This window comes from Papaver somniferum, chromosome 6 (genome assembly GCF_003573695.1).
Source record: "Papaver somniferum cultivar HN1 chromosome 6, ASM357369v1, whole genome shotgun sequence".
Lineage (NCBI taxonomy): Eukaryota > Viridiplantae > Streptophyta > Magnoliopsida > Ranunculales > Papaveraceae > Papaver > Papaver somniferum.
This window is the reverse complement of record NC_039363.1, coordinates 175,500,637-175,572,725: the sequence shown is the minus strand read 5'-3', so window position 1 is coordinate 175,572,725 and position 72,089 is coordinate 175,500,637. Positions and strand designations below refer to the sequence as shown.

General features: G+C 37.5%; 2 protein-coding genes, 1 long non-coding RNA gene and 1 pseudogene across 10 annotated transcripts; 2 read left to right on the top strand and 2 right to left on the bottom strand.

Annotated features, from left to right (window-relative positions):
• Positions 1-15,943: 15,943 nt before the first annotated feature.
• Positions 15,944-19,449, top strand: LOC113290196. 3 transcript variants are annotated; one of them, XM_026539766.1, is made up of 6 exons: positions 15,944-16,000; positions 17,658-17,700; positions 17,877-17,942; positions 18,105-18,166; positions 18,281-18,319; positions 18,497-19,446. In XM_026539766.1, the coding sequence occupies exons 3-6, from the start codon at positions 17,913-17,915 to the stop codon at positions 19,293-19,295; spliced, it is 930 nt and encodes a 309-aa protein (XP_026395551.1). In that variant the 5' UTR covers positions 15,944-16,000; positions 17,658-17,700; positions 17,877-17,912; the 3' UTR covers positions 19,296-19,446. The 3 variants fall into 3 exon arrangements, with proteins under 3 accessions (XP_026395551.1, XP_026395549.1, XP_026395550.1); XM_026539764.1 differs by lacking the exon at positions 15,944-16,000 and adding an exon at positions 16,533-16,666 and having other exon boundaries at positions 18,497-19,449; XM_026539765.1 differs by lacking the exon at positions 15,944-16,000 and adding an exon at positions 17,371-17,490.
• Positions 19,450-39,021: 19,572 nt separating this feature from the next.
• LOC113286459 lies at positions 39,022-41,089 on the bottom strand. Its single transcript, XR_003329306.1, has 4 exons — positions 40,726-41,089; positions 40,359-40,457; positions 39,386-39,605; positions 39,022-39,280 (listed from the first exon to the last, which is right to left on the bottom strand). It is a non-coding gene; the product is annotated as an uncharacterized LOC113286459 (long non-coding RNA).
• Positions 41,090-45,753: 4,664 nt separating this feature from the next.
• Positions 45,754-52,605, top strand: LOC113290194. Of its 6 annotated transcripts, XM_026539763.1 has the most exons (12): positions 45,754-45,944; positions 46,810-47,076; positions 47,241-47,410; positions 48,358-48,437; positions 48,649-49,261; positions 49,835-50,378; positions 50,523-50,591; positions 50,670-50,744; positions 50,841-50,932; positions 51,061-51,163; positions 51,560-51,999; positions 52,134-52,516. In XM_026539763.1, exons 6-11 carry the CDS (start codon positions 49,854-49,856, stop codon positions 51,995-51,997), a joined length of 1,302 nt encoding a protein of 433 aa, XP_026395548.1. In that variant the 5' UTR covers positions 45,754-45,944; positions 46,810-47,076; positions 47,241-47,410; positions 48,358-48,437; positions 48,649-49,261; positions 49,835-49,853; the 3' UTR covers positions 51,998-51,999; positions 52,134-52,516. The 6 variants fall into 6 exon arrangements, with proteins under 6 accessions (XP_026395548.1, XP_026395547.1, XP_026395544.1 ...); XM_026539762.1 differs by having other exon boundaries at positions 47,241-48,801; positions 49,085-49,261; XM_026539759.1 differs by having other exon boundaries at positions 47,241-48,801; positions 49,065-49,261.
• A 178-nt stretch (positions 52,606-52,783) lies between these two features.
• LOC113286457 lies at positions 52,784-55,869 on the bottom strand (annotated as a pseudogene).
• Positions 55,870-72,089: the final 16,220 nt, after the last annotated feature.

Genomic DNA, 72,089 nt, shown 5'->3' with positions numbered 1-72,089 from the left:
TAACGGTAGTTGAAAGTTTTATTGCACTTAGTTTATTTATTCTTGGGAATGTTCTCTTCTGATATAAGGCTCACTCAAACTAAATCAAACTATTGACGGGATTTTAAGAACCATCTCGGACCTAAATACATTTTTTGATAATCCATTGTCAACCGTTACCATTCTGTGCGTGATTGATCACAATGGGATTCAAATGGTATTGTGCAAGTTATTATTAAAGAAAAACAAAGATTTGAAGACGACGAAGTTTCTTATTAATTTTTGAATCTTGTGAATTTTGTGCACAAACCTTGATCGACTGGGATCCAACTAGAATCGTCTTTATCTTTGTTAGACTTTATTGATTAGTTAAGTCATATCGACATCACCTTATTGTTTCTCTTTGAGATCAATATTGATTGATTATGAATCTAGAGTTTGATTATTTCGGTAATCAAAAGATAGATTGATCTGACGAAACAAATGAATTTATTAGATTAACATAAGATCCTTTGTCAACGACTCATAATATGTTATTACCAAGATTGTATAGAGTGGTTTCCAAACAGATTTATCTTTTACTTTTTGGAACACGATCAAAAGGATTGGTGATTCACGTACGTGAATCTATAAGTCGAAGGCGCGGGGATACTGAGGAAACTAAGTAGCTAGGGGTAGTCTACTTGGTATCAACTATACGAAGTTTGTTTACATTTTTTATAGTGTATTTTGTAAGAGTATTCAAAACTGGACTAGTTCCCGAGATTATTCTGCATTTGCGGTTTCCTCGTTAACAAAATCTTTTTGTGACATTTACTTTATTATTCCGCATTATAATTTTTGTATTATCATTAAAGTGAATTGCACTTGTAAGTTAATCTACAAAACTTTATATTGATCCTATAGAGTTTATGTTTAATACCATACCTATTATCAAGTGATCACTTCATCGTCGTATCGTCTCGATTTTGAATCCATCGTCAATCACACAAGTAATCTTGTTGTTATATTGTCTCAATATCATATCCATAGAGGATCATACAAAGTGTGTACCAAAGTTGGTATATTGTCTCGACTTTGTCCATAAACGATCACACTTGGCAAAGGACTTATAGGTTGATAATTAAAATATTGTGGTGTATTTGGGTACCCTCGTCTAGAATTTTCTCTGCAAATAATATCGGAACCTAGAAGTTTATCAGCAACCTTAATTCCAATCTTCACATAAAAGATAAAGAGATATGTGAATGTTAGAAACTTGGTTTTTCTCCTTGGGATCGGTTTTACCAAACTCACAATGTAAGTTGTGATCGGTTATACCATGCTTCCCAAACCATATTGTGACCAGTTACACCTAGCTTCCTAGAGGTAGCTTGTGATCGGTTACACATTACTTCCCGAGTTAGCTTGTGATCGGTTACACCTTGGTTCCCAGAGAAACTTGTGACCGATTATAACTAACTTGCCAATTTAGCTTGTGACCGGTTTCACCATGCTTCCAAAAGGTATCTTGCGACCGGTTACAACTAACTTTCCAATGTAGCTTGTGACCGATTACTCCATGCTTCACTAAGTAGATTGTGACCGATTACAACATGCTACACAATATACGTTATGACCAGTTATACCTCAAATCTCAACAAGTTAAGATAGGTTCTACCTTGTCAACTTATATTTGTCATTTAATAGATATTCAATAAAGAACCCGACCAATCATGAATTTCCTTTTGATTATGAAACAAGTTCATATATGTACTTCCTTTAAACATATGTTATAAAACATTGTTTCCTAGGGTGAAATCATACCTATATATTACACATAATCAAATGACAAAATACTGAAATTATGTTGATGTTGTATTTACGAAGTTCCAAAAAAAAAACGTTTATACTTCGTAGTTCAATAAGTTTCTTGACAAAAATGAGATGACCAAGTATAACCGCTAGAGTATTATTTATGTACAGCTTCACATGTCATGTTTTCAATATATCCGACTTGAAAGATACATTAGGATTGGAAACAAGATCAAGTTAATATTACTAACCTCAAGTGGAAGGATGATGTCATTGTGGTAGTCGTTACTTCAGGTCTTCGGAGTAATACTTGTACGTCTCAACATTCCTAGACTTTCTAGTCTAACCCGAATAAAGTTGACTCTAGTTTTTAATCAAGCGACTCTATATTAGTTTTGATACTAAAATATGACAACCAAACTTGGCATACCAACGTTTGGTGAGTTCAACCAAGCTATGCTTTAACAAGTCTAATTTGAGTTTGAATCAGAATTATTTCAGCCCAGTCAGAATGACTGTAGTCAGTAAGTCAGCCATCCAAATATGATTTTTTTAAAATATTATAAATTAAATCTATGACGTAATCCAAGTGTGGTACCTAGCGACAATTAGAAATTATCGTAAATCAAATTTGTTTCGAGTTAACTTGAAAGTCATGTCGTTACAGAAAAAGACACTAAATCTACGACACTTTAATTATGTTGTATTTAGAAAGTGTCATATAACTCATTAATACGACACCTTCCAACTATCTTAAAACGTATTTTTTCCACTAATGGATTAGTATTCTTGATCCATTTATTACATTTGATTTTATTCATTTTGAAGCAATTGATTATTTCAATTGATGGTGAGTTTAGTAACAAAAAAACATACAATATGGATTCTCATATTCAATTAGAAAAGAATATCAAAAAAAATGAATTCTTAAAATTTTGATGGAGAAGAAGCTGGGTGAACCAGTTAAAAACCATATGGGTTAGGTGTTTCACTGGTTTGACTGACATGGTTTAACAATTATTTATTAAAAATAGTGAGTCAATAGTGAACCAACCAATTTTTCCTACCAGTTGGACCGTCCGTTCCGGTCCGAGTTTTACAAACTTGAACTGCTAGGTCATCTATTGTGTGGGATGAGGGGAATACTAATGAACTATCATTTATAGATAATTTTAGTGACATTTGAAATCTGCTAACTGTAAAGCCTACTAAAATAGTTTTCCGTCAAAGAAAAAAAGAATAGTTAAAAAAAGAACGCGCAGTTGGGGATATCAATACTAATTGGGAGATATGAATTACTTCCCCCATCAATAGTGTTTTCTAAAAAGTATCTTTTTGGGGAATACTAAAATACTCTTCCGTCGAAATAAAAAAATCTAATAACTTAAAATCAAAAAAAAATCTAATAACTTAAAATACCCAAACTTCAAATCAGTAACAAACCTAAAATAGCGTAACCAAAATTTAAAATTGTTTCACGGTAATAGATTCATCAATTCCGTCCAACACCCAATCTTTCAACATCCCTAATTTCTTAACTAAAAAATCAAAATCCCTAACTTCTTAATAAAAATCAATAAAAACAAAATCATTACCTAACAAAACAACAAAATTCCCAATCTGAACGTTTGGAATTCCTCCTATTACTGGTTGATTAAGCTCCATCAAGAACACCACCATAACCATTTTCTCATCCAACTTCATCGTACCCTCTCGATCCCAATCCAACAGCATCATCAAAGTCTCCACTTTTATATTCTTCACAATCACTACCACCGTATCCAACCACCCAATCTCCACCACCACCACTACCACCGTAACCAACCACCCAATCTCCACCACCACCACTGCCACAACCAGAGAAGTTCAAAGGAAAATACAGAGAAGTTACGGAGGAGGAGAAGGCGGATAGGGCCATATCACTTATATATGGGTAGTGGGTAACAAAGTAATTTTGCCTATTATTTCATCTTTCCTGGTGAGATTTTGAACGAGTTCAAACGAGATAGACTAATTTAGGCGGGTCCTGACGCAATTGGACGGAATTCATAACAGCATGGGCATTAAATTAATAATGAAAAAAACGTGGTTATTTTTTAAATGCATTTTCCCACATGGGCTTTTTTTTTAAACTTTGTTGATTGAAAGAAACCGGTGGACCTGACTTTGCTCCCTATATACAAATTGGGTCCTAAAAGATCTCCATGTACAAGCCCATCGGCAACAAAATTGGCTAAACTAGGCCTCATAAGCATTGTTCATGCAAGCCCAAGAAATAAAGTCAAAATCAAAGCAAGGAGGACCAAACAACGTCATCATAGCCCAGTCAAAATCAACCACCAACCAAAAGCTGCCACACATTTTCATCCTGCTGTTGATGGTGGCTTTTAGCTTAAGGATAAAATCGTAAAACCGCACATCCGACATGACGTCACTATGACCATTAGCGCATTTATTGAATCAATCAGCATGCCTACGTAAGAATTACCAGGGTACCTTTTTTTTATACATGTGTCATGTTCCACGGCAGAATCCTTAGTATTGACCGATATCATCTTCGTACATACCAAACCCTAATTCTCACGCAACAGTGTCAATGGCAAACCATGCAAGACACGTCTCCGTGCCAAAGAATACCGACCATGCTAGCCGCACCACCGTGTCAATGGCAAACCATGCCAGCCACGTCTCCGTGCCAAGGCATGCAAACCATGCCAGCCGCACCACCATGCCAGCCAAGTCTCTGCGCCAAGGCATGCCAACCATGCAGCCACGTCTCCGCGCCAAGGCATGTCGACCATGCCAGCCGCACCACCGTGCCAATGGCAAACCATGCCAGCCAGTCTCCGCGCCAAGGCATGCAAGCCGCACCACATGTGCCAATGGCATGCCGTGCCAGCCGCACCACATGTGCCAATGACATGCCATGCAACCTTTCCATGCCAAGGCATGCCAACCGTGCCACATGTTCCAATGGCATGTCGTGCCATCCGCATCTCCCTGCCGAGGCATGCCGGCCATGCCAGACGTCCCAATATGCCATGCACGTCGCTGGCTGCCAAAACGAAGGGTTGCAATAATCAACGGCTGCCCTTGCTTCTGAGATGCAACTCTCATCCACACAAGTTCGTCACCTAACGCATGGAAACTTGTGGTCCAAATCCAAACATCACGGTTCATGCAAACCCTAATTTTGGTCGCGCCTAACACATTTCAAAGCCACGATGCTGGCTGTCAAAACGAATGGTTTCAATAATCAACAACTACCCTTCCATCTGAGATGCATATCTCAACCATCCAAGTTTGCAACGTAACGCATGGAAACTTCCGTCCCAAGGCCAAACATCACGGTTTGTGCTAAACCCCAATTTTGGTCGCGCCTAAACTATGCCATGCCGGCCATACCACATGCCGCTTGCTGCCAAAACGGTGGGTTACAACAATCATCGGCCACCCTTCCACCTGAGATGAAAATCTTAGCCCTCCAAGGTCGCCAGGTAACGCGTGGTAGCCTTTGGCCAAAATTTTGGCAGCGTCAAACTATGCCAAAACCCTAGTTTTCGGCCGCGCCTAAACTATGCCAAAATCCTAGCTTGGACACGCCTAAATCATGCCATATCGGCCTTTCCTTCACGGCTGCCAAAACGAAGGGTTACAACAATCAACGACTAACCTTCCATCTGAGATGCAAATCTTAGCCGTCCAAGGTCGCCAGATAACGCGTGGTAGCCTTTGGCCCAAATTTTGGCCGCGCCTAAACTATGCCAAAACCCTAGTTTTTGGCCGCGCCTAAACTATGCCAAAATCCTAGCTTGGCCACACCTAAACTATGCCATACCGGCCTTTCCTTCACGGCTGCCAAAACGAAGGATTGCAACAATCAACGGCCACCCTTCTATCTGAGATGCAAATCTTAGTCGTCCAAGTTCGCCAGCTAACGTGTGGTAGCCTTTGGCCCAAATTTTGTCCGCGCCCAAACTATGCCAAAACCCTAGTTTTTGGCCGCGCCTAAACTATGCCAAAATCCTAGCTTGGCCACGCCTAAACCATGACAGCCGAACAACATGTGCCAATGGCATGCCGTGAAACCTTTCCGCGCCAAGGCATGTCAACCGTGCCACATGTGCCAATGGCATGCCATGCCAGCCGCATCTCCACGCCACATGTGCCAATGACATGTCGTGCAACATTTCTGCGCCAAGGCATGCCAACCATGCCGCATGTGCAAATGGCATGCCGCGCCACATCTCTGCGCCGAAAGCATACCAACCATGCCAGCGCTCCACATGTGCCAATGGCATGTCGTGCTAGCCACATCTTCCCGCAAAGGCATGCCAACCATGCCAGCCGCATTGTTGTACCAAACCATACCAGCCTTTCCTCCACGTCGTTGGCTGCCAAAACGAAGGGTTGCGACAATAAACGGCCACCCTTCCATTTAAGATGCAGATCTTATCCGTCCAAGGTCACCAGCTAACGCGTGACAATCTTTGTCCTGACGCCAAGCCCTAATTTTGGCTGCGCCCAAACTATGCCAAAACCCTAGTTCTTGGTCGCGCCTAAACTATACCAAAATCCAAGCTTGGCCACGCCTAACCATGTCAAATCAATGCCGGCCATGCTTTCATGCCACTGGCTACCAAATGTAGGGTTGCAATAATCAACGGCTACCCTTCCTCTAAAGATGCAAATCTCGACCGTCGAGAGCCACCACCGAGCCGGAAAGTCTCCCAACCTCAACTTTCCAAACAGCAGTAACCTGCTACATGTTTTCCACAAAAACACTCGAGACATCAACACATGTCACAAACTGGGGATGCTCATTGGGGTATTGGTTTGGCAGTTTACAACGTGCGGCGTACACTATGCCCGTTACAAGACAGTGTCATAAGGATGAGGCGGTTAGTAAATACAGGGAGTAATGGTGAAACGCTTTCCTTCATTATGGAACATCAATTCCAGGCGTTACCGGTTACCACCTCCTCCCATTTACTCATCTGTTTCCGTTTCTTACGAGACCAGAGTACGTTTCACTTCGGCTTGTATAAATAGGTCTTACCTATTTCCACTGAACAACAAGTTCTGGTCAGGAACATACAACACTCAGAAATCATTTGTTAGCTTTCCATCTGTCAGCTTTCCACTTTCTGATACAAGTCGTCGAACAAATACTCTTCCATAATCAACTATTCTGGTATCAACACTCTCTTCGCTTCCCTCCCCAAAACCAACCCTTCTCCTTCATTTTGTGACCGAAGAAAGTCTGTAACGGCCATTTCATGGTTTAGGCCGGATTTGTACAGATTGATCTATCGAATCTAAAGTACTCCCGAGCAGTACATTGTTTAGGGTTTAGATTCGTTTCTCACCCACTCACGCGGAATTACTGAAACCAGCAGAAACTGTTTTCACCCTCAAACAATTGGCGACCACAGTGGGAGATTAATCTCTCGGTTATAATATCAATTTCCAATTCCCAATCTCATACTTCAACCCAGACATCAAAGTGGTGAAAGCAAACGATCCTCTCAGGGATCGACGACTCAGTTACCATACGGCCTAGTTACCAGTCATGACACGACAAGGGATGTCTGTGGATTTCCAAGGTGGCGGCAGCAAGCAATTTGATCATGGATCCATGACTAGGTTATTGGATGTTCCAATCACCAGTCATGACGCGACAAGGGATGACTGGGACTTCCCAGAGGTTAGAAGCAAACGAGCTGACCAGGGATTGACAACTCGGTCATCAGACGAACCAGGGACGACTGGGGACTTTCCACAATCACGGCAGTGCTTTCCACAAAACTCGGACTTTCACCCGGAAGATTCATTTTTCGTCAGGAGATCACTACACTAAATTCTGGGATTCGTAACAGCATAGAGCCGTTACAAAAATGGGTCGTAATGGCTGTCACCTGTTGCAAAAGAGGGTATTACGAATTTTCGTAAAGGCTTTGTGGTCGTTACGAACTTAGTTTGTAACGGCCCTCGTAACAGGTGTGAGCCCTTACGAATTTGCCACGTGGTAACAGCTTCGGGGCGTTACGAATTTTGTTTGTAACACAGATGTCGTAACGCTGAAGAGCCGTTCTACGTGGCATATTGTAACAGCTTAAAGCCGTTACTACGTGGCAGATTGTAACAGTTTGTAGCCGTTACGAATATTTTTGTAACAGGAAAAAATTACTGCCAGTCAATATTGACCTGGTCAAAATCAGTCAACACTGACCAATTTTGACCTGGCCAATATGACTGGCAGTTCATCTCTGCCGGAAATAAGTCGGAATTCCAAATATCCTGCATACTCCTTTCAATCCGTTCATCGTCCACATTCAACAATAGCATCTTCAATCAATTCACATCGACATTCATTCAATTCACATCAATACTCATTCGATTTATACAAAAAAGGAAAACAAATTCTTTAAGTACCAAAATCTATGGGATAGAAACTTCTTAAGTTCAGTTCATGTTCACTTATATCACTATAAGTTCATTCCTATGTCCTAAGTGAATACAAAATCTGTGTAGTACAAAGATCAAGAACATATTTTGTACCTAAGAAAACTATATACCTATAATCGCAGCTACAACACTTCGCAGCGCGAACACTTCGCAGCGCGAACACTTCAACACCTAATTACTTCCTGCAAACAACAATAGCTTACATTAGAAAGTATTCAAAGAAGTGTAAATGCGCATGATGGAAGGAAAAAACCCATGGAATACAAGGCAAAGAAGAGAATTAAAGACCTGGTTATAGTTTTACTAAGAAGCACATGAAGCAATATTTTTCCTGGTAAGTTACATTCACAAAATATAGGAGAACAATGTAAGCATAAGTGTCCTAACATCTAATTATAAGGACATATAAGCATGATCAAATCGATTTAGTCACATAATACCACATTATAAATAAACAAAATCAGCTTCAGCAAATATGAAAACAAAAGAGAAATAATAGAAGAAAATTATCAGGATCGAGCTATTGAGAACCTAAATCATTTTTTTTTTATAGAAACTGGTTCTAGGCTTCAGGTTAATCAAGTAAACCATGAAGGTCAGAAGTTCAATCAGAAACAATTAAGTGCATTAAGAACATCAGTTTCTTTACAGTATAATTTTGGTAAGGATTAGCTTTAGAAAATACACGGATTTACCTCCTCCTCAAGCTTTTGTTTTAACGCCTGGAGATGCTCTAACGATATTCCTTTTAAACTGCACAAAATAAACCCAGAATAGCTTAGTTGCTTGAACCAATCTAGGTAGGGGGGATAATAAGAAGCCAAAAAAGTAAATACAACAAGGATAGCCAAGATGGGGGTCACGATGACAAGTACTTGAGAATATTTAGTATGTTGAACATGGGTATATCGGGTAGACCGGATAATTTACCATACAAGTTGAGCAATTGGGTAGAGATATACAATTTATGACTATGGTCAGATAATACTTACAGAACTTAAAAAAAGAAAGAAAAAGAATCCATAACTTGCATGAAAAAAATATCTTATAGTTTGCTAGTAGGTGAGTGAGTATGAATATTTTCAGTAAGGGGTGAATAATTAAGTGAACATCAGGTCAATTTGGGATTTGGCCCAACAAAAAGGTAGCCGCCAACACAATATAATCAAGCAAAGTAACCAATAAAACCATTTGTCCGTCATTTTACCAAGGCATTAGCACAATATGCAAGAATAACCACAACGACATGCCCGAGATCCTAAAGGTATCTTGACCAAATATACATGGCCGATGTAAATAGTGAATGGTATTTGAATAGACCATAATCAGCAACGGTAGGGTGTTTGACTATGAAACACGAACACGAGGCAATATACTACAGGACCGGTCTTTATATGTATGTTTTACCAACCTTTTCACGTGCAGAAGTGGTGGCTCATCTGGGTACTTTTCAGTGTGAGCAAAAACTAAAGCCAGCAGAACTGCAGCATAAAACAACATCAAAATGTTAAGTAACGCGATTAAAGTAACAAAACTTCTCGTAATGCACTAAATTAAAACTGTTTAATGTGTCTTTCTACTATCATGTCATTTTCTATCAGCAATACTGCCATACCTTTAGATGTCTCCTCATCGTCTTCTTCCTGATTACCAGAAAAACCAAGGTTTAGGGTTCACTTCTATATGCCCAGACATAAAAATAAAAATTAAATAAGAAAGTAAGAAAAATCTTACTTGTGGAGAGATTGTAATCTGGAAGCACCTATTTGATGTGTTTAATCCACTATCACTGGCATCAATTTCTGAAAACAAAAACATTAAATTCTGTAAACAAAATTTTATAGCGGTTCGATTAAGGTCATCAAGTAAGCAGGAGGAAAAGATAAATCATGATTAGAAAACTTAAATCAATCAGCATCAGCTCGCATCTGAGTGCCTTAACAGCAACTGCATCAACACCAACATCATTACTTCCCTGTAACATTCAAGTCCGACATCAATTCGCAGACCTCCAGTATTACTGCCACCTTCCCTTCATGCCTGCACAACCCATTTCCTGCACTTCAGTTCAGCATCAACCACAACTGCCATCACATTCCAGCTTGCACCTGCAATTCCAAGTCAGCTTCATCATGACTGCAACCATTTCCTTAAGCTATTCTTCGCAGCAGCAGCATCTCAGGCATTCAACAACCCACCAAGAACCACTCATTTCATCTCAGCTGTACTGCAACATCTCATTCTACCAGCAGCATCAGCTTCTGCTCCCAAAACACACAAGCTTCTACCTGCAACTGCATCCTACACATACATCTATTTCAGTCCATTGCAGCTTGCCATGGTCACCACCATCTGTTTCAGCTCATACCCATCCATAACTAGCTGCTTGCTCCCATCTCTACCGCAACAGCATAACCCATCTTCTATTCTGTCATGAACCTGTGTTTCATACATTAACAGCTCTACCAATTCGATTTCCAAAACTATTGTCATAATAATTCAAATACACTAACACTTTGTGTATTAACTAACCAAATTAGACTCCTAAATTCAAAATCCATGATCACAAATTAGACTAGGGTTTACCAAAAAGGCCAAAAACATAAACAGAGATAATAATCAAAAGAATTAAAGAAATACCCTGAGATTCAAAACAAATCCAGCAGAAACCTTTAGCACAAACCTCTGAATTCAACCTCGTCTTCTTTTCTCTTTGAACTCAATTTCTTCATCAATCCGTTCTTCCTTTAACAGTGGCAACAAATTCCCGTTCATGCTTGAATGAAATGATCTAGTCATAGACATGATATTTACCGACATGTCACTAGGGACATGGTAATGGTCCTTTACTAACACCATGCAGGAACCATTTACTAGTGCACCAGTTCTCATACCAATATCAGTCGATACTTTACATAGTACAATCTAGGTCCCATCCATACATTCTAAACTGTTGCCTTTAAAGTGCTAGTATGTACAACATTCCAATTTGGCGTATAAGTTTTCAAGATTGGAACTGTAAAAACTTAAAAAAAATATAGTATGTACCTGTCTTTGATGCTAGCATTGGGCTGCATCATCTCTTGCTTGCAGGCGATGTAAGCACCACATCCTGCAGAAACTTTGTTGAGATAGATGAAGAAAGTGATATGAAGAATAGAGACTGCATATAGGACCACCAAGCACAGAAAAGCTAATTGCATACAAAAAACCCTTGGACAAGTATAGAAGGATCACCTTACAAGTATTGAAAGCAAAAAATTCCAAAAAAAAAAAGTGCTCTCAGCTTGAAAGTTACTAGGACACCTCACTCGAGCCACATATAGAATTCTCCTTTGCACGTTTCTTTTCCAACTATAGAAGGATCACCTGGCACTAAAAGGGAAGTCAAAGTGAGCAAACTTGCCCAGTGGATAATCATAAAAATTTAAGAGCAATCACCGAAAATTAAATTCCATTTCCACACACAACAAGCATTAACAAGCTGATTTGAGCACTACGGCTTTATAAAATTAAATTAAAACTAATTTGAAACCCAAGAGGGTCAAAATCGTTGATCTGACAGTATAAAAATACCCTAAAACACTATTTTTGATACATAATTGTTATCTCAACTATCGAATTATACCTAATTAAAACGATCCATAAACAAAAATCATCTCACCCATCTACTGAAACTGGTAAACAGTTTTCCAATGAAAATAAATCACCATCACTAACTAACAGCAACTCCTCTCTTCTTTTTCCTTCTATAAACGATAGTGAAACAAGCTCCTTATGCATCAGTTAGGTGTCACTTGATCTAGGTAGGTGTTGGAATATATTCATTTTCAAACTTATCAACAAAAGAAGTGGAACAACCTAATTTTAGTTTTAGTCTAAAACGTCTACAGCACAGCACTTTCCTACGGGAACCAATTAAGTTATTAAGGCCACCTAGCTACTATGATAAAATTTCATATAAGCCCAAATCATATGATCTAGCTAGAAGAAATGCTATTACCTTCAGTAAAAACGAAATGGATTAATTAATAGCCTATAGCATCAATTTTGTGGCACTACAGGCGTGATAATCATGAGTATGAGCATATACTCTGCGACATTTAGCCGCTAGGATTGTCTCATGGTTAGCTACAGAACAAGAATACATTACCATCAAAAATGTACAAGGAAATAAATCAAAATCAAACAGCAAGAGCAAGAACAAGAATACATTACCATCAAATTCTGTCTTCAACCTAAGTAGAAATCACACGACTAGCCATGTTTTGAGCAACTGCGAGGGTACCAATGCTGAAAACAGAAATCACAAAGAATAAATTCACACGACTAGCCAGTAGCAGCCAACACGTAATGTTCACAACAGTTGATTGGTTCTAGTATAAGTAATCAAAGTATAAGCAGAAATTCGTGTTTAGTAATAGTGCACAAGTACAGTATAAAAACATAAGTAAACCATTAGCCACTCAATCAAAAAATACAAACCCAATCAAAATCAACAGTCAATAAAGAGGATCTACAAACTTAAAACATCAAATAAACACTTCGATCCCTAAATCAAAATCCAATATACATAGATTAGTTTTTCTAAAGCTAAACAAAATCAGAAGGAAATGATATAGATGAAGATGGAGAGATGCAATACCTGTTCATGCATGGTTGAGTATATTCTTCGTCACCACCACCACCAAAACCAACTTGTACTTGTTATTTTCTCCTCGGCAGCTTCTTGTTCTTGGCCATCTCCTCCATTTTGGCAATGGATAGCCGACATCCTATAGGATTTAATCCGACATATCGGATATCGGAATCCAATAAACTATCGGATAATACCACTTATCGGAATCGGAATCAGTTTGGGTCCTTCCGTTAGGTTAATATCCGACATCCGATAGCCTAGAGGTGTACTTGTAATTTCCTACCCCTAAGATATTATCTATCGAGTATCGACTATCGAATGTCGTGAGAACCAGAAGAACCTATTTCTCTACTGACTAATGTTCTTCCCGTCCAGCCCTAATCAACCGTAGTCTACACAGAAGAGATCAAGAAGTTTGAGAAGATTGGGAGAGTCAGAGAGAAACTGAGTAATTATCATAGACTCTCAGAGAAGTAACCAAGTAAGTCATGAATCTATCTAATGATTCTAATGTTTCAAAGTTAGGTTTCTTTTTTCCCCCAAATTGATTGCATATTTTGATGTATGATTTTGATGTTCTTCAAATGATTCTAATCTAATCGAAATCCTAAGTAAGTCATGAATGTTTCTACTTTCTATAATTCTATGTTTAATTTTGAGAATCAATTTTTTTCCAGAGAAAATTAGGGTTTCGATTTTTGGGGCTTTTCTATTCTTTTGAGTTGAATAGTAAGGGTTTTCTTCAATTTGATTTTGGTTGGGTATCTTTTTCATATATACTCAGCAATTGTTTCTATGTTTTTCTTGTGTGCTAGTAGTATTGTCCCTTCCCCTGACTGTGTTGTTTACAGTTTTGAGTGTATGAATGAGGGTTTAGTGGGTTGTGTAATATTATTACCTCCTGGTGTTTTTAATGTTTAGTTTGAATATCTTAGCTAGTGCACTGCAGGTCACTATTTATTGAATAGTAGCATCCACAGCTGTGCATGTAATCTATTTGGTTCACAGTTGTAGCATATAATCTATTTGGTTCATAGTTGTGCCAGGTTACTGAGTTTATCCAAGTACTTTTTCATGATCAATTATCAAATAAGTATACATCCTCTATCTGAAATCTGAACTACAGTACTTATTTTGGTTATGTTGTTGGTGGAAGATAAGTGCCGCTAAGTACCCAATTCTATCAAAGATAGCAAGGGATGTGTTGGCTGTTCCGGTGACCAGTCTAGCATCAGAGTCCATGTTCAGCGATGGTGGAAGGGTTCTAACAACACACGGAGCTTCATTAAGTCCAGAATTAGTCCAAGCATTGCTATGCTTAAGTGATTGGCTGCCAGGCTTCTTTGATACAGGTAAATCTTCTTTTCCTTTGCTTAGTTCTTTTCCTTTGCTTTTCTGTGATGCATCATGTACCATTAGCTGATCGAACATTGACATTGCAAACAATCAGCATGGATCCGCAATAGTGTATTGGTATCAGTCAAACAGTGACATTGCAAACCATGATAGGGACCCAAAAGGAAAATCTGAACACTTACTGAGACCAAAGGTAAATTAACTTTTATTGTTTAAGCTAAGAATACAAAAGAACAGGGTTATGTCATGTTATTAAATTTCTCTCAAGTCTTAACCTTCTATTAGTAGTACTTCTTGAGAAAGTTCTTGTTGTTGTTAGATCCATTGTCAGATACTTCAAAACAGTTTGTATCATCATGGGAGATATTAGAACTAGCACATGAATTGAGATCAGCAGCAACATCTAGAAGAGAACAATCCATAGTGACACAAGCAGGAAGAGTAAAAGTTGTTGCTGGGGCGGCAGCTGTAGTGGTGGTAGTGTTTTTCTGATGAAAATTCTGGATGTCTTCTAAGAGCAATGAAGCATAAGATGTAGGATTAAGAATAGTGTCAGGGACTCAGGCTCACAAACTGAGTTGAGATCGAAATCTCTTGACCTTCTTGCAGACCTAGTCCTTGTACCATGAGGTTTCAAGATTTCTCCTACAGCAGCTCCTGTTGATAACCCTATGATCTCCTTTACGTTGTTATTAGTCTCTTGCACAATAGTTTCAGTAACCCATTGGGTTTTCAATTCAGATTTATGCAATTTGTACAGTAATCTTATGAATCAAATGATGGAAACTATGATAAACAAACACCAGACAACATCAGATATAGAGAAATTGAATTGAAAGTTAAAAGACTGAAAATTGAGAATGCAATTACCTGCTGAGATTGAATTAGCAAAGAATTAAGAATGTGTCTTTTTTTCCTTTGTAAAATGGATGTGAAACTAAGGTGAAGTTACTCCTCATTTCTTACTGTTTGTTTTTTCTTTTCTAATTGATTGTTTGTGAATGCAGATATAGATGTCATCGATTGAAGTTGATGCAATGATGCAACATGTGACCAGGCAGCCAAGGAAGATCATCACTCGCAAGTTGTTTGACATTATTGTTAAGTCTGTGTACAAGAAGACATGGTTTTTTCTTTTTTGATATTGTGTACTTTAGTTTCAGACTGTTTGGTTGGGTGTTTGTAGTTTTTTTTTCATGTGTGATGTGACTGAGACAATGGAGTAGTGTTTATGTGGGTTTTTCTGTCTTTCAGTTACACTAAACACTTGAAGAGTCAGTTAAATTTCAGCTTTTGCTTCTGTCCAAAAATACCGGATATTAACGGATAAAAATCCGATATCCGATAGGTTAACCTTAACCTTATCGAATTGGATTTTTGATATCCACCCGATGTTATCGGGTATCGGATATCCGATAACACTTAACCTTATCGGTATGGCCAATATCCTGCGGATATTTATCCATTGCCAGCCCTAATTTTCTTCTTCCACCACTGTAACAAACTAAATCATCATGCTTCTATTACAACCAAAACAACTAAAGTTCATAGAAACATATACCCTGGCTTATTCTCCAACTCCGACCTGTTCTGAGATTTCTTCAAAGTTCCTCAAACCCTAAAATGAAATCACTTACTTAATTCGTTATAGTTTTTGTTCGATGATTATTTTATTTTTTAACCTAAAAATTGTTTTTTTGTTTACTCTTTCCAAATGAAACAGCAGACGAGTTTATGAACAAGAAGAAGACTGCTACAATTAAGGTATATTTTCACAAACCCTAACTTTATGTATCTTCTATATTGTTTTGCATGTTCAATTTCTCCATTTAAATATTGGGGATTTTTTTACTCGATTTTAAATTAGGAAATTAGTTTTGAATACTCAGTCAATTATGAAATTATGGTATTATACTCCCTCCGTTCTTTTTTAATAGACCAGTTTTGTTTTTAGCGAAATTTAAGAAAATTAAGAGAACCAATCATTGAAAGTGGCCCTCATGACACTTGTCAATAAAAGAAGTGGTCCCCATGATACTTGTTAGCAAAAACAAGTAAAGTGAAGTGGTCCACATGACACTTGTCATCAAAAGAAGTTAAGGGAAAAGTGGTCCTAAAAAATTAAAATAACATTTGACTTTCCCAATTAGTAAACTGACATATTTTTTTGAAACTTTTATTTATATAAACTAGCCTATTAAAAAAGAACGGAGGGAGCAGTTGTTTATGAGTGATATAAACACCATTGGTGTAGATGATGTCTTTTGTTAGTGAAGTGGTATTTGGTTTGTAAGTGAAGATGCTCTTTGTTTGTGTGGAAAATAGTGATAGTATTCTCTGTGTTAGTGTGGTCTGCTAGTGAAAATATTTGCATGGAACTAACTCTGGACTTAGTAACAACATTTGCAAGTCGATGGGGGAACAAATTCAGTAAGTCACAATTAATCATCAATTTTGATTTTAGATTGATGTTTTAAGTTCCTCAAATTGATGATTGATTTCGGTGTACACTTCACAAATTTGATGCTTGGTTTTGGATTTTCAACCCTGTACTTCAGAACATGTATGAGACAGACCAATTGTGCATCCCCTCATATGAGGGGAATGAAAAAGCTTGCTAGAGTGTTTTCTTACAAAACTGCCTTATGATTCCTTTTCCAGTGTTATGAAACCAGTACAAACTTTTGGGGTTTCTGACAACCGAAACCTAAGTGTATTAGTGATGGACTGATAGTTAGAATCATTTAGAAACATGATAAAATACTGCTTAATTAGTAAACTTGTTTGGATTATGAAGTAATTTGGTCATTTCTACAGATTTAGCTGTTTCTTTGTTCCTGTGAGTCGAGCTGTAGGCCCATAGTTTTTTTATTCTTCTACTGTGTGATTAATTTAGCAGGAACAACAAGAACTAACAGCAAAAGTCATGGGAACTATTTCTGTAAGTTTATCCGTTATGTTGGGTCGGTTTTAGGAAACGGCTTGATTTCCTAAATCGGTTTCTGACACCCCCTCAAGTTTGTTTAGGAATCTTATTACTAGCTATATTAGGAATCTTATTTCTTCTCTATTAAGATTTCTATTTGTAGACCAATTCTAATAATTATCTGAACCTTAAATAGGAGTCATAACCCTTTGATTCTAGCATCGTGTGAATTCTTAGAGGTGTGGGTGAAACTTTAAAGTTGCGTACTCTGATATTGATTAGGAGGTTGATTTTGCTGTTCGGGAAGTAGGCACATCGCCGAACTACAGTAATTCTTTGTGATCTTTTTTAATTTCCTCATAGTTTATTGTTGGAAGTAGCTAATCTTAAGCACACCATTATCTACCGTTTTAGTTATAAAACGATATCGTTAGATTCCCAATTCTGTTCTTGGTTTTGGTTTCCGATATCTAATTCTTCAAACATCTTTTGCAGGAAAAGTCTTATCATAGAACAGTACCAGCTGCAAAAGCCAATTGTAAGCTTTTATTCATCATCTTGTTTTGGTTTTATTTAAGGTTGTAAAAAATTAATTTATCTTTTTTAGTAGTATTTTGATTCATTCATGATACTACTAAAAAATTAATTTATCTTTTATTCATCATCTTGTTTTGGTTTTATTTAAGGTTGTAAAAAATTAATTAATCGTTGCAGAAACGTAGACAGAAAAAGACGAGTCTGCTAGCTACCATGAGTACAGATCAGGCCCAAGTTCATCCAGTAAGCTCTTGTTGTACAGAAAAAGCCAATTGAGCTATAGTCACATTCAGTTTCTGTTTTAGATCACTCTGTAATCTTCTTTTTTTTTATCAACTTGATGTTGTAAGAATCTCAATTTCATGTTTGACTTTGGTGTTTGAATCCTTACAACACCTTGTGCAGGAGGAATCTCCCATAAATTTTAATCAGCCCACACGGGAGGGTCAGGTGACCGAGAAGCCAAGGTATGTATATTGTTCTCATTTATTAAGAATTACCTCATTTCCCTTCGCTTGTTCATATTTATCAGTTGCCCGATCTAATTCATCCGCATCCTGTTTTTTTGTTGTTTTTAACAGTGGGGACCTTCTAGATTTTATTAGGGTTCCTAAATTGAGGTAATTATTTGCACACATGTGATAAGCCTTTCTGAAACTACGTAGATTTTTTTTCTTGCATGTAGTATACATTGTGTGTCTTGTCTTCATGGATTTTGCGAATATGACACTGATCTTCATGTGATACTGAATTTTAGTTCCTTGTCTGAAATCTTATTTATTATTAATCTGTGACAGTGAGTACGGAACTGTAGAGTACATATTTATTCCGACACGTTCCTATTGGTTGGAGATCATTCGCGAGGATTGGGGAGCCACTGACGAGGAAATTATAGCTTGTATCAAAGCTGCCCCTCAGCTATCACGATTCAAAATTGAAGTGTGTGGTTCCTATATCGGACACGGGGTTATTGTACGTGCTAATAGTTGCAGAAATCCAATAGTTGTTAAATGTACGGTTGTTGCTGATCGTGTTTCTCCGTTCTATCACGAGTTACTAGGAGTGTCTCTGGGTATGAAGCTCGCTATGAAATACAAAATTGTCTATTTTGATTTGAATTGCGTTTCTGAGGTTGTTGCAGAGTATGTTATGCGGACTTGGGATATGAAGAATGAATGTGGTTGCCCACCAAGAGATAAAAAGGACTATTGTGTCAAATGTTCAGAAAGTATGTTGGATGATATTGGTGAAAGGCAGAACGCAGATAAAATTTCCGCTGTAGTTGATGAAATTTTTTATGATGCTTTAGAGGAAGGTTTTCTATACTTTTATCTATATCCTATTAAATTATCAAGAGCTAAAGCTGTTTGTTATTTAGCGAACTCAGGAGTAGACCGGGAGTTGAGAATTCCTGAAATTGAAGAGGATGCAGAACTAGCAGAGATTCTTTATAAAGAAGTTTTCGGTCATGGATCTGAGGAGGAGGTGGGATTACAGAAACAACAGCTGATTTTGCGGAAACAAGAACGGAAATTGCAGAAACAAAAGAATTTGGCTGCAGAGCGTGCTTGCCAAGAGAGCCTTTGGGGACAGTAAAACCTAATTGATTTGTCAGCTGCATTCTTGGAAGATGTCAACGACTCATTTTGAGATAGTTTAACCAATGTAAGGTCCAACTACTGATGGTATTTCAAAAGTGATTGTAATTGTAATGGTAAAAAGGGGTCTTTTCAGGCTTGTGAAGGAAACAATTTTCAAATTTAAATTAAACAATCAAATAAATAATTCAAAGCTTTAGAGAAAAATACCAAGACTAGGATTCCACCATTGACCAAATAAATAGTAAACTCTAAATAATATTCATGCAATTCTATCTTTAAAAATAATTCTAATATTTGCCTCAAATATATTTTTGAAGTAATAATTGTAATTAAAGAGTATAAAACATCAAAAGTTTTTAAAACCCAGCATGCTTCATCAAATTAATTCACAACTATTCAATAAAAACTATTATTTCAATTCCAATTCCATGCAAATAATCCAATAATAATATTGCAAATAAATAGTAAAATTAGAATTATACCAATTAATGTGGAACAATGGCTTCCTCAGTCGCCTTGGCTAATGGGTTTAGCTCCTCATCCCGAAAACACACTCACAAGATGTATTCATGGCTAAATAAGTGTTTTTATTGATGAAAATAATTGATAATTGAAGTTTGTAACGCTGTAATAGTGTTACAGCGTCACTGTTACAAAAGGGTAAGTGATGAAAATAATCGATACAACACAAGTGTTGTATAATAACGACACAGCGAGTTCGCTGTTTGCATTGTTGAAGAACGACACTTCGGTACTGCTGTAATGCGGAACACGGATACTGTTGTTTAAGACTGTTGAAGAACGACTGACTCTGCGAGTCTGTTCTTCGTGTTCTTGAAGCTCTTCAATGGCAGCAGCAACAGCACTGTCTTGTCTGTAATCGCTTCTCCTCGGCTCTCCTGGACTCTAAACTCTCTCCTAAAGGTTTCTAAAACTTTCTTTGATGTAAACCAACACTTATATATCCCAACAGATCCATAAATCTCGACTAAATATGCGATTATTCTTTTTCTTCTTCTCATGCAGTTGAAACGATAATCGCTTCTGTTGAGCTTTTTCACGTGCTGTTGGCTATAAAATAGCTACCAAACTCCTCCATAATATTGAATAGGACCATGTACATGTTAATCCAGCGTCAAAGTCCTCCAGAAATCTCTCAAAAATATTCTAAACACCCAACAGAGAACATGTACTCTGTTTTCCCTTTCTTTGCTTCTCACGGGTATTCCAGCCCAATTTTGCGGGTCCAATTGATTGTACTGGGCTTGTAATGTCTTCTTGAGTCCGTAGGTACCAAATATGCCCATTGAATCTCCTCCTAAGTCGCTCAAATCTCTGCTCAAAAACTGCTGTCTTTTTTTTCCCGCCAATTTCTGTTTTGAATTTTGAAGATGACCTCCCCCTATCCAGTTCCGGTCTCCTTTTAGCAGATGCCTGGAAATGGGTCACCCCTTAGTAATTAGGTTACCCCTTATCCAAAGTGAGAGTCCGTATAATAATTTTCTCCCACGAGCGCAAAAACCACTTTTTAGCCAATTTCGCCGCAAAAGCTTATTTCTCCAAAAATACCTACAGGGACATAAAAAGCCATAATAAATATAAAATCGAGCACTAATAATATATACAATTGAGATTATATAAGACACAAAAATGTGCCTATCAAATACCCCCAAACTTATTATTTGCTAGTCCTCGAGCAAATCAAATAGAAAATAAAATCCTAACTCACTTTCTCAGGCATCATCGATTGCATTTAGCGTATGCAATAAGCCTTTAAACCCCTAGGTGACCCTAGTGGCCGAGTTATAGTCTCGGGAGGGCTTACCAGAGATATACCCACAAAACCTGTACTCCAGACCTTAGCTATCTACACAGAACCTTGGAAGGCACTAAAAAATCTCCTTGGTTGGCATACTTATTGACTACAGGAAGAAGTACCCTGATGCGAAATTCCAATTGATGTACACGAGTTTGCACTCAAGCATACTAAAATTCATATAAAGTGACAGAGCTCTACTCAGATAATTGCACTATGGACATCATATTCGGAGTCAAAACTAATCACATGGATAGATCAATAATATGGATATAGAAAAACATATATGGTTTTGATGTTTACTAAGTGAACGGCGTTTCCCATATCTGTCTGAAGGCCTCCGCCAAAATGAACCTATCCTAATGTATTGAGATACTAGTCTGACTAATATCAACACACGGGCATATACAAGGGTACCAATGGTCGATAACCTAACTCTAGGTCAACACAACTGGCATATACAAGGGTACCAGTGGTCGACTTTATTGAATTTATTCCTTTTGGTCAAATGGTCTGGTCTCAATTTCTTTCTTTTTCTTTTTCTTTTTCTTTTTTTTTTCAACTTTTTTTTTCAACTTTTTTTTTTCAATTTTTTTTTTTTGGTATCTCAATCACTCTAATTCACCCTAGCATTGGTAACAACTTGAATCGTGAGCCCCACCTAATCACTTAGAGTAACATAGTTTAAAAACAAAATAAAATAAAAATAGAAGTGAAAAGGACTCAACGAGATATGGTGAAACTATCATGTTATTTCTAACACCTGAGCTCTGTGCTTTTATGAATAGACTCTTTAGATGTTTCCATCTAATCAGATTGGTTCCTCAACTCCTACAACCAAAATGCTTCCATCCACTTAGGTTGGTTAGTGCTATCCTTAATATGCATAAATTTCTAAGCTCTGGAGTTTATTTATTGCAACTAAAAGCTAACAAAAAAGTTTCTTCCCCACCCCCAAACTTAAATCTAACATCGTCCTCAATGTTTCACATGAAAGAACAGTACCAAAAATATAAGTAACATGAGGAAATAATAAAGAGAGGGTTCGGAAAGATAGTACCTGAGTGAAGTGAAACCAAAAACTGAATACAAATTTTATACAACATACAAATCGCCTCGATGGTCAATCAAGGGTAAACAGGGACCTCCTCAACATCACCTGTAGGAAAAGGCTCTAAAAAGGGCTTCAATCGCTGACCGTTAACCTTAGAAGAACTACTACCATCCGGTGTCTCGATCTCAACAGCTCCATGAGGAAAAACAGTACGGACCACAAAAGGACCGGTCCACCGAGAGCGCAGTTTCCCGGGGAATAGATGCAAACGAGTGTCATACAGAAGAACTTTTTGACCTGGAGAAAATGACTTTCGTAATATGTTTCTATCATGCACAAGTTTCATTTTGTTCTTATACTCCTTCGCACTATCGTAAGCATCTATACGAATCTCGTCCAACTCATTGAGCTGGAGTCTCCTATGGGCTCCTGCCTTGTCAAGTGAAAAATTTAGCTGCTTAACAGCCCAATAAGCTTTGTGTTCTAACTCAACACGTAAGTGACATGCCTTTCTATAAACAAGCCGATAAGGCGACATTCCAATGGGGGTCTTAAACGCAGTACGATAAGCCCATAAGGCATCAGTAAGCCTAGACGACCAGTCTTTCCGATTAGGATTAACTGTTTTCTCTAATATACGTTTTACCTCCCTATTGGAAACCTCTACCTGACCACTAGTCTGTGGATGATACGGGGTAGCTATCTTATGTGTAATACCATATTTCTTCATCAGAAGCTTAAAAGTCTCATTACAAAAGTGCGACCCTCCATTACTAATTATAGCTCGCGGTGTACCAAAACGTGTAAGTATATTATTTTTCAAGAACTCAATCACAACCCTATGGTCACTGGTTTTACACGCAACCGCCTCAATCCACTTATAGACATAGTCTACGGCGACAAGGATGTATAGGTTACCAAAAGAATTAGGAAACGGACCCATAAAGTCAATACCCCACACATCAAAGACCTCAACAATTAAAATAGGGTTCAAGGGAATCATGTTCCTACGGGAAATGGTTCCTAATTTCTGGCATCGTTCACAAGTAACGCAGTAACTGTGGGAGTCTTTAAACAACGAAGGCCAATAGAATCCACATTGCAATATCTTAGCAGCAGTTTTCTTAGCACTAAAGTGACCCCCACAAGCATGATCATGACAAAAGGAAATAATACTGGACTGGTCACTCTCAGGTATACATCTCCTAATAATCTGGTCTGGACAATACTTAAACAAATAAGGATCATCCCAAAAGAAGTGCTTAACCTCAGCTAAAAATCTAGAATGATCTTGTTTACCCAAATGTTGGGGCATTCGACCAGTAACAAGATAGTTCACTATATTCGCATACCAAGATAATTGGGTAACAAAGAACAATTGTTCATCAGGAAATCTATCCCTTATAGGAAGGGAATCATCTGGGGAACTAATAACTATCCTAGACAAGTGATTTGCGACAACATTTTCGGCACCCTTTTTGTCTCTAATGTCTGGAGAAAACTCTTGCAACAACAGAATCCACCTAATCAATCTAGGTTTAGTATCCTTCTTAGACAAAAGATATTTTAAAGCAGCATGATCAGTATATATGATGATCTTAGAACCTAAGAGATAGGGTCTAAACTTGTCTAAGGAAAACACAATGGCTAATACTTCCTTCTCGGTAGTGGTATAGTTCAACTGGGCATCATTCAGAGTTTTGCTAGCATAGTAAATCACATGAAGTAACTTATTTTTTCGCTGACCTAACACAACACCAATAGCATAATCTGAAGCATCACACATGATCTCAAAGGGTAGGTTCCAGTTGGGTGCCTGGACTATGGGGGCGGTAGTGAGTAATGACTTAAGCTTCTCAAAAGCCTCTAAACAAGCATCATCAAAAACAAACTTAACATCTTTTGCAAGCAAATTGCAAAGAGGTCTAGACATCAAGCTAAAATCCTTAATGAAACGACGATAAAAACCAGCATGCCCTAAGAATGACCTAATATCTCTTACGGTTTTTGGGACCGGTAAAGTTTTAATAAGGTCAACTTTGGCTCTATCCACCTCTATACCCTTTGAAGATACAATATGCCCTAGAACAATTCCTGAACGAACCATAAAGTGACATTTCTCCCAATTAAGCACTAAATTCTTTTCCTTACACCTAGTCAAAACTAATGACAAATGATGCAAGCACTCATCGAAAGACGAACCAAACACTGAAAAATCATCCATAAAGACCTCTAAGAACCGTTCTACCATGTCAGAAAATATGCTCATCATGCAACGCTGAAAAGTCGCAGGGGCATTACATAGCCCGAAAGGCATGCGTCTATACGCAAAGGTACCAAAGGGACAGGTAAAAGTGGTTTTCTCCTGGTCTTCTGGGGCAATAACGATCTGATTATATCCAGAGTAGCCATCTAAAAAGCAGTAGTGACTATGTCCATAATCTCTCTAGCATCTGGTCGATGAAGGGAAGGGGAAAGTGGTCCTTCCTAGTGACCTTGTTCAATTTCCTATAGTCAATACAAACACGCCAACCCGTGGTCACTCGGGTCGGGATTAACTCATTGTTATCATTCTGGACTACAGTAATACCAGATTTCTTGGGAACAACCTGAACGGGGCTGACCCACTTACTGTCTGAAATAGGGTAGATAATGCATCTAATAGCTTAAGAACCTCAGTTCGAACTACTTCTTTCATATTGGGGTTTAGTCGACGTTGCATCTCCCTAGAAGGTTTGGTGTCTTCCTCTAAATAGATCTGATGCATACAAACAGTAGGACTTATACCCTTAATGTCTGCTATGGTCCACCCTAAAGCTTCCTTGTTGTTTTGAAGGACGGTTACTAGCCTACTTTCCTGATCTCTATCCAAGTCGGAAGAAACAATCACAGGTAAAGTCTCAGACGGGCCTAAAAACACATACTTCAGGGTATCTGGCAATGGTTTTAGGTCCAACTTAGGAGGCTCTTCTAAAGAAGGAACTAGGGTAGACTTAGAAACTGGTAGTGGTTCGAACTTAGGTTTCCATCCATTACTAGTATCTAACAAAGGGGTTGAATCTAACAAAGCATTCACCTCATTAATACATTATCATCATCAAAATCAATCCCAAAGTGAGCTAGGCATTTTCTAATGGATCTTCTAACAAAGTGTTTGGTAATGACTCCTCGACTAATGTTCCTATCATGTTCACCTCTTCTATATTCGAGTCATCTAGTTCAGAGGGTAGCTTACTAATATTAAAAATGTTCAGCTCAATAGTCATATTACCAAAAGACAAATTCATAATACCATTTCGACAGTTAATGATCGCATTGGATGTAGCTAAAAACGGGCGACCTAAAATCACTGGTATTTGGTTCTCTGGGTCAGGGACAGGTTGGGTATCTAGGATAACAAAATCCACTGGATAAATAAACTTGTCAACCTCTATGAGAACATCCTCGATCACACCACGAGGAATTTTAACGGACCTATCAGCTAACTGAAGTGTCATCTGGGTAGGTTTCATCTCACCAAGTCCTAGCTTAAGGTACACATGATATGGAAGTAAATTCACACTGGCTCCTAAGTCAAGCAAAGCTTTCTCAACACGGTACTTACCTATTGTACAAGCAATGGTAGGGGACCCTGGGTCTTTATACTTAGGAGTAGTGGTATTCTGAATAATAGAACTCACATGACTAGCTATGAAGGCTTTCTTCTGGACATTGAGCTTACGCTTTCGCGTACACAAGTCCTTAAGGAACTTGGCATAAGAGGGAATCTGCCTAATTGCATCTAATAATGGAAGGTTGATATTAACCTGCTTAAAAACCTCCAATATATCATTAAAGTTGGACTCCCTCTTAGTCGGAACTAGCAGCTGTGGGAATGGGGCTCTGGGAATAAAGCCGGGCTCAACAGGACCCTCATTGGTCTCTTTGGAGACTATATCAGTCTCCTCATTTTCTGGCTCAGCAGGGTGAACTACAGCATGTTCACTATCAGGCATGGAAACCTTATTGTCAACCTTCTTTCCACTCCTCAGGGTTGTGACAGCATTCACATGATTGTACGATTTCTCTCCTCTAGGGTTAGGATCAGTATGACTAGGGAACCTTCCTTCTTCTCTCTCATTGATAAACTTATCTATTTGGCCGACTTGAAGCTCTAATTTAGCAAAAGACTGGGCACTATTCTTAAAATTCTGTTTGGTTTCCTCTTGAAAATTACCCTGGCTTTTTACTAACATTCCTGGCTTTGTGATAATCTCCTGGCTCTTCCTTAGTATACTAAGGTTTCCTCTAAGTAGCTATTCTCCTTAAGATGGGTTCTGGGTCTGACCTGAAGAGTTCTTAGTATAACCAAAACCTGGGGGAGGCTGAGAATTACTAGACTGGCCTTGATTCTGGCCCTTAGACCAAGAGAAATTAGGATGGTTTCTCCAACCAGGGTTGTAGGTTCTGAGTAGGGGTCAAACTTCTGACGGTTTCAAACCTAGATTGTTATAGACAGCATGGGCTTGTTCTTCACTAACCTGACCTTCCCAAAATGATTATCGGGCTCTATTCCACAACTAGAGACTTGAGAGGCTCTATTAGGTTCAACAAGGGACCTATTTTTAGACTGCCCATTTCAAAGCTTCTAACCTTCTGGACAAAGCAGCAAACTTAGCATCTGACGCAAAACTCGTATCTACCATATTGGTGCTACTTCTATTGACCAAGAGTCTTTTAGGGGGTTCAACACAAGATTCCCACTGTTGGGATTTTTCAGCGATAGCTCCTAAGAAGGTAAAAGCATCATCAGCATTTTTACTAGTGAACTCACCAGCGCACATAGACTCAACCATGGCTTTGGTCGAATAGTCTAAACCATCATAAATAATCTGTACAAGTTTCATATTATCAAATCCATGGTGAGGACACTGAGATAGGAGATCATTGAATCGCTCTAAAAACCTATAAAGAGACTCTCCCTCTTGTTGCACACTAGCACTAATTTTCTGCCTAACAGCTGCAGTTTTATGCTTAGGGTAGAATTTCATATAGAAGCAGCGATAAGTTCCTGCCATGTTCTATGGATTCAGATGGTAGGTTGTTCAGCCAGGTCTTGGCTTTATCTCTCAAGGAAAAGGGAAACATCTTAAGTTTCAAGACTTCATCAGTAAGGTTTTTATTCTAATTGTCCCACAGATTTCCTCAAAGTCCCTAATATGGAAATAAGGGTTCTCATCATTTTCCTAAGAATATAGGGATCATCTGAAGAATACTAGGTTTTATCTCAAAATTAGCCGTAGTGGCTGGCAATTTAATGCATGAAGCTCGGTTGGTCCTAGTTGGGAACATGTAATCTTTCAAAGTTGCCATCGCTGGCACAACAGAAGTACTAGGGGTATTTCTCACAGAGAAATTCTCAAAACTGAAGTTTCCAAAAACAGGGCTCTCAAGAGTCTTCGAGCTCCCTGCTTAAATCAGAAGAACTACTAGGTTTTTCGCTAATCAATCGACCTAGAGTATCTCTTTTCCAAGCCCTATTAACAAAATCGGGCATACACTAAAAAGAATTCAAAAAGAAATAAAAATCCTAACAGGAAGGTTCTAGCAATCACACAGCAGGCTGACTCGACTTTACCACAGCAAACCTAAAGATTTCTAGCAAACAACAAGCATGATGGCTCCACTTAGATTGTTTCTAGACCAGCTTCTAATCCTTCGAAAGGGAATTCGTTACAATTTAAGCAAACCCCTCTGGAATCAATCCGAGTTAAAGCAAGTTGAATCGACGAGGGAAGCTCAGTGGAGCTTTGATACCCAAAACCTCACCGATCCAATGCGGCGCAGTCACGCATTCAACTCGCAGAAACCGTCAAGAACTTCGAGGTGTGCTTAAAAGAGTAACCAATATTTTTCGAATGATTGTCCTGTTAAGCTCGATACCCTATAGGTCTCTTTCTAGTCCAAATTTTAGGCTTAGGTTCGCTTTAGGTTTCGTTTTCCTAAGGCGGGCAAGAAGGGAGCGGTGATGAAATCCGAACCCTTATCTTGTTTAGGCCAGCCTTGCCCTTTACTAGGAAATAAAACAGTCGGTTCGTCCTCACATTATCACCTTAAGGATACAGTAACCCGCTTGCAGGAGATTCGCGGTGTTTCGATTGGACTTACCTCCCGTACCAGACGGGCAAGAACCGTTGAAGTCGACTCGGGCCACGACTCCTATGTCGTGCGAACCCGAGGGGCCGAGACGATATCGTAATCGTCGTCCTTCCCTGCACAGTTTATTTAAGGGTACCCTTCCGTAGGGTTTAAAAATAAAATAAAAATAAAGTCCCAAATTAAGTCCAAGTCCAAAAATAAAGTGCAAAAACAAAAATGAAAGCCTAAAAAAAAAAAAAAAAAAATCTCTCTTTTTTTTTCTCTTTTACAAAATAAAGAAAATCTTCTTCTTTCGCTCCTTTAGCTTTGCTTTTCGCTCCCAAACTTTAAGTAAATCACCACAAGCTTTGGCAAAATTGTCTTTCGCTCCAATCTTCAAAAATCTGCAAGGAAACAAAAAAAAACCCAAAAACGTAAAGAAGAAAAAAAATAAATAAAAAAAATCTAAAAAAAAATGCTACCTAAACACAAATCCGCGTCGGCGGCGCCAAAAATTTGATGGTTTCAAAAGTGATTGTAGTTGTAGTGGTAAAAAGGGTCTTTTCAGACTTGTGAAGAAACAATTTTCAAATTTAAATTAAACAGCAAATAAATAATTCAAAGTTTAGAGAAAAATACCAAGACTAGGATTCCACCATTGACCAAATAAATAGTAAACTCTAAATAATATTCATGCAATTCTATCTTTAAAAATAATTCTAATATTTGCCTCAAATATATTTTGAAGTAATATTGTAATCAAAGAGTATAAAACATCAAAAGTTTTAAAACCCAGCATGCTTCATCAAATTAATTCACAACTATTCAATAAAACTATATTTCAATTCCAATTCCATGCAAATAATCAATAATAATATTGCAAATAAATAGTAAAATTAGAATTATACCAATTAATGTGGAACAATGGCTTCCTCCGTCGCCTTGGCTAATGGGTTTAGCTTCATCCCGAAAACACACTCACAAGATGTATTCATGGCTAAATAAGTGTTTTTATTGATGAAAATAATTGATAATTGAAGTTTGTAACGCTGTAATAGTGTTACAGCGTCACTGTTACAAAAGGGTAAGTGCTGAAAATAATCGATACAACACAAGTGTATAAAAACGACACAGCGAGTTCGCTGTTTGCACTGTTGAAGAACGACACTTCGGTACTGCTGTAATGAAGAACACGGATACTGTGTTTAAGACTGTTGAAGAACGACTGACTCTGCGAGTCTGTTCTTCGTGTTCTTGAAGCTCTTCAATGGCAGCAGCAGCAGCACTGTCTTCTCTGTAATCGCTTCTCCTCGGCTCTCCTGGACTCTAAACTCTCTCCTAAAGGTTTCTAAAACTTTTCTTTGATGTAAACCAACATTATATATCCCAACAGATCCATAAATCTCGACTAAATATGCGATTATTCTTTTTCTTTTCTCATGCAGTTGAAACGATAATCGCTTCTGTTGAGCTTTTTCACGTTGTTGGCTATAAAATAGCTACCAAACTCTTCCATAATATTGGATAGGACCATGTACATGTTAATCCAGCGTCAAAGTCCTCCAGAAATCTCTCAAAAATATTCTAAAAACCCAACAGAGAACACGTACTCTGTTTTCCCTTTCTTTGCTTCTCACGGGTATTCCAGCCCAATTTTTCGGGTCCAATTGATTGTACTGGGCTTGTAATGTCTTCTTGAGTCTGTAGGTACCAAATATGCCCATTGAATCTCTTCCTAAGTCGCTCAAATCTTTGCTCAAAAACTGCTGTCTTTTTTTTCCCGCCAATTTCTGTTTTGAATTTTGAAGATGACCTCCCCCTATCCAGTTCCGGTCTCCCTTTAGCAGATGCCTGGAAATGGGTCACCCCTTAGTAATTAGGTTATCCCTTATCCAAAGTGAGAGTCCGTATAGTAATTTTCTCCCACGAGCGTAAAAACCACTTTTTAGCCAATTTCGCCGCAAAAGCTTATTTCTCCAAAAATACCTACAGGGACATAAAAAACCATAATAAATATAAAATCGAGCACTAATAATATATACAATTGAGATTATATAAGACACAAAAATGTGCCTATCAACTACATTAATAGAAAGGATAACTTATAAACTTGCTACTAAGTTATAGAATGTGCTGGAGACTGTATTTATTTCACTCTGTCATTGCTTAGGAGTCTCTAATTTTGTGCAACTCTTTCTGAAGGTTATTCTGTTTTGGCAGTGCTGCAAGCTGAACTAAAATTAAATTCCGAAACCACTGTTGGTTAGAAATTCTGAGCATCTTTATGGCCACTGATCCAATTTAATTTACCTTTTCACCTGCACTGAAATTTGAATTATGCAGTTTTGCTTCTAGACGGTGAGAAACTTGGTTTTTTTCATAGGTAGCATTGGTGTTGCCAACCGAATAACACCGCGTTGCAGATGATTATGTCAAACTTTTCAGGTTTGTGGGGATCACGGTGTCAGATGATTATGTCAATCACCGCATGAAAATCGCTCCCTGCACAAGCTCAAATGTCAGCAAACCATGATTTGTTAATGAGTTGAAATGTTGTCAGCTGGGAATGGTGTGCCGTTCTCCCTTGGTAACGGAAGTATATCTCCTCTGTATGTCCCGGCCTTCCAGTCGAGCATTTCTCCAAGCTATTTAGGGAACTCATGTGGGTGACATTTTAAATTCTGAATGCATCATCTAAAAAGTATATTTGAATGCTTAAATAGAATATATATTCTCGGCAATGAGTAACCTCAGTGTGAGGCTAATATGTACTGTTTGTTTGTACCACGATATTATCCACCTAGTATGTGCCTCATTGGGCCAAGTGCAATATATGAATGCCCAAGCGCAAGAACCCAGGGACAGTGGACAGACAGCCTGTATGGTCAGCAGCACCGCATCATCGGGAACGGTCCATTTAGCGGGTCGCCACGTAAGCAAAGAGTGTACAGTCAACAATTCCCAGTGCTTCAACGGAGTGCGAATTTGTGCACACTCCTTAATAATTGTGCAAGTAACTTTTTAATCTCAACCATTGATTTAATTTATGGAGTTATATAATAAGGATCAAGATTCTAAACATAAAAGATAATAGGGTCATCGGTGATATAATTTCAGAAGTATATGTTAAAATATACACTCTTTAGAGAAGTGTGAAAAAATTTGTACTCCTCAAAATCACATAGTCATCACCAGCATTGCGTCAGGATGATATCATTATCGACTATTCCCGTGTACCGCGGCTGGACCAACGGACGTCCAGCCCACACCAGTGGCATGTCCAGCGGCCAGCCCAAACTCCGTCTGGCTGCAGTTGTTTTTTTTATCATGTGTCGTGCGGCTTGATCGTTTTCTGAACATTCTAGGATATTTCAGCACCATCAATTCTCTGATGTGCATTTTTCTACCCCTAGCCGAGCCGTCAGCTGAGCTAAGCCAAGCCGTTGGGGTTTTTCCTCCTCGGTATTGCTTGGCTGCAGATGTTTCTAACCCTTCTGTTCATGGCTTCACTTAAATGTAGCTCACATTTTTATTAAGCATTGCCCAAAAAATTTAAGTTAAAATGAAAAGTTAAAAATTAAAGTGAAAAACCAAACAAGTTTTAGTTTCTTTTCTAACAATTAGACCTAAGATCTAAATCTTTTTGCTCAAAATCACATAAACTCTAGTAACTTTTTTTTTATCATACTTAAAATTAATTATAATTGCTCTTTTAGTATTCTCACAAGTTGAGCAATTATATACTAGAACATCGTTGGCACGATGAGGAGGATCAATCGAGAAAAATCAAAACGAAACACCAGTGATTGCATAACAATAATTTTATCATTTGTATCAATGTCGGAATGTATGATAATCTTAAAAAAAATTCATCGTTATTTTCGGAATATATGATAATCGTAAAAGAATTTCATCGTTATTTTCAGCGAAAGATGCTTTAGTGCAGACTTAATGGCCTCTTACCACAACCGGCGTCCCCACATAAAATAGATGACACACAAGCTTGGCTCTTTGTACGTCTGGTGCGCACGCATTGAAGGGTTAGACTTTGTAGTCACATACTCAAATATGTACAGTCTACTGTAGAGCTAGAGACATGTGTTTTAGTCTAGGAGTCTGGGACACGTGGGCAGGGATAGTCTAAGCATAAGTTTGCAATATTGAAAGTAATACTCCCTCTGTTTTTGGAGAAGTGATATTTTCACTTTTTCATTTTAATTAGAGCTGGCAAACAAGCCCAAAATCCGCGGGTTCACCCGGTCCGGCCCGTAAAAACCCTAACCCGGCTCGGCTGGTTTCTAAACAAGCCGGGTTAGGGTTGGTAAATTGCAGGCCCGTGCACAAACGGGTTAACCCGGCCCGTCCCGCCAAAACCGCGGGTTCAGCCCGTCAACCCGCCCTGGGTAACTTGTGAAGACACGTGCCGTCGCCTGACTCGCCCCTCCCATGAGTCATATACGTGTCTGTCTTATAGAGTCTATACGTGTTCTAACTTCTCTAATCTCTAGTCTCTACGCGTGGTATAAGAAAAAGAAAAACCTAGATGATTCCCTTTCGTTCGTTTCTCTAATTCTCAGAGTCTGATCTGAAGAACTGTGAATCTCTAATTCTCAGAGTCTGAAGAACTCTGTCACTTCTCAATGTTCTCATCTTCTTCTTCTTAGCAACCTAAATCAATCGTGATTCGTGAGTCCGTGACTCTTGAGATTAAACATAAATCAACCGGATTCAGTTCATGTTAGCCTACAAGCGGAATTTGTTCTTTTGATTTGTGGATAACAAAAGAATCTCAATCATCAAAACTCAAAAGGTATTATTACTTTAATTTGCAGTCTATTTTCTTTTTGGATTGTTAATATAAAAACTTTTCTGATTTTGTGGTCTTATTAATCTAACTATTTGCAGTCAGTCTACCTTTGTGGTCTTATTAATCTGATTTTGAGTTTTTGACTATATTTATATCAGTATATGATTCTAGTTCTCAGTGATTTCGATTTTTGAATGTGTGAGGGTTTGTGTTAGTATAGATTCTATAGAATCATAGATGGATCTTATTGAAATATTGAATACTGATTAAGTACTGTTGTTGAACTTTTTTTTAATGATTTTCTATGAATTGTGTGTGTTGGATTTGATTGATCATTATTTTTTCCCTAATTCTAGAAGGATACTTATTTGAATAGGTTCAATTATACACTACAGAAGTAAAACCCATATGGGAATTTTGATAATTGGGTCCAGGGGGTTTCTAGGATCCCGCAGGGAAATTGGGTTTTGGCTTTATTTGTCTATGTTTGATTAGCTTAAGGAGAAGCTGACAAAGTTTCAGGGAGAATTCACCTGATTGAGAATCTAAGGATATGGGGTAGTGACTACTAGTTAGGTTATGCTTAATGACTTGTATTTTGTACAAATTATCTGTACTTGGCTAAATCATCTCACTTCTTAGTTCACTTTTGAGATAGGTTTCTTTATTCATCTATCGGAGTACTCTTGTTGTTTGATTGTTTAGAACTCTGTTCGGTGATACTTTTGTTGGTTGATTTAAGAGTCTAGTCTTACCAATACTCCAGCAAGAGCTAGTAGGGGAACCCATTCAATAACATCTAATGGGTCTGTTTCACAAATTACATACTCTAATTTATTGGCAGTGTACTTAAGATTATATATATGTGTAGTTGTAAGTTGTGTACCCAAATAAATCACATGGACAAGGTCAATGGTTCGCAAAGGGGATGTTTTTTTTCTTGTTTCTCCTAGTTGGCTCCACAATTTTTTGCATATAGTGGACAAGGTCAATGGTTGACTGACTGGTGAAAATTAAGAAAGTGTTTTGTCAATTAGCATGAATGTCTGCAAACTGCAATGAACATTTATCTGTCAGTGGTTCATGTAGGATAACATCCATGGATGACGGTGGAGCCAATAAATTCAGCTGACAAAGGAAAACACTAGAAGGAAGAGGATTGGCCTTTTGTGATAGGATATGTAAGCAGCTAAGCATGGCATCCAGACTGTAGTAGCATCACGATCATGCGGTGAATGCGATTTACAGTTCTGATAACCTTAACTAGATTGAATTTAGGGATATATGTGCTTATCTAAATGAGGATGCTAAACCAATATCAAGGAATACTGGGAAAGCTGATGTTATCAAAAGACATAAAACACGAAAAGAAGGTATTCGAAACATGTTGAAACTTGCTCCAGGTATGTTGCAGTCCAGAATTTCAAATTTCGGTGACATGTTTTGTTTCTTACTTTTGTATGTATGAGTGATTGATTATCATAATATTTGCTGATGTATTTGACTTATCCTTGCAGGTAGGATGTGTCTAACATCTGACATGTGGACTTCTGTTACGACTACAGGGTATATAAGCTTAAATGTGCACTATCTTGATCAAAATTGGGAGTTAAAGAAGTATCTTCTGAATTTTTGTGAACTTCCACCACCTCATACAGGTTAAGCACTTAATTCATGACATCTTTTATTTTATCATGTGATATTTATATATTGCTTATTTGCTTTAGTCTTGAGATTTTCCACCACCTCATACAAGTGAATTACTTAATTGGGAGTTTTAACTTTTACCCATTCCACTCTTTGATAGGTGAAAATCTTTCTGCCATGCTATTTGCGATGATAGAAGATTGGGGAATTGAAGATAAAGTATCCAACATCACCTTGGATAACGCTGCAAATAACGGAGCTTGTGCTAGAATTATGCAAAGCAGACTTGTTGCGAAGAAGATCTTGTTTAACAAGGGAAAATACTTTCATGTGCGTTGTTGTGCTCACATCTTAGCTCTTATCGTAAAAGATGGACTTGTGAAGATTGATCCAGCTGTGCTTAAGATAAGAAAGTCTGTGAAGTCCCTTAAAAAGTCTCAAGTAAGAAAACAAAAATTCTTGGACATTGTTGATGCTTTAGGAATGTCTGGAACAAGAAGGGGTATTCGTCAAGACGTGAGCACAAGGTGGGTTTCTACTGTTATTTTGTTATACTTATACAGGTAGAGATTGTATTAATGTTTATAGTATACTCACTTGGTGTTGTTTTATACAGGTGGAATTCAACTTATCTCATGTTGGACAGCTGTCTTGTTTATAGAGTTGTTTTTGCTCATTTAAAGGAGGTGGATCCAGACTATGAAGATTGTCCAACCGATGAAGAATGGGAGAAAATTGAAGTTGTCACAAAGTTTCTCAAGACATTTTATGATCTCACGACTTTATTTTCTGGTAGTAAGTATCCTACTTCCAATCTTTATTTTGAAGGAGTTTGTCGAGTTCAGGTGTTACTCAAAAAAGAAAGTACAAATGATATTGATTACATTAGGGAGATGGTAAAAGAGATGCAAGAAAAATTTAACAGTTATTGGACGAACTTGAGTCCTATATTGGCTATTGCACTTGTGTTAGATCCTAGATATAAACTTCATTATCTGAACTTTGCTTACTCCAAGTTGTATCCTGATGTAAGAGTACTAGAAAGAAAAGTTAATGATGTGCGTGATGAAATGAAAAAACTTTATAATGAGTATTGCATCTTTTCAAGAGCTTCTGGAATTGGAACTCAGAATTTGGGTACTCAAACCGATGGGAATTCTGCCCATCAAGGAAGTGAGTGGTACGAGGTAATTTTGAAGCTTATTTATTACGTACATGTGGTCTTGTATTATTTTGTGTTTTATCTGTGTGTGTTTGTGAAGTTATTGTACTTTATGTTCTTATAGAAGATAACTAGTACTTTGCTCTCATTTCTAACTTCTTTCTTGTTTTATGCAGGAATACGCTGCAGCACAGGAAAATGGTGGTGGTGATCTGCAATCTGACTTGTCAGAATTAGATCTATATCTTAGTGAGAAACATCCTTGTCAACGGAATCCATCATTCGACATCCTAATGTATTGGAAAGGCCAGGAGCAACGATTTCCAGTTCTTTCAAGAATGGCTGGGGACATCTTGTCAATTCCTATTTCAACCGTCGCTTCAGAATCTGCATTTAGTATTGGCGGAAGGGTAATTGATCGATTTCGGAGTTCCTTATTACCTGAAAATGCTAGGCGGTGATAACAACTCGTGATTGGGACCTTGGAGTTGGTAAGTGCCTGTATTGCATTTAGTTGAATATCTAAATTTCATATTTAACTTCGATGGTGTTTATCCATGTAGGAAAAGAAGATTTGGATGAGGAAAATGGGCTTATTGGAGAAGATGTATTAGGATTTGAACTTGGTGTATTGGAGGATGAGGCATTGGAGATATAATAGATAACATCAATTTTATCAAAAAAACAAAAGAGTAACTTTAGTAACTTGCTTCGAGAGCTACATGCACCTCTACTACCACCTGGAAGACTTTCTTTGCCAAAATTAACCTTAAACTTTATAGAAAACGACCAATACCGTCTCATATCGGGAAATGTAGGAAAATTTCGTATCGACCGAAACGGCCGATATTCGACCGATACGGCCGATATTATCGGGCGAATATCGTATCCCCGATATCCTTCTTATCGTATCGTTCTGGACCGATATCTGAAATATCTCCGATATATCGGCCGATACGGCCGATATTGACTACATTGGTCTAACCCTTCAATGAGATTTATTTTCTCTCACTTCAAAAAATGAAAGTCTAACCCTTTAGAAAAGTATCTCTTTTCTAAAAACGGAGGGAGTAAAAGAAACGGAATGTAGATAAAGTACCCTCTTCAAAAATGTCCACTAAAAAACAGCTCCCGTTTTTATAAATTTGTTAAACTACCCTTACCGCCTATTTTCACGTTTTGGGCCTATCTAATGAGTCCGCGGTCATTTACCTAGTCAAGAAAAAGGGTAAATGACCATAAGACCCTACACTATATATTAAACAAGCGGGAGAAAATAAATCTCATTTTTACTTTCAGCCTCTTCTTCCTTCTCTTCTGCTTCTGAAAAGACGAAAAATTGACGATTCAATTGAATCGATAGGATAATTGGTATGTTTGATGATTAATCGAATCAATTGAAGGTGACCATGGATATATCTTTTATGACTGCGACTGGAAAGGAAAAAGTGATGTCCATGTAAAAAGATTGGAAACCCTAACTTTTGATTTTGTTAAATCTGTGTTTGCATGATGAAATAGAATGATTTCAAGGCTTTTCTATCAATATAAAGTGAAACCCTAACTTTATTCGCTTGAAACCCTAACCTTTGCATCATTGTTTATCTTTTTCCTTTGTTTTATCTGTGAAGAATCTTCGATCCGTATCATTTTTTTCATTTTTTTCCTTTTCTTTTTGTCTGTGAGTCCGAATCTGGAAAAAAGATGATATCTGTGAAGAATCTGCATTTGGCCTGTATTTTTGTATAAAGTTGAAGAAATAATTTTATAAAATCAAACAAATAATAATCCCCATAAAAAGAAACTAATTGTTTTATTTTGTTAGAAATTTTTTGTCTTTACTACTTTTTGGTCTGTAGTTGTAATACATTTGTATTTCTATATTTTTCAGTGGAAATATTGATAAGTGAAAAACCAAGTTCAGATATATAAGTTGTTATTGCATTGAGAGTAAGATTGAGTTTGCATTCAACCAGTTACAAAGAGATAGGATGAGTCTGAGGATATAGATGATGTTGCTTTATTATGGATTTCAGAACATGGAGTTCCATGGTAAAGAATGATCATGCCTTTTTCTGGTTTTGGGAGAATGTTGTAGTAAACGGCAATGGTTTTATTCAGTTGATTATCAAGGTTAATAATTCAGAATGAAACAAAGAGGTCACACCTAAGAAAACAACATCTAAGTCACCACAAGTGAGAAGAATCCCAAGACTTGGAGGTGATAAGAACCAAAGTGCAGGTGGTTGTAGTGCTAGAAAGTGGTTTGGACAGGGCAGTTCATAGCCTACTAAGCAAGTGTTGTTGGTGATAATGTGAGAGGAGGATCAAGTAGTACACTAGTTGTAGATGATGATTATTTTGATGAAGAATATTGGTTAAAGAAAATGAAAGAAAATGATGAGTTAGTAATTCAAGTTGAGAACAAAGAAGTGGATGAGTGCCATCCCGTAGAAGATCCTGAGGCAGTGGTTGCTTATAATACTCATGAAGATAATGAAGATACAAGTGATGCTGAAAATTGAAGTAAATATGAAGATGCTTATAACCTGCAAACATGATTTAATGTTTTTGTACATGTGTACATTTAATATGTATTAATGCTTAGTTATTGTTGTACTAACACTTTAATTTTATGCAGAGAATGATAATTCATGATAATGTACAAATAAATGACCAAGGTACAAGAAAATTCAGGATGATGATCTCCTCCACTGACCTTCATCGATGCCCGAAAAGTCTATTATTTTCGTTCGTTCGTTCGTTCTATTCCAGGCCTAGGCAGTAGACAGTTGCAGGATAGTTGATGGCAAAGGCCATCAGATGTGAAAGATTTTCTGAAAACCCAAATTTCCGTAAAAGAAAAAGCCTACCTCTACCTGGACCAATGATAAAAAGGTTTTACAAGGATAATGGCTGCATAATACACAAGATGTAGGGGTGAGCAACGGACGGACGGTTGCGGATTAGGGGTCACCCGCAACCAAACCGTCAAAGTTGCGTATTTGGAAATTCAAACCGTGACCGGCCCAATCATCCGCGGATTTGCCCTTTGCGGATCAGCGGATTTTGCGGGCCGGTTGCGGATTAACCGCGGATTTGATCACAAGAATCATCAAAAAAAACTAAGTATAGAAACTAGAAAGTTACAAACTAGAGTGCAGACGTTTTTTTAACACAAAAGAGTTATAATTCAGTAATTCAAAAGCAACAATAGACATAAGATAGTTAACAGCTAACACAAAAGAGTAGTAATTCAAATGCAACAAGTCTGGTGCCAAGCCATATGAATCTCTGATGCCAAAAACTGAAAAAGAGACCTTGGATTCAATCCGTGATAGATATGTCTGGAATTTCCTGCAAGATTTCTGCCGCATCTGTAAAATGAGGAGTTATAGATAATCAGTAAACACTATAAGGCAGATATAAGGCAGCAATAAACAAGAAGAAACAAAAACCAATCAGCATTGGTTAGTAAAGACCATTTAAAAGGGCTGATCACAACTAGACCGCAAACCCAATCGACATTGAGGAACAACAAGCCAGAGTTTCGGAGGCTTTGAAACTTCAACCAGAGATGATGGTGTAGCTGTAGATATGCTCTCGACGGTTGCCGGGTTAACTGTAGCCATGCTCTCATCAGGATCGTCAACAGGAATAGAAGGTCCCTTAGTACTTGAAGCCATCTGCTCTCAGATTCTCCTGTTCATACCCATTGACAGTAGATATTGAAAAATAAGATTGACAGAATCAATGATGCAATGATCTATAAACTAAAAGAGTTAAAATCAACTCAAAGATGGAGTAACTGAGAACCAAAAACTGTAATATATGGAGTTAAAATTACTAGTTTGTTAATTACTAGTAATCTTTATTTATATTTTCGTCAACTCAAATAGGTAGACTTTGTTTTTGCCTTACAACTTTGGAATTCCGTAACATTCAAGTGCTACGCAGCATGAGTAATGCTAGGTGTTTAACTGATGCTACATTTTTAGCGGAGGATTCATTCGTATGCATGCCATTGCTTTACTCAAGTTAAGAAAAACTGGGTATAACCACATACTGCCCATCGACAACAGTAGGCCATATTTTTCCTTCGTCAGGAAGTTTAGTTTATCACATATGTACGGATTATAAGTAGCTATTAATATCCTTTTCAATGTTGGATTGTAAAACCGACCAAACCAAAATAATACTAGATCTTCATAGAATGAGATTTCGATGAAAACTAAAGCTAAATGACACCACCAGCAATTTTTCTCTATAAGACTATTCTTCCATATTTATTAGTAAGGTATACTATTTGATAACATTTTACACAGAAGCTGTACTACTAAGCTACGTACATATATGGCTACAAAGACTTGCAACATGCATAGGAGGAAAAAAATCAGTATTACAAAATGCAAATAAGAAGATATGTTACAGAATGCAGAGATAGCAACATCATACCCAAACAATTGTAGCACTGATAATACAAGCTTCACCACCTACCCAAGAATTTTAAATATTGTTCTCCTGAAGATTCTTCTCTCCAATCCGTGGATCTACCTTGTTTCATAAATAACATACATGAATTAGACAATCCACACCCACAACTGGTTTAATTTTCAGCACTGATAATGGTCTTTACCGACCAAATCACCCAAAATCTCTAAACTGGAAGAAAAAACTAATTTAAGAAAACCCTAAATCAAACATACTCAAAATTATTTTGACATCTAAAAAAATTCCAAACCAATTAAAACGAAATCAACATCACTAGAACATATAATAATCATTGAAAGTCAAAAGAAATGAAAATGAGAGAACTACTTACAGTTACTGATGCTGATGCTGCTCAGAGAAGAAGAATGAATGAGAGAACTAATTTACTGTGATGAGAAGAAGATGAATCGAAGGATATTTACTGTGAATCTGTGATGAGAAGAAGATGAATAAGAGAACTAATTTACTCAGAGAAGAAGAAGAATCGAAGGTCTCTTCCTCTGAGACTATTAGGTCTCTTTTCCTCTCGAAAAAAACTGATGCTATTAGGTTTCACCGAAAGCTAAAGATGTTTATATATCAAACTCCAACTTCCCATATTGTCCTTAATACATTTACTAAATTCCCTATATGTCCTACGGTGCGGGTAATCCGCGGTTATCAAATCCCAACCGCAACCGTAACCGCACCGCGTGCGGATTTGAGAATGCACCCGTATCCGGTCCATAACTCTTGCGGATTGGTTTTCACCCGCAATTTTGCGGACGAATACGGGTCAAATCCGCGGTTCCGGTTTTTATGCTCACCCCTAACTAGATGTAATAAATACTTTTCTTGGTGAGGATATTGCTGGTAGGGCATTACCTCGGTCCGTTTGGCCTTTAAAAGTTGAAAGCGTAGTTGACCGCGCACTAAAGTGGAACACAGAAAATAAATCTTGAAACTAAAGTGCGTGCTTTTTGAGTCAGTTCTGTTGGATAGTATGTGTTCTCTGGGTCAGACAGACATCCTTTTGCTTTACTTTACTTTACTTTACTTTTTTTTTCTTTTTCTTTCTTTTATCTTTAGATTAGACAAGTGTATCCTCCTCCCATCGTAGGGAGTACCTCAAGTTGTCTGGGAATTAGTGGTACCACTTTCTTATTCAAAGGGAAGTGATAATGGAAAAGCGTGAGGTCCAGACTGAAAGAGGGGAGGCATCCAATGCAACACATGAATCACAGATTCAAACTCAAATTCAAATAACTTAGTTTTGAATTTATTAAACTGGAGCTTGGTTAGTTGCAAATCCTCTCTTAGTTTCGACTTTCGAGTCTTTTGACCTGTTGTTTTTTCTATTTCATTGGTTGAAAGTTTGTGCCGAGCGCAGTATTTCTCGGTGGGTCCAAAATAGGATCCAAATTAGTGTACGGTCCACCCAGAAGTAAGTGAACCATAAGTACATCACAAGCAGAAGTATACCAAAAGAAGCCTCCAGCTTTTTTCGTACGGATGAAGATGACATTTAGTTGTAACATCATCTATCGATCCTAGTTTGCAGTTTTTACTTTAACGATCCTGATTTAATTGGGGGCCACGAAAATAGGGAAAAACATAGTTCAATCCAAAAACAAGTCAAAAAATACGTATTAATCCATCCCGAATTGAATAGGTGCAATTTAGTCCAAAAAATTATTTAAAATATGGAAAATGCACTTATATAACCTTTCTGATTTACAGTTTATTCCAAATATTTACAGTTTAGTCTAGAATCATTAATAATGATGTCAACAATTTTAAATAATATAAAAATAACTAAAATCAATTTATTGAACCGTTTGTTCAAAATTCGCTAACTTTATATATTTGGAAAGCTTTTTCCAAAAGCTACAAATGAGAACCCATATGACTATATAATTCTCATTTTTAAATTTTCTTTATTCACACTAGTGTACAACTATATGTGCATCTGCAAAAATCCATAAAATCCAACATCCTTGGTAGCCAACAGCCACTCTAGTCTGCACAAACCGACAAAACTATCAACCAAACCAAGATCTAGTTGATTAATAGTCGGATTTTCCAAGGTTGGTTTAGCAATTAATATGCATCAATAACAAAATGATAAAACATAAGAATTCGCAGCTTGAAAAAGAAGTGATAAATCACAAACTTAATACGGCTTCAAAAACATCTCAGTACAGCGATTTACTAAACAATTGCAATTGTAATACTTACACAGAATATGTAATATATACACGAGACGGAACAATGATATATAATAATATACACATCTACAAAAACCTAGAAAATCCAACATCCATACCCATAAACATGTCATATATCCATGAGATGGGACAATGGTGTACAACTACGTACACATCTACAAAAACCTAGAAAATACAATATCCGTACCTATAAAACAAGTCGTATATCAATGAGACATGATATTGGTGTACAACTATGTACACATCTACAAAAATATAGAAAATCTAACATTCATACCCATCATAATGAGACATGATAATGGTGTACAACTATGTACGCATCTACCAAAACCTAGAAACTACAATATTCGTACCCATCAAAGAGGACGTATATCAATGAGACATGATAATAGTGTAAAACTATGTACGCATTTACAATAACCTAAAAAATTAAGTACACAATCAACAGGTGTACAACTATGCGCAAATCAAGAATCAACATGAAATGATAGTAGTTTAAGAAAGCTTGCGTACTGCTTTTATAATTCTCAATTTTACAAGCCAAATAATGCTACATGTCACAAGGCGGGCAAAAAAGAAGAAATGGGTAGAATTCAATACCTTTAAAGTTAGAGCTACTGGGGGTGTAGTATGCAGTTTCATGATCTAGGTTTTGCAGGTGAAAACTTAATTAACCAATTAAGCAAAAAGGCTACAACAAGGACCGTTATAAAAAAAGTGCAGGTCTCTCAAAAAAATTGAAATTTAGGTCCATTGGGCACCTCATGATCTATCCAAAAATCACGCAAAACGTAATATGTAGGCAACATTCTTATGTGTGCACAACTATGTACACATTAACAATAAATGGGTGTACAACTATGTACACATGAAAACCGTACAAAATCGTGCTCGCACGCTAATTTTTTTAAAAGATAAAAATGTTAGAAAATGCAAAAGTCGATTATAGGGCTAGTAACTTAGTATTGTGAGAGTACTTGTAATATACAAACATCAAGGGTGACATCGTATTGGTGTATGAAAGTTGAGAGGGAAAAGATTTCTTCAATCCAGACATCAACAGTCAAATTTTTGAGCATAAAAAAAGAAGAAGAAAAAAGTTGCTTACCTTTCCATCAGGTCTACAAAGGTCCATTATGAGAAAATGCTCTAAATACAGTAATTGAACAAAAACAAAATCCAAAAGATGATCGAAATCAAAATAAAGATTAGAAAATCGTCAATTATCATTAAAAAATATATTTAAATGGTCAAGGAATATTATGTATAGTGGTGACATTATTTAAAAACATTAGAAACTATGAGAGACCAAAACAGGTACCGTAGCATACTTCCACTCAGAAACATTATTTTCCCCGGCAAGCAGTATTAATATGGGCTAAGAATGCACCACATGTCTAGGGGTAAGTATGTTTTTTTGACATTTTCAGATATTTTTTCTGACACTCATGTGAATTGCTTGTGTTATACTGAACTGCCCAGTTACGACACATCCAGATTAAATGGGGTTTTACATATTACAAATCTCTAGGGGTTAATGCAAATTATAGATATCTTTAATGAAGGGGAAACGACACCCCATTTCTTTTTACTTTTTATAAAATGGCAATTTTGTAAATATAAAAAAGTCAAAATTTATATATGCGACCCTATATTTAATGGTATATTACATTTAAACCACTCCACGAAAGTCAAATCTAACCGTCAAAAATAACACTTAAAAATCTAACGGCTATCATGAATAGTTCACACGGAGAATTTTCCGGAATCCTTTAGGAATTTTATGAAATCCGACGGCTGAGTATTAACGCTGGGAAATCCAACGATTCCCTTCACTTATGTTTCTCAATGTCTTACTCGGATTAAAAGGGGGAGATGTTTAAAGTATCTGATACTATTAAAAAATCAAATACAGTTATTATATCCTCCTCCCTCACGTGACATGATACTTACATGGTTTTGCCCTCAAGTTGTTTGGGAATCGGTGGTACCGCTTTTGTTTTGGCAAACTGTGCGTAAGTCATAATACGTCTAGGAGACCATCATCTTAAAGGAAATAGACAATCGAAAAGCGTGAGGTCCAGACTGAAAGGTAGGCATCCAAGGTAACACATGAATCCCAAATTCAAACTCAACTCTCTTGGATTAATAAAAGAACGTTGAATTCATAATTTTTCATGTTTTATCCCTTTTCCTATTAATAACTTAATTGTCTATGCATCATAAATAAGAGTATATATAGGAATATTTATCTAAAAAATAGTAGTCCGCAGACAAGCAAAAAACAAAATTCCGCCTGTACAATAGGTACGGACAGAGTACTAACTTAGTTGTGGCAACCGCCAACGAGGAGAACCGAAATTTCCAGTTGCTAGTTGCGAATCCTCTCTTGGTTTTGAGTCTTTTGACCCGTTGTTTTCGGTGGAAATTGAATAAATACTCCTCCTTTTAATAGATATATTTTAAGTTTTTAGGATATAATTTTTGGCACATCCAAAACTATATAAAGTCAATTCAACCTCCGGAGGAGTTTGGGTTGACGTTTTCACGCCTCAAAATCATATTAGTTCATTTTTATTATCCAAAAAAGGTACTAGTTCATTTTCATTTGAAAAGAACAAAAAAAAAAGGAAGGATATTTAAACTTGTTTTTTCTTTCTCATTGGTTGAAAATTTGTGTAGGGAACAGTACTTGTCGGCGGGTACAAATTACGACGAAACAGTGTCCGGTCCATCCAGAAGCCGCCACGTCTTGTATATCTTTCCAAAATTTACTATAACATTTATTTTATCGAAGAACCATAACCATAATATTTTCCGAATAGAAAATTAAATAAAATATTGATATCACAAGTTACTATCCAGCAACAATTTTAGGGATTTTTTTTTGGTAAGCAGATTATATCGTATGTATGAAGAAATGTTGAAGCATTCCTAATTTATGAGATTACCTACCCATGTTATTGTAATGCTACATCATCACTCAACCAACCGTTCTGGTTTCTGGTAGCAGTTCCGTCCGTGTGTCAGTATGATAATTCGTTTCGTCCTGAAGGGGTAAAAAAGTGAACACGAAACAACCCTACTTTGTCTTTTACTCCTTCTATTTCTATTCTGGTAGGGTTCTTGTTATCCTCTACCTTGCGTGCGTTACCTTCTCCCCTCGTTCGTTCGATATCAATTCATTCATTAATGGCTTGAGCTTCCTCTCACTAGTTTTTCATTAATGGCTTCACCTTCCTCTCTTTTAATTCATTCATATTGGTTTTTGTGATTCTTCTCTCAGATCTTATTTCGTGGAGTTGCTTCATCATTCTATACGGTTTCCATGCCTACATAATTTGTGAGTAAAGATCAAGATCCTTTATTTTTTTTTGAAGTCGATTTATTTATTTATTTTCTCTTATTTTCGTTTAGGTTTACATCTGTATATTAAATTTTTTGTTAAGTTAAATAAAGAAATTTTTTGATTGCAGAATATAGAATATCACATCTTTTAGTTTTCAGCATATAAGATTTTTTTCTTATTAGATTTTCACTGTTTATTTTTCAGGTGTGTGAATCAATCATCTAATTCTGTATTTTCTTTGAATCTTCTATCATGATTTGTCAGTTTTTAGATCTAGTTTTAGTTATGTTTTAAAAGTCAATTACCTTAAACCAAAACATATATCATTGAACTTTGGTTTATGTACATGTAAACGATCTTATGTGTTTTGAAACAAAATTATCTTAAGGTAACTTTTGATTAGTTTTAGTTGTTAATTATGATATAATCCGATAAATAAACCATGCATTCACATATTTAGAGTATTATTATCTGTATATATTATCCGTCTTCTCTTCGATCTCAATTGTCATTTGTGATTTGGATTTCCAACTTCCATGGAAAAGATGCATCATTTTTATAAGTCAATTAGTACCTTAATTTGCTATACGTCTAAGTAAAATGGCAACGTCACATCTGATAATGTATGTGTTACATTTTAAATTTTAACCGGTTCATTGGTATGTTATTAGATTCAAATTGTAGTTATTTATTTTGGGAAACAAACTCCTCTTCCAAAGGGTTATTCAAAAAATCATGCTTAGGAAGCATATATATACACTGGTATACTAATTTTGACTCATTTATTTGATTTTCTTAGGCTCCTATGATGATTGATGAATTTGTTAATGACTATTATGCTTTTGTTGTGCCCTTGAAGCTAAGAAGCACTGGGCTGTTGTTCGGAGGAAACATAATGAAAGGGGGCTGTGCATTAGGAAGGATGTTGATTGTCATTATCCTTAATAATGAATAACATTGGTTAGGAGATGTTGATCCTCAATATCCTTACTAATGAATGATAATGAGGATGGGTATTTGGAAGGCTGTTGGGCGAGTGATTATGAAGTTGGCGAGGAGGGAGCCTGCGTCATCTCCAGAGCCCAACAAACTTTTGATGGAGTTTCTTCATAATTTCCTAATTGTGGTTTGTAATTTTACATCTGCTTATTAAATTATTTGGTGAAAGAACAGCCTGATTATTTATTTTTTGTAACTGGGTTTTCATTGATTCTTTTCTCATTTTTCTTTTTTCTGGCGTGTGAATTTGCAAATCATGTATTAACATTATCTGTGTTTTCTTCATTGCAGGGGAGGATCTCCTTCAATGAATAGGCACACACAAGAACTGCCAATATTTAAAAGTACAGAAATATGACAAAATGAGCTTCGGAGTCCGTAATATTGTCAAAATTAGGCTTAGGAGCCGGCTGGTCGGGTAGGTTATACATTGCCGGGCTGGCTCCGCCTCTGTCATAATGGTAATGTTGGTGATTTGGATTTCAAACTTCCATAGAGAAGATGCATCATTTTCAATAGTCAAATAGTACCTTAATTTGCTATGTCTTTGTTAACAAGTATAATGACATGCCTTGTTGCTGATAATTCATGCGTTACTTTCTGGATAACTTTGTTTTTTCTTTGTTTCTTTTATGAATGCACAAAATGTATTTTCTTTTGGTTCATTGTTGTGTTATTAGATTAAAATTGTTTATCTTTTGAACAAACTAGCTAACGGTATCCTCTTCAAAAGAGTGATTCAAAAAGCATGCTTAGGAAGCATATGGTCATTTCTTAGGCTCATTTGATGATTTATGAGTTTGTTACTATTATGCTTTTGTCGTGATTTTGAAGCTTAGAATCATTTTTGGGCCATTGTTCTGAACAAGACAAATGGGGTTGTGCGTTGGGGGAAGGATGTTGATTGTTTACGAATATTGAGCAAGGTTTTAGATCATCAATATCCTTGTTTACGAATGATAATGAGGGACGAACATGGAGAAGGTGTAGAGTGAATGATAAAGAAGTTGGCATGGAAGGTAGTCTCTTTAAAAATTTTCTGGGCGATAGCTTTCATAACCTACAACTGTAAACCCCACTTGACCATATGCCCACCCAGGTATGTCAGCTTTAGGTTGGGGCTTATTGGTGATGAACATCTAGGTGTTGGTAGGCATGTATAATTATGTTGTTGCCAGGGCGGAAGTAGCCTGACTTCCCCTAGTTGAAGTCACTCCCAAAGCCCAAGAAACTTGTGATGGATTGCTTCACTTCCTTGGCTATTTTATGAGTAAACTTTGTTTATTTTTTGAATCCAAATTTAATTAGGATTTACATCTAGGTTCAAGTTTTAGAATCCAATTTTATTTATTAAATATTTAGTTCAATTTATGTTATCTTGAAATTTAATATTAAACTCTGATGTTAGATTCCATCATCATCGACTCCGTGTACGTGTAACTGATTATGAGTTATTTGTTTCGAAACAAAATTCACCACTATCTTCAGGTAATTTGTGATTAGTTTTCCTGGTTTCAGAAAAAAGAATTTCTATCTTTTCTTTCTATGCACAAAATATCAACTGCTTGATCGGTGACATTTTTGTTTCCCTTTTTATTTTTGTCCCTTAAAAGGTAGGAAGGGTGATTGGTAATCATCCTATTTTTCCATTTATTTTATTTTGTCAGTTGTTTTGGTAATTATCCTCTCTCTTCTGAAGGGTGATTCAAAAAAGCATGCGTGCTTAGGAAGCATAACGAGCATTTGGTAGGGGTTGGGTGAGTGATAATGAAGAGTGGTGTCTTCAAAATTCGTCTCGGCGATAGCTTTCATGGTCACGACTGCAAATCCCATTTTGAGTTTGCCCACCCAGGTATGTCAGGTTTTGGTTGGAAGTTATTCAAATTTTTCATGTCCAACATTATAAATATATTTTACAGTGCCGCATGGAAATGGTCATGCCGTTATATTTCATCATCATTGCCCATGGCCCATTATTATATGGGCCATGGGTAATGTAGAATGATGCATATGCTATATTTCAACATCATTGCCTCTTATTTGTTTTGAAACAAATTAACTGTCATCTTAAGGTAATTATTTTGATTAGCATAAATCATTGATTCGCATATTTAGGAAGGTGTTTTTATTTGAAGCAAGCTGGATGTTGTCATGCGTGTTAAAATTGTTGTCTAAACAAATAAACTTAAGGCCCAGTGCAAAAGCTTTCACACGTCAGACATATCCCAACTTACATATGCAAAGAGGAAAGAGAAAAAGAAAGGGGGAAATCTTTTTGGTATTCGATCGTCTTCTTCTCAACTATTAAGCAGGTAAACTCCATCTTTCTCTCAAATTCGCGTTTTTCAATAGATTCAATGTTAATTATGTGTTGATTTTGTGTAACTATAAGCTCTGGTTATTCCTTTTGGTTTTGGATGTGAAATCTTATTGATGAAATTTGGGGGTTTTTGGTTTTGTCTAAATTCATCAGCCTTGTTATAATAATGAGAATATGATTCAGTAGGTTTTGTTTTTTGAATGAGGAACGATATGTGAATCAGTGAGTAATAGGTAAGAATCCTGCTAGGTTAAAGATTGTGTGCTTTGTATATGTTAACTGGGTTTTATATTGCTGATTTTAGTATTAGGGGTGTCATTTAGTAGATATGTTATCCCTAGATCGAGTTATAGTCGATTGACCTGTATCTGGAAGTGTAGAGTGAGTTATGAAAGGTCTTTGCTGATGTTGTTTTTTGTTTGTTTAATCTGAAAACCAACCAAGAATGTTTTCTAAGTTGTTCCGTAGTTTTCCTCAGTTCTTGTTCTTTCATGAATTTTATGCTCGTCTCAAATCACAAGGTGCTGATCGAGTATGTCATCTTTTTCGTTTTGGTGGATTTTAGGTATAGTGCTGGATTCATTATGGAAGATCCAAGAAATTGGGATGAAGTTGTCTTAGAGAAAGACGATAATTTTAAAATCAATGATGCATTAGAGCAAATGGTTTGCTTACCTCCATTTCGACATATGATTCCACCCCATCACATTCACCGAAAGTTTTTAGAACCCAGTTTATGTGTAGTGATACCAGGGCAGAGTCTCGTAAATGCTATAAAGGTCTACCGTCGACGTGCTTATAAACCTTATAAGCAAGTTTTTACTGACGGCGCGTACACGAAAGGGAAAAAGGCCACATTTGCTGCTGTAGCTATAGATGAAAATGGAGAGTGTGACGGTGTTACGTATGGCAGGACTGAAGAGATAACACCTCGCTGTCTAATTCACGAGCTAATAGGTTCTAAAAACGGCCTCGAACTGGCACGGGAAGTTTCCTATGAGTATTTGGATCTACTAATGGACAGTGTTCAGGCAAAGGACTTGATACAAGAGGTCATTAAAGCTGGCCCCATAAACAAGGAAGCTCTTGTCGCCTTGGAGAAGCAAAAGGTGCCCGGAAAAGGCTACTTAATCTACTCTACATTTTTATGCATGTTGCTGACTATTGAAAATTGCATATATATGTGTGGATTTCAGATATATATGCTTGTTTTTATGCATGTTGCTGATGTGAATCTTCTCTGCATTTTTCAGATGGCTCAAATTGCATTTAAAGGGCTACTGGAATCTGTAAAAGTAGAACCAAACTGGACGTGGAAGCAGGTAACTTGGTGTTTTCTTTTTCTATTCTTTGTCTTTCTCCTGATTGGATTAAATACTGATATATAAAGGAAATTTTAGGCTGTGGAAGTAATTAAAAAGGATAAAAGATTTGGAGCCTTGCGAAATCTGGACCGGCAGTTTGCATTTTTTGAGGTAAAAATGATTGGGAAACTGTTGTAGTTGGGTATTTAACCTAGTTATCTCTTGTTATGATTCTAAATTTATTAGTCGACCCTCATTTATTTCCAGTATATCAATGAGAGAAAAATTGTCAAGGCACGGGAAGATTTTGTGAAAATGCTCGAGGAATCTAAAGACCTTAGAGTATCCACTAGTTGGCTGTGAGTCTCTCTCTCTCTCTCTCTCTCACTCTCACTCTCACTCTCTCACACACACAGACATTCTTTTTCTCACTGGATCGGTGAAATGTATTGTGTTTCTCAACACGCTAGGCTGTTCTTTGATGCAGCAAAGCAATGCCAAAATTTAAGGATGATAAACGTTGTCAAGATGTTCCTGAACACAAGCAAGAGGAAATTTTCGATGAGTTTATGTTGGATCGTACGAAAAAGGTAAAGTTGTGCATCTTCAATTGTTTTATGTTCATTTATGCATTGTTTTGTTGTTCCTTAATTTATTCGAGACTACATTTATTAATGAATGGATTTGTTGGCTGCGTTACTTTAGGATATATGCGATTATGAGCAAACGTAAATTATTGTGAACCTAGAAAATGCGCCATTTTTTTTTTTGCGGATTCCGCTTTTTTGCTTGTTGTAACCTATAAGAATTTTTAGCTTTAGTAACTAGATCAAACATAAAAGTTGGAGTGTGCGTTTCCTATGATTACCTCGAGTCAGGATTTAGAAGAGAAGAGTGTAGCTTGTGGCTACCATGCATTGCTTTGTTGTTTATCCTTCTTATTTCACATAATCTCAAAGAGTATTTCACTTCCTTCCGCTTTCCAGCTTTCTGAAGACAAGAGCTGGACACATGTGGTGAGTAAGAAAGGCAAGAAGATGACGGTGCAGAGAGAGGACAATGCAATGAAGTTATTGCAGAAACAGAAGATAAAGGCTGATATTGAAAGAGTTAAAGCTGAAGTTTTGGGTCAAATCAGAGACCTAATCTTTACTCATTGGGTAAAGGATGGTGTTGTCAAGATTGTGGTACATTCTGTACCTCGTGAAGGGAATTTCCTTTCTGATACTCTTACGCATGTTCCGATGGATTTCAACCACTATCGACCAGTTATTAAGCTGAGGACCGATCCCGGCTTCCCCACTGACTTAATTTGCTATTTTCTCTACCGTAATTTGTTTTCTTACTACATTCGGTACTTTGAAGACTACAAGTTCGTTCGAGACAAGAAAGCCGCTTTAAAAGACAACGAGGAAAGCGACTGAAGGTATGTGTATGCTAGGAACCGCAACAGTTAATCAATGAGCTGCTTCTTATTTCTGCTCATTCTTTTCTCACTTTTGTTAACTGAAGTTATAGAAGATTGCGGTATTCAATGGCGTCCATGGTTTTTTGACACAGCTTGGGAACAATTACAGGTCTGCTCATTCTCCAACACAAAGCGCAACTGGTTTTTCAGCAATTGCTCTATTGAGGATTACTTTATGGGAGCCCAACAGCGTACTTGATCACAGTATCCCACCCAGCAGCAACAATTAATCAACTGATCGACTCCTACCAAGTCGGGTTTCTAGCAACAAAGCTTAATTTCAGTTTTTAGGTGGCTGGCGGACCATCCCTAACTGTCTACTTTAAATACTTTATGTTAGTAGTTTTGCCTGCAATTTGCTCGTTTATCTTTAAGATTTACCTGTAAGTGCTGTAGTAGAAGCACATACTCGTAGGTTTTTGAACACAGACTCCTGAATCTGATAACGGGGAGTCATAGTCTTTTTGAACTTTTACTTTTTTGCGCACACATTGTTTTTCTATTTCTTTGCGAACTTGGCTTATTGTATCTGGATGACAATATATAACACTCATTTTGGCACCATTTAAAACCGTCTTTTAGACAGAAGGCAACGTACAAATAATTTTAAGAAAGGCACCATTTTAAACCGTCTAGAAAAGGGTGTATCTGGCTTATTACATCCTTGGGTTCCAACCATTCCGCGTATGAATTCTGAGGAGTTGATTCAAGCAGGAGTAAGCCAGTTAATTACTAGTGAAAATGGTGATATTATTAGGCAAAACTTCGGAAAGTTCACAGCTGATCAAATTCTGGATATTTACATAAATGTGGAAGCAGAATATAGACCGACTTCAATGCTTACAACCATCAATAATAGTACTGCACTTCAGGAAGCAATGTAAAATAAATAAAAACTTTACATAACTTTAGAGTGAGGATTTCTATCTTGATTACTCATCAATCTTATCAACTTCTATATCTGTAATGGCTTCTTTCAGAATTTACTCTATCCTTCGAACCTCCAGTATAACCCTGCAGTTCAACATTCAATAAGATTTTACCATATCAAATTACCAAATAACGAGCTGTGCAAATCATATTCTACATGACCTGAATGGCCAAGCAGAGTTTTATCACTAGCGTCACAATCATATGATGGTGTTGTTCTCAACAGTAGATAACTAACACTGGAGATTCATTAGACCGTATCTATGTCAGTCATAGAAATACATGCAGGCTAAGTTCAAGAAAAAGTTGGGTCTGACAGAGTATAAGGGTGCAACTGTATGTGCATCGAGTATATGAAACTTAATATTAAAATGCTCTCAACTGATGAAGTTGAGAGGAGAAATACAAACCTGAACTACTGATGTGGAGGCAAGAAAGGGTCCACCGGGTTCGAACAGAGAGATAAGCCTATTGGACGAGTCCAACACCATCGTCACAGGAGATCCGGATTCTTCCTCAGAGTTAGGGTCTGCCAAGATATACTTCTTGCGAAGAATGCATGTCAAATGAGAATGGAATGCAGCTCGGAGTAAGCTTCCTCCTTTCTTTATTGAGTGGCTCGTGTACTGTCTTGTTCCCCTTATTTCCAGTTTACAAAGCGCAATTGCTTTTCTCTCGCCATTCGTAGACACAACAGGGATGCACACTGCAAATGAATAATAGATGTTCACACTATGAACTCTAGCAACTGGTATAATATAACAAGCAAATTGCGGGGCAAAGAAACAAGTTCCCTCAAAAATTCTATAGAAAAAATTCTATAAAACTAACAATAAACCAAATTTACTACGAATCTATGATAATGAGAATTCAAATTTGCTAGTACAGTTAGAAAAAATATTTTAATGTTTACCAATAGTTCAGAGTGTTCAGACTTATGTTACCATTTCAATCTGTTATCTTCATATGGACCACATGGTTGATGCAATAAAAATTAAAAAGCTTAATACATGTTAACTGTTCAGTTTGCATCCAGATATTTCAATCAATATATCATCTATATAAGCTCACGGGGTTCAACCAAAAATCTATTGGTTCCACTCACAACTAGACCATTATATCCGCTAATTAAACACATGATTCCCACATTACCATGTTCCAACACTTTTTACATCAAAGCAGCATATCTGTTAACCAATTCATGGGAAGGTCATGGAAAGCACAAAGAACGAATAATTACAACTACGTACTACCGTGCAAATAAGAACTTAGCATAGTTGGATATCAAGGCTTTTAAGTTATAAACTCAAGATAAAAGAATCGGAAATAGACTTGAAAATTTTGAGTAAAACAGCTGCTCAGTCAACTCTTAACTGCTAAAGGAGAATTGAAGAGAACATACCAAATTCTTATCACCATCCTGCCTGGGTCCCAGTTGTGATGATACCTCAAAAACTGCTGTGCTTGATATACTACCAAGAAGAAGAAGAACTAAATGCGCATATCTAAAAAAACGCGAATAATTTAAGAGACGGCTAGTCTGAACAAGTATATAAGACCAGACTTTTTTTCAAGGAGAAAGCCTCCTATATTTTTAACTGTACATAATGGTGCCAGATGCAATCTCATGTTTATGTAAACATATGCTACAAGAAGCACTGGTACCTAACTAGATATACGAAACAGGATCGATCTGAGCAGTTGTGCATTGACACATACTATCTGTATCTCTCTTCTCTTAACTGTTAGTTGCTGGAAGTATCATCTTAGGCCAGCTAATGATACAAATAATACAATGCCCATTACACTGGTCATTCTAACAGTAAAATAGGTTAGGTGGATGATCATGAGACCAACTCCTAACATCTTGTTCGGCTGCATATCGTTCTGAAGTAAACCAAAGAGAGCACAGATAAGTCCTGGGATGAGAAATCCCATCGTATAAAGCAAGCTACAATATCATAGAAGCATGTATGACACAGGACTATATGACCAAGATCCAGTCAGCAACGAGATTCCCAGACCCATAAGTGTGTTGAATGTAGGCCCAGCATGGCATCCTGACATTGCAATTTGTACTCCATCCCACCCTTAATAGCCAGAGCAACATGTGACATCAGGTTGCCTAGAGTTTCCCCATGCAAGTACGACTAATCCAAGGATTAATGGGTTAGTTGCAAAAATGACCCCCACGCCACCAAGAGCGTCATAAGCTCATTAGCTACAATGTAGAACCAGAGGATACTCATGAAGAATCTCCCAAAAACCCATGGAAATAAGAACCTTTCAGGTGGATGATCAGGTCGTCTGAAGTATAGTGCAAGACTGCCAAGTGTAGCACCAAGGACAAAACCTAAAACGTACGAAACGATTCTGCTTGCGGAGCTCATTTTATCTAGTGTATTCCACAAAAGTGCAAGAAGCATAGCGCCAAGGAAGAACTAGCACCAGCAAAAACTTTCAACCACCGTTCTTCCTTGATAATAGGAATTGTTAGCCGTCTAGGGAGAGTCAAAGGCATCTTCATCAGGGTATATAACTTAGAGGAACAAGACATTACCTTTCTATCTGTCCGTGTTTCATCATCAATCCAACCCCTCGAGCATTCGTCCATACCATGCATCAGTGAATGAAATAAATAGCAACATTTGATGCCCTCATCCATTGTGGTAATGTACTCTGTAGTTCTGGTGAATCATTCTCATGATCCACATCAAACAACCGACTGTGAAAAGATTCTTCATCTTCAATCCTCACCCTTTTCTCCGCAACACAAAATGATAGCCTCCCAACAACAATATAAGTAACAATAACAGCTCCACCAACCCCAGTTCGCTTGGCGATAAAGGATAATGGTACCAGCAAGAAACACTTCAGATCACAATAATTAAGAATATGTTACACATTATGCTTAACAGTGGAAGCAAGGCTCCATCTATTAACATTCATCATCACCGTACTATCATATGCACACTAAACTTGTGAATATCAAAGTCTTGACGGAAAAAAATGAATACCATGTCTACAAACTTCATAAAACTAACTACCTTGTCTTCTGAAAATGAACTTCTATCGCATTTTAGAAAAGGAAGACATTTCAAAATACCAATCCTTATTTTGGAAAAAACACTAGTTTGAACAACATATTTATATTTAGTATCAGTGAGACATGATGAATCAAGGCACCTACTAATTCTATCTTCCCAATCAGAATATGCTGCATTTCCCATTGTTTAAGGGTTAACTAAATTGATAAGTAAACCTTGATGAAAACCCCCAGATTAGTTGTTCAGAACGCAATCTGCCACCAAGCGCTCTGAGCAGAAACAAAAATGACCAAATTTACTGAGCGTTACTATTTGCAGATGAAAACCCAGAAGTAAAAAATGGATGGAAAAAGAAGTACCTTAGGGTGTAGAAATTAACGGCTGATGAGTAACTCTTGAAGCGCAATTAGAAGTCTCAGACATTTATTCAAACACATATAGTGGTATTGCTTATTCTACTGAGAACGCTTGTTGCATATAAATACAAGTTACTATGGTGATCGGACTTCATGGTTTACACACAGGAAGAAGATGAAGAAGAAGAACAACAGAGATAATGAAAGAACAAAGATGTGAAGAAATTTTTAAGTGGAGAGTCTGGAGGAGACTGGAATGCGAAAAACCTATTTTACAGCACCGGCACCAAACCCATTGGGCTTAGTTTAGAAAATTTTCTTATCCATTAGATTTTGAACGATTTTTTAGGCACTACCCAAAAATGGTGGGGGACTACTATGTGATAGAAATGTCCACCCTACATTATAAGGGGTGTCCTAAAATATTAGGGTAGACTAATCTACCCTTATTCTAATTAAAATTATAACTAATCCTAATAACCCACTAATCTAACCCATTAATCATTAATCCAATCCACTAATTAAATCCTAATTAAAACATAAAATCAGTTTCAAAACTGATTCTTCTTCATCTTCTTCTTCTCTTCTTTTCCTCTTCTTCTTCACAAAAAAAAAACATCGTCGTTAATCGTCGATTCAGAAAAAATTCATCGTCGATTAATCCATCTTTATAAACAATGCGTGCCAAGCAAACACCAAGAATTCCAGGATTGAGTCCGGGTCTCAATCATATAATGAATCTTCCTAAAGAATTGCTTCTTCAAAAACCACTTGAAGAACCCTTTAGAGGAAGAATACATCAATCAACAGCAACAAATCAGTCCGTTTCAACTAAGATGCAAATCCGAGGGTACTTTCCTTCATACCCATTCTTTTAAATTCGTTATTTGTTGAACAAATCGACTAGAAATCATCAAAACTCATTGAAAATAGGAGTTACATTATGTATTTCGGTTAGGAGAATTTTTTTTCTAACCCTAGAACTGGTAACCGAACCTCCAAATTAAGAGCAGTTCGGCGTGCTCGCAACACTTAGGTGATGAGTGCCAAATATTGTATATATTTGCACCTTTTTATTGGCATTTAACTCATCATTTGTGCACTAACGCTCCATTTTATCCCATATTCTGTGTTTTCGTTGTTTTCAAGAATAAATACTTTTCTCAATTAATTTTGCATTTTTAGGTTATAAATAAAGTTTGGATGGAATTACGGAGCGAAAAGAGTAGAAAAGTGGTGGAAGCCGAGAGGAATCACGCAAGGAAGTTGCGAAGAATGTTGTGCGCAAGAACAAAAGGCTAGAAATGGGCTTAACAAGGAAGAAATTGTTCTTAAAGAATAAATGAGCTCAGAATTATCCCAAGCCCAACTTATCTCCCAAACCAAAACCAAAATCCATAGTCCACTTCTCCTGAAGCCGTCAGATTGGATCCTCAGCTGAATCCAACGGTCGCTTCATCGCCGATACATCGAATTTTCTACAACCGCTCAACACTACAACACCTATACCCGCAAAACAAACAACCCCTTCCTCAAACCCCATCGAACCCATCTTCTCCCCTCACCCTCTGCAACACCACCACTCCCTTCCACCGCCATTCCCTGCCATATCCGCCTTCAACAAACTTCCATAACCACCCTACTTCACCAAACAACAAATCCCCTCACTACCCCATCATCCTATGATAACCTATTAGTCTATTTCACCAATTTCACCATCCTTATCACTGTTAGGGTTTGAAATTGGTGAACTAGGTTGATGGGCAGAGGAAGCTAGGCTGAGCGTAGCAGCATGAGGGAGAGGAAGAGGAGCAGTTGCAGTCGGCATGGGCAAGATTTGACCCATCAAATTAGGTAATTGTGTAACCCTAATTCAACTGCCCTGTTTTGAATTTGGGGGAAATATCTGTAGCCCTAATTTTGTAGATTTTAACTATAAATTGAGTGTGTGGGTGTGAGTAGAATTCATGCCCGGGCTAGCCGGAGCACCAAGCTCTTAGTGTTCTGTAATTTTACTATTTCATCTGTTTCATCCAGTAGTATAATTTGATCATGTTTTTGTTCACTAAGCTAAGGTTGAGATGAAACCATAGCTTTGTACTATGTTATTTATGTTGTTTGTGTGATTCTTGAATGCTTAAAATGTTGTATGATAGATTTAATCTCAGTGCATCAATACTCTGTTCTCACAATGTATGTCAAGCATCCATTGTAGTTAGGATAACATTTTGTTGATTGAACTGCAACTCATGCCTTAGAGACTGTTATGAATCCTCTGACTAGTTGTGCTTTAGTTAGACAGTTAGTGCTTAGGATTGATATTTTAGTTGTGATTGAATCATCCATTGGTGAAACACCTTAGGTAAGTAATAGACTTGACACCTCTACCTTATCTGTTAAAAGGACAAGAGTATCATAATCAGTTGAATACATAGTATGAGTTAATGGTGGATTCGACAACCTTAGTTCCCTCATTCTCACTATTTACACCCTTAGTTCATTCATGCTCTTGTTTATTAAACATTGCACATTGCTTCCACTGTCTTATCTTTGCTCCTTTACACACTGCTTTGCACTGTTGTGTTTTTTTCTTTCAATCACTGCCCAAAATTCTCTGAAATCAGTTAAGCAAAAGCCTAGATTCAACTACACACACCAAGTCCCTGAGGAAAAACCCCTTCTTACCTCACTCACTATAACTGACCCTGTATACTTGCAGGTCTAAGTTGTAGGTTCTTTTAAAACCACACCAAGTTTTTGGCGCCGCTGCCGGGGACTCGGTAGCGGTGTATTTGCTTCTTTTTCCTTCTTCACTGATTTTCAACTTTTCACCCTGTATATATGTGTCTAATTTTTGTGTTTTCTTGCTATTGATAATATAGTTTAGATGTAGTTTTAATTTTTTCAGTTCTGAGCATCTGTAGCTGCATCATTCTATCATCTGTTGTTCTGTTAACTGAGTTGTATTTGCATACTTAGATGTAATTCTGCATCAATTCATCGTATATCCATCTTGTTTTATCTCCACCTGCATCTTTGTGCATAACTGCATACTCTCCAGTATTTTGTCATATGCCCTGCATACTAGTTTTTCAATCTGTGCATATTTGTAACTTGTATATCTGTTCTGCTTCTCAAGTGCATCTGCATTTAAGTCCCATTTTGTAGCTTGTATTTAGTCACTTTTGTCCTTGCTAGCATGCTAGTGTAGTTGACATCATTCTGTTCTGCACCTGTAACTTCATCTCAGTACAACTGCATCTAGCACTGTGAACTGCATTTGGTGTCCTATAACCTTCTTGTCCTCTGAAAGATTGTGTCATCTGATCCTTGCTTACACTTGCATCTTAGCATCTTGCTATGTATTGGCAACATAGGTTGCATCTTTTGGCTTATTTATGTGATTGGTGTCTTGTGCACATTTGAACTAATAATCTCAGTTACAGTTTAGATTTCAGCCATTTAGGCCATATTGCATCTGTAACTCTGTCACCTGAAGCTTACTTGAAATGGTATACTGTCAACTACTGCACCATTGCATCTTGTTAGCTATGTTTCAGTCCAATTGAACTGACAATCTCAACTGAGTTGTGCTGTAACTGGCAATATCTCCATCTATGTCCAACTGCACTCTTGTAATTTGCACTCTGTGAGACTGTAACCTTGCTATTGCATCTGCAACTTTCTCCTGCTGCACAAATACAAATTGTGTTATCTCTGAAAACTTCCTGCTCATCTGCAGTTCTAACTGCACTTCTTCATGCAGTTGTTCATTTTGCTTCCACCATTCCATGCCTTTTCTGTATACTGATCACACACAGTGAGTGTCAGGTAGTTGGTGGTGCTGCTGCAAAGGCAAAAGAGCTGGAGGAGAAAGGAGTAGTAGTGCACTGAGAGCCAAAAAGCTTGTGATACTACCTGTGGTGCTGCTGTTCAAGCCAAAGCAAAGGAAAAGAAAAGGAGCAGGAGAAGCTGTGGTGCTGCATTGGTTTGGCTAAGACCCAACTGGGTTGTTGCATTTGCTTGAGTAAGCCTAAAAACAGTAAGCCTAAACTCAAAACAGTTCTGTGGGCTTGTTGTGTATCCCTGAATTGTGGGCTTGTTTAAATTTATGGGATTGTTTAAATTTTGTTTCAAACTGAAGCCTGGGCTTGTAGTTTAACTGAAGAGTGGGCTTATAGTTTGTAACTAAACCGTGGGCTTAAAACTTAAACTGAACTTTGGGCTTTGTAATCAAAACTGAACTTTGGGCTTCTGTTTAAAATTAAACTGCTGGGCTTCGTCTAAATTGCTCAGCTGGGCTTCATTGAAAACCAAACAGTGGGCCTAGTATTTTCACAACTTCTCTGCTGGACTTCATTCAAACTGAGTTGTGGGCCTTGTAATCCAAATTTTCAGAATCAAAAGCCCCTCTTAACCTATTAAAACCAAGAATTGCTTCCATTTAACCAAAGTTTTGCTCCCATTTAAAACCATAAATTCCCAAATGGGCTTTACCTTTAAAGTCTAAAACCAAAATTTTGGGCTTACCTTTTTTCTCAAAGTATGGACCTTCCTTCTTTGTGATTTGTGTGGTTGTTAAACAAAACATGTCTGGATTTTGATCTGCTTCGGGGAGTGGAAACAAAACACTTAGAGAACTTGCTTACGGGCCAGATTCACATTGTGATCCTCCCCCATTCCATAATGTCAATAGTTATAGGGATTATTATTATGAACCTTTTCAAGGTCATGAGCCTCAATTTGCAAACCCTAATGACTATTCAGACATGTATCAACCTAGCCAACCTGAAATGCATGCTTGTACCTTATGTGGTGGTTTAGACCACCCGGATGAATATTGTGATATTTTGCATGAATTTAGGCAATCTAGAGGATACCATGAAAATCCAAATTATGAAATGCCCACATATTATGAGGCTGGTAGTCATTGGGACCATAATCAACCTTTCCAAGGTTGCGATCAGTATTTTATAGATTCCGATGACCATGCACACATGTACTAATCACCACCACAACTTGAACATGAAGAACTTTGTACTCCCATGAATTTAGACTCCACCATAGAAGCTCTCAGACTCAGTGAACAAAATTCTGCTAGATCTATATCACGAATTCAGGCGCATTTAGATCAGATTTTGCATCACCTACAAAAGGAGGAAATTCATGAGGAAATGTATGTTGTCCCTAATGAAGTGTCTAGTCCCATTCATTTAAGTGATGTTGAATATGAACCTAATTTAGAGGAACATGAATTGACTAAGGACACAACCACTGTTAATGAGGACCAATATGCATGTTACCATGATGATGGTTATGATGATATGTTAGAAGAACATGAAAATATTGTGGAACCTGTTGGTTCAATAACATATGGCTTCTCGCCCTCGACCTTCATGAATGTTGTTTTTTCTAATACTCATTGTAATTCATATGATTTTGATATTGACATGGGATTCGTACAATTATTCTGTGAAGATGAACATGGCATAGGAGAAGTTGAATCTTCTGTAGACACTAATGTTATGTGTCTGATTCCTTGCCTAAGTCACAAAATGTTATTTCTTCCGATGTTGATTTGAGTACTACGGACAATCATGATACCGATTGAGGGCTTGATGTTTTCTTCGATGAATGTGAGCATGATTTACCAATTTCTGATTTAGGGGAAGTATGTGTTGGTACTATTGATCTTATCCATGAAAATAACTTAGAAGTACCAACTTTCTTACCTAAATCGCATATTGAGATTATTCCACCCAACCTAGATTTGGTTTGTAACAAAACTTTTAAACCAACTTTTCTGAAAATTCCCAACCTAGGATTGGAACTGTGTGCCTCCCAAGTCCTTTTGGACTATTTTGCATACAAATACAATACTTTTAAGGAGCCACAGTTGGATTTAATTTCTCTGACCATCCCGAAAAAAGTCCATTTTGAATTAGACCTTTTGAATCCTGCACCCCTAAAATTGAAAGATTTTGTGCTAAAAAATAAACCTGTTGAAAAATATAGGTTTGGGGGTGATTCATTTGGTTTTTCACTCTCACTCTCATTTCAGTCCAATTTTAGTTATTTGAAACTGTCTATGTTTCAACACTTTGTCTTTTGGGTTGATCCTCAACTCTTTAGACTGTATGTATATAGTGAATTGTTTGTATATAATCTGGTAGGTAATGTTTAGTGGAATCATATGTTTCTTGTATATATTGTGCTAACCCAATGTGAATTCAGTTGAGTTACTGTTGGGTTTTACCTTGAATAATGGAGTTTAAAACTTGCTTTCCCCAATATCCGGTAATCTCTTTCCTTTTTCTATGCTTAGCATCGTTCTCATGGTATGTGTTATAATCATGTTTATCTTTTGAAACATTGAGGACAATGTTTAGTTTAGGTTTGGGGGTGAAAAGTAGATACTTTGATAACATGCTATAATCGAAAAATAGAACTCTTTCTTTTTGAAAAAAAAAATGAAAATAAAAAAATAGAAAATGATAAAAACATAAAAATGGAGCTCATTTACCTTGAAATGTTGACTCTTGTGCATGTATGTAAACATAAGGATTCTTAGTCTAGATATTTAGGCACCCTGATTCTAGCACAATTCACATAGTGATAAGAAACTTGCACGCGCACGATCTACCAATACATGTATAGCCTCATCCTTGAGGTGTTCTATCGGAAGTCACGATTGCCAATCACTTTAGAATACTGAACGAAACTTGACTAGCTTGTTCTTTGGTTGGTTGGGATAGAAGGTGGAGGTTACATTAAGAAAGACAACCATCGAATTTAACTAGGTGCATCAAAAAGGGCTACCTCTTGCAAAGTGTCATGTAATTTTTTGTTTCTTTTTGCTTATGTATCAAAAGAGTTACCAATGTTCTAAATATTTTTTTCAAAAATAAAAAAATAAAAAAAATCAAGTATTTATCAATTCCATCCTCTCTTGTTCCAAAAATAAAAGAGAGTAGTCAATGTAAATAAGAGTCATGTAAAGAGTCATCTTTTGTGTTTTTGTGTTATAAGCAAGGAAGGGTGTATGCCATCGATGTACAACGCGAGTAATTGTGAAATACCTCCAACTCATTCACAATTCTCGTAAATTCCGGACATCTAGCTAGATTTCGACCTCGGTTCTTAGCCTGAGAAACTATCTCTTGGTGATTAGTAGTCATAACATCCGATCTTTCTTTACACATGTGTAGATTGATGAGTGCTAAAAAGTGCATATTTCTGTATGTTTTTCTTGGCACTTAACTCATCTTGTGTGCATTAATTCTACATTTTATCCCATATTCTGTGTTTTCGTTGTTTTCAAGAATAAATACTTTTCTTAATTAATTTTGCATTTTTAGGTACTAAATAAAGCCTGGTTATCTCACGGAGCGAAAAGAGCAAAGGAACGGCAAAGACTCTCGCTAGGAGGAAGCGAAGAATGATGATTGCAAGAGCCGGATCAACTAGAAGTGGGCTTGAAGAGGAAGAATTGTTCTTAAAGAAGATATGGGCTTGGCATACCCAAGGCCCAAAACCCTTACCCAAATCCATTTCCATTATCCATACCCATTTCCATGAGAGCCGTCAGATTGGATCCATCTTGTCATCCAACGGTCGTCTCATCATTGTGCATCAAAATCCAAAGCTCCTGTCAAACACCATAGTACCTAACCCCATCTGAAGCCGTCCTTTTTGCTGCATTTCCTCATCCTACGGTCGCTCCAATATCTTCCCATCTCACCGTTGGATCCACATACCATCTTCACATCCGACGCGTTTCCTCGCAAATCATCACCCCTTTGCACACCCGCTCAACACCCTAACTTCCAAACCCATCGACCCCAAGCCAAACACTCCCTTATCCCCAAACTGTCGACCTCTTCTTCTCTTCCCCAAACTTCCTCTCTTCCATCACCTGCAACTCCTTCACCACCATGCCCCGACATTACCAGACCTCGAGCTCCTGCACCACCATCTCCATACCCCGACCATCACAGAAACACATCAACCCACTTCCCTGGTTCTTTCTATCTTGTTCTTAGCATCTACACAACCCTAGATGCTACAAACAAGAAAGGCAGAGCTAGAGTTCAGTTACAGTGGAGAGAAGACCAAATTGGAGCGTTGTTCGAGTTGACAAGAGCAAGTGGAAGCATGAGTCAGCGCTCAATTGCAGAGGGGACAACGAGTTCAGAGGGTATGGTGAGTTTTCCACAATTTCCCAAGAACCCTAATTTTATCAAATTTGGGGAAAATGCTTGTAAACCCTAATTGAATGTTTTGGGTATAAATAGAGATGAAGGGTGAATGTTAGAATCATGCCTGGGTTAGCCAGAGCTTCACCCAAGGGGCCTGGAATAGCCAGTGCTTCCAAGTTGTTTTCAGTTCATGTTTTGAAGTCAATATTATTTCAATTTCAGCTATTAATCATTTCCAGCATGTTTTAAGTATCATGTGCTAGGGTTTAGATGAAGATTGTATGTTAAGATAGTTAGTAATCATGTCATTGTTCTTGTAGTGCTAAAAATGAGTTAGGACTGCTAGTAGCCATTTGAACAAGTAAGCCTGTGATCAGCTGTGCTGTAGAAAGACAGCTGATGCTAGGGGTAAGTGAGTGATAATGGTTAAAAATTAAGTACATTAGAAGGATTGTGCCCAAATGCCTTAGAGTGATAAATTAATTGGTTGTGCAAGTAAACGTGTGATCAGCTGTGCTGTAGAAAGACAGCTGATGCTAGGGGTATGCTAGTAAAATTAGTTGATAAATCACCCATTATAGTATTTCCTGAGATGAAACAAGACATGATTCGATTAGATGCTGCCTTAGCTTAGGATCAAGAAGTAGATTCAAAGACCCTAGTACCTTCATTCTATACTTCACTGCCTTTGGCTCATTGCCATTGTAACTGTCATTTTCCACTGTCACTCTTTGCTTCATTAGTTCACTACTCAGAGAATTAGCTTAGGAAACTTCAATCACACACACCTAGTCTCTGTGGATTCGACCCGTACTTGTGCACTCACTACAACAACACCGTGCACTTGCGGTACCACTGTAGGCATCCATTTATTCATCTTATTTACACATCTATATTCTCCTACCAAATTTTTGGCGCCGTTGCCGGGGACTTGGCGTTGTGTGTTAAGTTTTTCTTGTGTCTTGCATCATTTTTGCATTGCATTCTAGTATAAGCATCTTAGTTTAAACATTTTTTTTCATTTCTTGCATCATCCTGCATTCTTTGCTTTCTTCCCTGTTCACTGCCTCTTCTGAGCTGTTGTGCTTGTGCTGCTGTGGTGCTCCTGCTTATAACATGCCAAGACTGCTGCTGAGCTGCTGTGGCTGCTGAACTACCCCTGTTGCTGCATGTTGCTGTTGTTGAACTGTACTGCTGCTGAGTCCCTGCTGCTCTGCTGCGCTTGCTGCTGCTGTGCCATTGTTGCTTTGAACCAGGCTCTTGCACTGAATTGTAGCTGCTGGCTAGCCCTTGCTTGCTAGATAGCTATCTAGCTGAATCTGCCCCTGGTGCTGCCTTAAAGCCCCTGCTGCTGGTGAAAATCCCTGAACTGGTGAAGCTGCTGAGCCTTGATTGCTGGTGAAGCTGCTACCTGCTGTTGCAAAGCCCTTGCTTGCTTGCTTTGTCATATTTGGGCTTCACCATTTTGAACCTGAACTGGTGCTCCTGCTGCTACTGAAGCTGCAGAAGGAGAGGAAATTGAACCAAGCCCAACTGGGCCTTGAGTGTTGAAGCCAAAGCTTAGGATGATCCAAAACCCAACTGGGCTTTTGCAACCAAACTGAGCAGCTGGGCTGTGCTTAAGCAAGTAAGCCTAAACCCATTAAGAGAACCCAACCTGTGGGCTTCCATTTTTAATTTGTGGGCTTGTAATAATTTTTTCCATTTTTCTGTTGGGTTTGTAATTAATTTCTTGTGGGGTTGTTTGTTTAATTTCTTGTAGGCTTGTGGTGTTAGATTGATTTGGGCCTGTAGTTTTAAATTAGAAAAACTGAACTTTTGAAAGCCTAACTGGGCCTCAGACCAAACAAGCAACAGTTGGGCTATTTCAAAAGCTACATTGGGCTTCAGCTTGCATACACATTGTGGGCTTAGTTCACCTTCCCTTGGCAAAGCAATTTCTCCCACCAATGTGGGCTTGCTCCCAACACTAAAACCAAAATTCTTGCTCCCAATACTAAAACCAAAATTTTTGCTCCCAATTAAAAACCAAATTTTTCCCAAAAATCCAAACCCATTAAAAACCAAATTTTGGGCTTTGTAACATAGTTACTTAGCTTTTGAGCCCAATCATGTCTAGATCTTGGTCTACAGTTGGGGAATACAACAAATCCCTTAGAGAACTTGCGTATGGACATACTCCACGTATGAACCTCCCATAGACCATGATGTCAATAGTTATATGAATTATTATGGACATTTTCAAAGTCCCGAGCCTCAATACATGAACCCTAATAACTATTCACACATGCATCATTCACCACAACGTGAAAATGAACATTTTGTTAGTGCCTCACTCACACAATCATCACTGATCGATCAATTAGAAGCTCGAATCGCAGCTTTAGAAATGCAATCACATGAGGAATCTGTCACATCTAATTTTCTTAGGCAACCTGAAATCTATGCATGTCCCGCATGTGGTAGTTTAGACCACCCTGTTGAGAATTTTCATATTTTGCATAATTTTAGGCAATCTAGAGAAAATCCAAGGTATGAAATGCCCATAAATTGTGAGAATGGTAGTCATTGGGACCATAATCAATCCTTTGAGGGTTGCGATCAATATTTTGTAAACCCTAATGACCATGCACACATGTACCATTCACCACAATTTGAACATGAAGAATTTTGTACTCCCATGAATTTAGACTCCACCATAGAAGCTCTCAGTGAGCTAAATAGATCTACATCACGAGTTCAGGCATATTTAGATCAGATTTTGCTTCACCTACAAAAGGAGGAAATTCATGAGGAAATGTATGTTGTCCCTAATGAAGTGTCTAGTCCCATTCATGTAAATGATGTTGAATATGAACCTAATTTAGAGGAACATGAATCGACTAATGACACCACCACTGTTAATGAGGACCAATATGCATGCTACCATGATGATGATTATGATGATTATGATGATATGTTAGAAGAACATGAAAATATTGTGGAACCTGTTGGTTCGATAACATATGGCTTCTCGCCCTCGACCTTCATGAATGTTGTTTTTTCTAATACTCATTGTAATTCATATGATTTTGATATTGACATGGGATTCATACAATTATTCTGCGAAGATGAGCATGACATAGGAATAGTTGAATCTTCTGTATACACTAATGCTAATATGCATGAAAATATATTTGATGTGTCTGATTCTCTATCTAGGTCACATTGTGATATTTCTCCTGATTTGCCGATGCATGAGAATAAATTTGTTGATGATGTTGATGATTCTGATTGTGATATTGCCAATTTGTTTGATGATTGTGAGCATGTTGTGACACGTGTAGAAGACTTAGGAGATGTTGATGTGATTAATAATGATGTGCCTATTGTCCTACATAAGTCACAATCTGATGGCCTTCCACCCAACCTATATTTGGTTTGTACCCATATTGTCAAACCGACTTTTCTGAGAGTCCCTAATCTAGGTTTGGAACTGTGTGCTTCCCAAGTCCTTTTGGACTATTTTTCTTCTAAGTATAATACATTTGAGGATTCACAGTTGGAATTAGCATGTTTGCCCGTCCTTAGCACAGTTCACTTTGAGTTAGACCTTGTACATGATGAACCCCCAAAACTGCGAGATTTTGTTTCCAAAATTTTATCCGTTGAAAAATCCAGGTTTGGGGGTAGCTCATTTTGTTTCACAGTTTCACTTGCGTTTATTTCCTGTTATATTTGTGTGAAGCTGTTGAAACCTCTACACTTTGTCTTTTGGGTTGATCCTCAACTCTTTAGATTGTTAGTGTATGGTGAATTTTTTGTATATAATCCAGTAGATAAAATTTCTTAAAACCCTTTTGTTCCTTTTGTATATATTTTGCTAATCCAATATGATCTCGGCTGACATATGTTGGATTCTTGCCTTGAATAACGGAGTTCTAATATTGCTTTCGCCGAAATCGGGTATTCTCTTTCCTTTTTCTCTACTCAACATGATCCTCTTCATATGTTGTATTATAATTTTGTTCATATTTTGAAACATTGAGGACAATGTTTAGTTTAGGTTTGGGGGTGAAAAGTAGATACTTTGATAATATGCCATAATTGAAAACAAGAACTCTTCCTTTTTGAAAAAAATGAAAAATGAAAATAAAAAATAAAAAATTGAAAAAAACATAAAAATGGAGCTCATTTACCTTGAAATGTTGACTCTTGTGCATGTATGTAAACATAAGGATTCTTAGTCTAGATATTTAGGCACCCCTGATTCTAGCACAATTCACATAGTGATAAGAAATTTGCACGCGCACGATCTACCAATACATGTATAGCCTCATCCTTGAGGTGTTCTATCGGAAGTTTTAGTTTCCAATCACTTTAGAATACTGAACGAAACTTGACTAGCTTGTTCTTTGGTTGGTTGGGATAGAAGGTGGAGGTTACATTAAGAAAGACAACCATCGAATTTAACTGGGTGCATCAAAAAGGGCTACCTCTTGCAAAGTGTCATGTAATTTTTTGTTTCCTTTTGTATATGTATCAAAAGTGTTTCCTTATCAAAAAAAAAAAATAAAAAAATAAAAAAAAAATCAAGTATTTTTCAATTCCATCCTCTCTTGTTCCAAAAATAAAAGAGAGTAGTCAATGTAAATAAGAGTCATGTAAAGAGTCATTTTGTTGTAATAAGCAAGGAGGGTGTATGCCATTGATGTACAACGCGAGTAATTGTGAAATACCTCCAACTCATTCACAATTCTCGTAAAGTCCGGACAGCTAGCTAGATTTCGACCTTGGTTCTTAGCCTGAGAAACTATCTCTTGGTGATTAGTAGTCATAACATCCGATCTTTCTTTACACATGTGTAGATACACTTTACACTCTTATCACATGTCTTTATTTGTTATCAGTGCTAGGATTGTGCCTTTGATAGCTAGATTGACATCTCCATTTTGCTGTGAGCTTAAACTGACTTGCACATGTCACATTTGATGGAATCTGAGCTTATATTTTGACCTAGAACTTTGTAGGTACGTTCTAAGCAAACCTTCACGAGACTTCACTCGTCCACTAGGGACACTTAGTGGTTTAAAAGGCTTAGTGCATACGCTAAATGCATTCGAGAGACCAGCGACAGTGGTATAGGTAGGATTTCCTTAGTTTTGTTTTACTTGAGGACAAGTAAAATTCAGGTTTGGGGGTATTTGATGAGTGCTAAAAAGTGCATATTTCTATATATTTTTCTTGGCATTTAACATCTTTGTGCATTAATTCTACATTTTATCCATATTCTGTGTTTTCGTTGTTTTCAAGAATAAATACTTTTCTTAATTAATTTTGCATTTTTAGGTACTAAATAAAGCCTGGTTATCTCACGGAGCGAAAAGAGCAAAGGAACGGCAAAGACTCTCGCTAGGAGGAAGCGAAGAATGTGATTGCAAGAGCCGGATCAACTAGAAGTGGGCTTGAAGAGGAAGAATTGTTCTTAAAGAAGATATGGGCTTGGCATACCCAAGGCCCAAAACCCTTACCCAAATCCATTTCCATTATCCATACCCATTTCCATGAGAGCCGTCAGATTGGATCCATCTTGTCATCCAACGGTCGTCTCATCATTGTGCATCAAAATCCAAAGCTCCTGTCAAACACCATAGTACCTAACCCATCTGAAGCCGTCCTTTTTGCTGCATTTCCTCATCCTACGGTCGCTCCAATATCTTCCCATCTCACCGTTGGATCCACATACCATCTTCACATCCGACGCGTTTCCTCGCAAATCATCACCCCTTTCCACACCCGCTCAACACCCTAACTTCCAAACCCATCGACCCCAAGCCAAACACTCCCTTATCCCCAAACTGTCGACCTCTTCTTCTCTTCCCCAAACTTCCTCTCTTCCATCACCTGCAACTCCTTCACCACCATGCCCCGACATTACCAGACCTCGAGCTCCTGCACCACCATCTCCATACCCCGACCATCACAGAAACACATCAACCCACTTCCCTGGTTCTTTCTATCTTGTTCTTAGCATCTACACAACCCTAGATGCTACAAACAAGAAAGGCAGAGCTAGAGTTCAGTTACAGTGGAGAGAAGACCAAATTGGAGCGTTGTTCGAGTTGACAGGAGCAAGTGGAAGCATGGGTCAACGCTCAATTGCAGAGGGGACAACGAGTTCAGAGGGTATGGTGAGTTTTCCACAATTTCCCAAGAACCCTAATTTTATCAAATTTGGGGAAAATGCTTGTAAACCCTAATTGAATGTTTTGGGTATAAATAGAGATGAAGGGTGAATGTTAGAATCATGCCTGGGTTAGCCAGAGCTTCACCCAAGGGGCCTGGAATAGCCAGTGCTTCCAAGTTGTTTTCAGTTCATGTTTTGAAGTCAATATTATTTCAATTTCAGCTATTAATCATTTCCAGCATGTTTTAAGTATCATGTGCTAGGGTTTAGATGAAACTCTTGATTGTATGTTAAGATAGTTAGTAATCATGTCATTGTTCTTGTAGTGCTAAAAATGAGTTAGGACTGCTAGTAGCCATTTGAACAAGTAAGCCTGTGATCAGCTGTGCTGTAGAAAGACATCTGATGCTAGGGGCAAGTGAGTGATAATGGTTAAAAATTCAGTACATTAGAAGGATTGTGCCCAAATGCCTTAGAGTGATAAATTAATTGGTTGTGCAAGTAAACCTGTGATCAGCTGTGCTGTAGAAAGACAGCTGATGCTAGGGGTATGCTAGTAAAATTAGTTGATAAATCACCCATTATAGTATTTCCTGAGATGAAACAAGACATGATTCGATTAGATGATGCCTTAGCTTAGGATCAAGAAGTAGATTCAAAGACCCTAGTACCTTCATTCTATACTTCACTGCCTTTGGCTCATTGCCAGTGTAACTGTCATTTGCCACTGTCACTCTTTGCTTCATTAGTTCACTGCTCAGAGAATTAGCTTAGGAAACTTCAATCACATACACCTAGTCTCCGTGGATTCGACCCGTACTTGTGCACTCACTGCAACAACACCGTGCACTTGCGGTATCACTGTAGGCATCCATTTATTCATCTTATTTACACATCTATATTCGCCTACCAAGATACACTTTACACTCTTATCACATGTCTTTATTTGTTATCAGTGCTAGGATTGTTCCTTTGATAGCTAGATTGACATCTCCATTTTGCTGTGAGCTTCTACTGTCTTGCACATGTCACATTTCATGGAATCAGAGCTTATATTTTGTCCTAGAACTTTGTAGGTACGTTCTAAGCAAACCTTCACGAGACTTCAACTCGTCCACTAGGGACACTTAGTGGTTTAAAAGGCTTATTGCATTCGCTAAATGCAATCGAGAGACCAGCGACAGTGGTATAGGTAGGATTTCCTTAGTTTTGTTTTACTTGAGGACAAGTAAAATTCAGGTTTGGGGGTATTTGATGAGTGCCAAATATTGTATATATCTGCACCTTTTTATTGGCATTTAACTCATCATTTGTGCACTAACGCTCCATTTTATCCCGTATTCTGTGTTTT

Excerpts from the sequence above, each read along its gene's own strand:
- LOC113290194 (XM_026539760.1), top strand. The coding sequence starts at position 49,854 with ATGGAAGATCCAAGAAATTGGGATGAAGTTGTCTTAGAGAAAGACGAT. Across the intron at positions 50,745-50,840 it reads GGCAGTTTGCATTTTTTGAG|TATATCAATGAGAGAAAAAT; the intron begins GTAAAAATGATT and ends ATTTATTTCCAG. Across the intron at positions 51,164-51,559 it reads TGTTGGATCGTACGAAAAAG|CTTTCTGAAGACAAGAGCTG; the intron begins GTAAAGTTGTGC and ends TCCGCTTTCCAG.
- LOC113290196 (XM_026539764.1), top strand. Across the intron at positions 17,701-17,876 it reads ACCAGCTGCAAAAGCCAATT|AAACGTAGACAGAAAAAGAC; the intron begins GTAAGCTTTTAT and ends TAATCGTTGCAG. Across the intron at positions 18,167-18,280 it reads CAGGTGACCGAGAAGCCAAG|TGGGGACCTTCTAGATTTTA; the intron begins GTATGTATATTG and ends TGTTTTTAACAG.